At 37.9% G+C, this 60,285-nt stretch overlaps 5 protein-coding genes across 8 annotated transcripts; 2 read left to right on the top strand and 3 right to left on the bottom strand.

The window, feature by feature from the left end:
- Positions 1-76: 76 nt before the first annotated feature.
- Positions 77-13,636, top strand: sgtb (small glutamine rich tetratricopeptide repeat co-chaperone beta). Of its 2 annotated transcripts, none has more exons than XM_063013916.1 (12): positions 77-157; positions 2,585-2,698; positions 3,389-3,492; positions 4,105-4,180; positions 4,656-4,755; positions 4,878-4,982; positions 7,297-7,435; positions 7,585-7,647; positions 10,036-10,073; positions 10,819-10,902; positions 11,373-11,493; positions 11,729-13,636. In XM_063013916.1, exons 2-11 carry the CDS (start codon positions 2,599-2,601, stop codon positions 11,482-11,484), a joined length of 921 nt encoding a protein of 306 aa, XP_062869986.1. In that variant the 5' UTR covers positions 77-157; positions 2,585-2,598; the 3' UTR covers positions 11,485-11,493; positions 11,729-13,636. The 2 variants fall into 2 exon arrangements, with proteins under 2 accessions (XP_062869986.1, XP_062869987.1); XM_063013917.1 differs by having other exon boundaries at positions 129-161.
- Positions 13,637-14,244: 608 nt separating this feature from the next.
- trappc13 (trafficking protein particle complex subunit 13) lies at positions 14,245-24,322 on the bottom strand. Of its 2 annotated transcripts, XM_063013881.1 has the most exons (13): positions 24,247-24,322; positions 22,391-22,459; positions 21,608-21,707; positions 20,641-20,725; positions 20,394-20,521; positions 18,412-18,484; positions 17,897-17,941; positions 17,587-17,604; positions 16,112-16,245; positions 15,787-15,985; positions 15,406-15,506; positions 15,160-15,307; positions 14,245-14,507 (listed from the first exon to the last, which is right to left on the bottom strand). In XM_063013881.1, the coding sequence occupies exons 1-13, from the start codon at positions 24,320-24,322 to the stop codon at positions 14,400-14,402; spliced, it is 1,284 nt and encodes a 427-aa protein (XP_062869951.1). In that variant the 3' UTR covers positions 14,245-14,399. The 2 variants fall into 2 exon arrangements, with proteins under 2 accessions (XP_062869951.1, XP_062869950.1); XM_063013880.1 differs by lacking the exon at positions 17,587-17,604.
- A 4,674-nt stretch (positions 24,323-28,996) lies between these two features.
- Positions 28,997-45,416, bottom strand: lin54 (lin-54 DREAM MuvB core complex component). The gene is made up of 14 exons (XM_063014230.1): positions 45,274-45,416; positions 40,592-41,329; positions 40,131-40,248; positions 37,995-38,134; positions 37,552-37,698; positions 36,614-36,821; positions 36,454-36,527; positions 33,830-34,027; positions 33,653-33,744; positions 32,559-32,630; positions 32,322-32,424; positions 31,930-32,067; positions 30,970-31,172; positions 28,997-29,629 (listed from the first exon to the last, which is right to left on the bottom strand). The coding sequence occupies exons 2-14, from the start codon at positions 41,306-41,308 to the stop codon at positions 29,431-29,433; spliced, it is 2,409 nt and encodes an 802-aa protein (XP_062870300.1). The 5' UTR covers positions 41,309-41,329; positions 45,274-45,416; the 3' UTR covers positions 28,997-29,430.
- Positions 45,417-47,235: 1,819 nt separating this feature from the next.
- On the top strand, positions 47,236-52,129 carry cops4 (COP9 constitutive photomorphogenic homolog subunit 4 (Arabidopsis)). Of its 2 annotated transcripts, XM_063013859.1 has the most exons (11): positions 47,269-47,325; positions 47,594-47,728; positions 48,365-48,444; positions 48,553-48,704; positions 49,203-49,306; positions 49,755-49,908; positions 50,304-50,454; positions 50,553-50,723; positions 50,797-50,912; positions 51,597-51,681; positions 51,778-52,129. In XM_063013859.1, coding segments are annotated over exons 3-11 (1,068 nt in total). In that variant the 5' UTR covers positions 47,269-47,325; positions 47,594-47,728; positions 48,365-48,443; the 3' UTR covers positions 51,912-52,129. The 2 variants fall into 2 exon arrangements, with proteins under 2 accessions (XP_062869928.1, XP_062869929.1); XM_063013858.1 differs by lacking the exon at positions 47,594-47,728 and having other exon boundaries at positions 47,236-47,325.
- Positions 52,130-54,036: 1,907 nt separating this feature from the next.
- On the bottom strand, positions 54,037-57,605 carry LOC134332767 (placenta-specific gene 8 protein-like). The gene is made up of 3 exons (XM_063014563.1): positions 57,521-57,605; positions 54,958-55,082; positions 54,037-54,398 (listed from the first exon to the last, which is right to left on the bottom strand). Exons 1-3 carry the CDS (start codon positions 57,603-57,605, stop codon positions 54,294-54,296), a joined length of 315 nt encoding a protein of 104 aa, XP_062870633.1. The 3' UTR covers positions 54,037-54,293.
- Between the last annotated feature and the right edge of the window lie 2,680 nt (positions 57,606-60,285).

Genomic DNA, 60,285 nt, shown 5'->3' with positions numbered 1-60,285 from the left:
GTACAAATTCGTTATTGAGAAATCTAGGAGTCGATTTAAGACGCACCCCTCATGTACGGTGGAAAGCTGTTTGCGCATGCGCAGTGGATGCGCAGCCTCGCTCTTCCCTGAGCTGTTGTGACGCTGAAGTAATTCAGGCTGCTGGCGGATCGAGCAGGTAGGTGGGCGGGGGCTCCATTACCAAAACAATCTAATTCATATTTCATTTACCTGCAAAGTATGAGCATCTGCAATCATTGTTCTTAATTAGCTTTATTTAATTACGTTAATTACATGTTTTTCAATATTGCACATGTTTATCCAATACAAAGATGATGTACTATAGTGATGTACCACAAAGATTGAATATGATGTTTGTGTGCATTTATGTGATCATGGATACGCAGTAAAAGATGCACAATGGTGAACAAAACCTCTGTTCTACCAGATATCTTTATATGAGCTGCATCCTGTGTGCATAGTTGTTTTTTTTTCCAACAGACACTAGCATAACACAGCATGAGATGCTCATATGGGTGCAGCTGTCATCATATTCTGTGTTCATCATAAGATGGTCTAACATTTTATAAAGACAAACATTAGGCAGGTTTATGCTTGCTGGATAATGTGTTAATTTTGTAAGACATGCAGCTTTTAATGATCTAGATGCCAGATTAGTCATAGTTGGAACGTTTTGCATGTAGGGGGAAAGATCCAGAAAGGATGTAGAGCACAAACCCTTCATTACTAAGATGAATGCACATTTGATTTCACTGGTGCAAAATGAAGTAATGTGGGCAAATGGATCACCTTTCATTATATTCTCAACAACTGGGAAAACACATGTGTGATGTACACATTTACAGTTAGGGAGTCTGTGGAAGTGTTATGAATTGAAGAGCATTTTGCTGGCATGGTTTGGGTCCACCTGTAAATAAATACAATGTTACTGTTCCTGGTCATCTTATCAATATGGGAGTTTGAATGTAGTCCCTGTGTGCGGGGGTTTGACATTGAACTTGTGAACTGATAAATCTTATCTAACGAGTAACTACCTGTCCTGTCATGAATGTAACCAAAGTGTGTAAAACATTATGTTAAAATTCTAATAAATAAATAAATAAATCTTATCAATATGATGAATAATTTGAGGATGAGCCTTTCGCCATTCATAGGGTATAAGATCCTACTGAACGGTTACATTAATACTTTTTAAAAGCTTAGATTTCAAGGGGTGGATGAATTCTCTATTCTGAGCCGGGTTGCTCTTAAATTGGAAAAAAAAGGATGGAAATGAAATCTATATAAATCATAGTTTTTAACCAGGGATGTTCCACTCGCTTGTCCTGTTTTGATACAAAAATGATATCAAGGCTTTAAATGCTGGCCAACAGCAATACTGATGGAAACCTTACATTCTTACAGTAATCTAGCTTTCTCTGCACAGGTATAATAGTGACCTAATTAGCAACGTTTCATTGCACCTGCACAATGTATTTTGTGCATCTGATACCGTTAGCTAATGCAGAACTTAACATACTGATTGTATTCTATGAGGTGTATATAATGTACACATTATTGATCCCATTAGTTAAAATTGTTTCCGCTCTGAATTAAAAAACAAAGTGCACCAAACAAAAATATTCAGCCAGCAATATCATATGGTCAAAAACTGACAGTAATAAAGTCATAGTCTTAAACGATTTAACTACAAGCTCTACCAAATGAACAAACGCCTAAAAGTGTCCAAAAAGTGCTTGATACACTCATACCAACACCACAGACACAATCCAGCTAATATATGGTAAATGGTGATTTATCATATGGCCAAGCTCAAAATAGAGTGCCTAAAAAGGTCTGGAACATGAACAAGACTTCTGGGAGGATCTAGCAAGGCTAGCAGAGGATCAGTGTGCAATGCTTCAAGTTGTTGGCATACAACTGCAAGATTTCACCTTAGAGTAATCTCAGTAACGTGTTGTCGGTGTCAGGAAACATTTAACGCAAGCTAATCAGCAAACTGACAGCGTGCTTTCTTAAGTGGGGTCATTTGTGGTTTCTGGTTGCAAAGGCAACCTTTAAGCACAACCTTTAATTGTGACTTTAAGCACAGTATTTCTGTTGGAAATGAAGATTTTTCGGAAATTGTAAGGCTTATATTTAACCTGCACTTGGTGAAATCCCATAGAGAGCCGAATCGCTTATTGAATGGATGCATTTAAACTATCACTAAATCCATGTGCTCAGAGATCACCAGCAATAGCTAATCATGAATGGAATTATAAAGCAATGAAGTAAAACATTATACAGCTTTCTACTACACCAAATGAATAATCTTAGTTGCTGTATGCTTGGTTTTGGCCCTAAATATTTTTGAAACCCACAAAGACATATAATAGAACTTAGTTTTAGGGAAAAAAACATTTACATTTACATTAGAATCATTCAGTCATAAAAAGTGTTGCAAAAATGAGAAAATTCCAGGGCTGCCATGACATAAATAACATGTACAAGTGTAAATTGTAAACTGCCTTAACTGTAAATATGTTGACAGTTGTCAAAATGTATGGTGTCATCTTTATGGAATGGAAACATTTCCTCTTAGTTTTTCCACAGATCATGGCGGTGGAAAAGCGTTTGGCCTATTCTATTGTGCAGTTCCTCAGAGACCAGACACACTGTGGTTCACTAAATTCAGATGAGCAGGAAAGCCTCGAAGGTAAACTGGTGTGACATTTTAAACAATGAATAGTTCCTTGTTTTTCTAGGTACATCCTGGTTGTTTAGGTATTACTTCAAAATTTGACTTTGACTAGCCAAAACAGCTTTTGCAATATTGTGCCCCTGGATCTGATTATTGTGAACATAATCCAAAATGGACTAAGATGGTATGGGCAAGCATAATTTCCTTTTCAAACCTATTCAGATGTTTATTCATGATGTGTGACACCCACGCAGGCAGAAGCCAATCATGCAATCATGTCTTGGTAGGAAATGTAATGCATTCAGAAATGGCCTAGTTCTTTATGTTTAAGGACTTATTGTGGCCGGCCCTGACCAGAGACGTATCCTCACTGAAAATCATATCACATACAGAAAGACACACTGTGCTGCTCCATGATTTCCCAACCCTTCATGCAGCCAACAAAAGTCACATTTGTAGTATCAATGAAGAACCTGGTCCACCCCTCCCTCAGACTGTTGGACACCCTGCCAGGTTGATTTAATCTCAAAACTTTAAGATCTCAACAGCGGTGGGCTAGCGTATTAGACCGTACTGCACCACCCTGTGCCCAGCTTTTTGTTTTAATTAGCATTTCACATACTGTCCCAACTGTTCGGAATTTTGGTACTGTACCAGACTAATTAACTGAGATTTAAAAGCGTGTTTGTTGTGTACCTTTAACAGTTGCTATACAATGTTTGGAAACAACATTTAAGATCAGCTCGAGTGACTGCCACCTTGCAGCTCCACAGCCTCTCAGAGAAATCTTTCTGAACGCCCTGCTCAAGGTAAAGAATGCTTCATATAAATGACTGATACGTCTCACTACAAAAGGTTTTTATCATTTTTATTTGCTTAATAGTATATCTTTGTATACCTTTGCTTAATATTAAAATTAAAATATATATGGTTACAAGTGGCACAAGTAAAATTTCTTGGTGATGCTGTAACGGGCTGGTGTTAGGGTCCTGGATGGGTTAGTAACTTTAAATTACGATCCAAATCAGTTATAAAGCTTTTGAAACAATAATCTTGTATGACACACTTGAACCTCCAACTTTAACATTTAAAATCTACATTTAATGGATAAAATGTATTTCGTTTAAGGACCCCAGGCCAAATTACATATTGTGTTCATTTTTAAAGTAAACACAACCTCTGCGTCAAACTGCTTTAAACATACAACTTGTATGTAAATGTTACTTTATATTAAATGAAATAAATAAATCTCAGAACCCAACATTTATTTAACTCTTACGGACTTAATTGACTTGTTAGGACTATTTACTTATATCTTATGTTTCCATTTTAATAAAAAAAATTCACAAAAAATATTTGCATACTACTGTACAGTGCACGATGCAAACTGTCATATTGTTTCACAAAATCCTCATCTACAGAATGACATTGTGACATTACAAGAGACGTCTCCATCTCCGGAGGACATAGAGAGAGCTGAGCAGCTGAAAAATGAAGGTACGTGCCACTTACCAAACCTTCTAAATTAGCTTAAAACGGTTTACTGTAAAGTTATTTGTATAACCTTTATGTCATGGTGTTATATTACGTAGGTAGCAGGCACTTTTATCCAAATTGACAGACAATTATGTCTCAATACAATTTGAATCAGAATATTTATTATTCGCCAATTACCAGATCTACAAGAAATTTCTCTTGGTGCAGGTGTCAACATATATACATCTAACTAAATAATAGAAAAGGAACACTATATATAAACATAGAATAAACAATACAACAGTGACATAAACAGTACAGCATCAGACAAAGTGTGCAGTGAGATGTACAGTGCAGTACACAGACAAACTTCAAGTAAAAAAATGTGTGATAGGGATTATTTCAAGTAAATAAGGTGCATATGTGCATTGCCTGCATAAGGGAGCATCTAATGGTTAACAAGATTTCCTTGCCTTAATAAACTATTTATGATCAGGAAACAACCACATGAAGGAGGAGAACTATAGCTGTGCGGTGGAGTGCTACAGGAAAGCCATTCATCTGGACCAAAGAAATGCAGTGTACTACTGCAACAGGTGGGTTTAACACATAAGCTGTTAATTACTTCCTTATTCTGTGTAAAACCATGATTTTAAGTTCATGGTAACTCAAGGTTTGCATCTTGAAATCACATAACATACTGCTGGTTGTTTTTTAGAGCTGCGGCACACAGTAAACTGGGAAATTACACAGAAGCTATCACAGACTGTGAGCGGGCCATAGCTATTGATCCAACATACAGTAAAGCCTTTGGAAGAATGGGGTGAGCAGTCTTAATTATGTTTATTAAACATACTATTAATATAGAGGTAGTATTTAGTTTGTTAGTATATGCTACTTATACAGAGTGCTGTGAAAAAGTATTTGCCACCTTTTGATTTTCTCTATTTTTGCATATTAGATTAGATTAGATTAGATTCAACTTTATTGTCATTGTGCAGAGTAAACAAATACAGAGCCAACGAAATGCAGTAGCATCTAACCAGAAGTGCAAGATAGAGATTATATACATATAATACACAGTTAAAGTGCAGAAGTGACCAGATAGGTGAAATAAGGAGACGTATAAGAATATTGAGACTATTAAACAGAATATTAAGACTGTTAAACAGACAATGTTAATTGTACAGTGAATAGACTAATATGTATTTACAGAGAAATGAAAGTGACTAGAGTGGCTACATGAATGAGAATAAATAAATAAAGTGAAGTATATAAGTATAGCAAGTATATACAGTATATACATTATTATTGTGCTGGTGTAAACAGTGCAATAGTGCCATGTGCAAATTTGCAAATACTGATTGTATATACAGTCAAGATGAAACATTTGTAAAAAGTACAGAGTTAAATGTGGTACAAAGTGCAGTGATATGTTTACAATGGTGTGCTGGAGTTTAGCAGGGTTACAGCCTCAGGAAAAAAGCTCTTCCTGAGCCTGCTGGTACGAGAGCGGAGGCTCCTGTAACGCCTGCCAGACGGAAGTAGGGTGAAAAGTCCATGGTTGGGATGAGAAACGTCCTTGATAATGTTCCTCGCTTTGCCCACGCACCGTTTATTGTAAGTGTCCTGTATGGTGGGTAACTGAGTGCCGGTGATGCGTTGGGCGGTTTTAACCACCCGCTGAAGAGCTTTCCGGTCAGCTGCGGAGCAATTGCCGTACCACACAGAGATGCAGTTTGTAAGAATGCTCTCAATGGTACAGCAATAAAAGTCCACGAGTATTCTGGGACACAAGTAGGCTTTTTTGAGTCTCCGAAGAAAGTAAAGGCGCTGTTGTGCCTTTCTGACCAGGACTGATGAGTTGAGGGACCAAGAGAGATCATCAGAGATGTGGACGCCGAGGAATTTGAAGCTGGGCACCCGCTCTACTACAGCACCGTTGACGCAGATGGGGGCGTGTGCCTGACTTGCTGTTCTTCTAAAGTCCACAATAATCTCTTTGGTTTTCCCTGTGTTAAGCTCCAGGTTGTTGTCCTCACACCATGCAGCCAGATGCTGAACCTCCTCCCTGTAGGCCGTTTCATCGTTGTCTTTGATTAGGCCTATCACCGTGGTGTCGTCCGCGAACTTGATTATGGAGTTGGAACCATAAACAGGAACACAGTCGTAGGTGAACAGGGAGTATAGGAGGGGACTCAGCACACAGCCTTGTGGAACCCCTGTGTTCAGGGTGATGGAGGATGAGTGGAGACTGCCTAACTTAACAGACTGAGGTCTATTAGTTAGAAAGTCCAGAATCCAGTTACAGAGTGACGTGCTGATGCCAAGCTGACTGAGCTTCAAAATCAGCTTGGATGGAATCACTGTGTTAAATGCTGAACTGAAGTCAATGAAAAGCATCCTAACATAAGTGTTATGGCAGTCCAAGTGGGTCAGTGTAGTGTGAAGTGCAGTGGAGATAGCATCCTCTATTGACCTGTTGTGACGATAAGCAAATTGATGTTATTATTGATATGTTATTTTAAATGGCTTCAGATCCCTATGCAAAACATAAAGCAGTGCTCTTGTTTTTTAAGTCAGTGGAAAAAAGAAAAAGCAACATTTATATCACTTGTGTGAAAATGTATTTGCCCTTAATTAGTGGTTGTACCAACCTTTCAGAATTTTGGAAGGGCAGCCACTGTTTAAAATGTTTGTAACTTTTTTATTTCTCTCACTTTTTTGATCGTGGTGTAGAATGCTACTTTTATTTAGCCTACTTAACTTTTCTAGAAAGGTTTTATTTGAGTGATGTATCGATTGAACAAGTCTGGCAATAATCAGGGGCATCTGGCGTAAAAACTGGGCCAAATTAGGTATGCGGACCAGAATGGTCCACTTGTGGCAACACTTAATACTAAATTAGCCAAAAGAAACAAATGTAAAGATGATTTTATGTTTGCTGTTGTTTATGTCAAATATTACAATTTGATTAAAGAGCTAAAACAATTAATTATAATAAATATTCAAAGAAAAATAAATTAAAGGGAGGCAAAACATTTTTATAGCACTCTATTGTGTGTAATAAAATTTTGCCACAAGATTGCTATTTATGTACAACAGATGGTGTATAACATAAGCTTTTTGTTTTAAAGATTGGCCCTGGCAGCCATGAGCAAGTATCCAGAGGCCATTTCTTACTTTAAGAAAGCGCTGGTACTGGATCCTGAAAATGACACCTACAAATCTAACTTAAAGACAGCTGAGCAGAAAAAGAAGGAATCATCAAATCCTGTAAGTAAACCAGGACACTAACTCTATCTCCCTCATGTGACCAGTCATGATTAACTGCAAAACATAGCAGATGTATTCATTTATCCATTTAATTATTATTAATAACTAATTCTAAAGCTAAATCTATCAGATTTTTGTTGTGTTCACAGACAGTTGCCAGACTGGGCTTTGACATGGCCAGCCTCATCAATAACCCAGCCTTCATTAGCATGGTAAGAACTGGCAAGACTTCACAGCTTGTTTATTGTTCTTAAAACGTTGTAAACGGAAGAATGCGTCACGCCATTCCATTACTGAAAACTAAGGACGGCATTATTGAAATGTGCAGTACTAGAATTCTCAACATGGTTCTGGAACGAAACACATCTATTATTAGAATGAACTAAATGGAATTGATGCAGCCGAAATAGAAGTGTTAGTGGTGTAAAAGTTAAAGATGGTGTACAGCAGGCACGTGCACAGACATTTTTGGGGGCAGGTGCTCAAGCCAAAAAAAAAGCACCCATTGCCAAAATTATTAATAAAAAAAAAAAAAAAAACACAGTAGAATATTTAAATTATATATTTATTTTTGTTAACACAATCAATACACATCTAATAAAATAACTCAAATTATCAAATTGCATAAATAAATGAAAAACAGACAAAAACAAGGCCATATGGGATAAAAATAAGTAAGATTTTAAATGAAACAAAACTAGTGAACTTGTCTAATTTGTAAAACAGTAAAACTGTCTTTAAATTCTCTGTCTGTCTGTCTGCTGCAGTTTGTCCCCCTCCCCCTTCATTAAACATGACAAACGTCAGTAAACAGCTGGACAAGGCTTTGAAATCACGTATTTCATGACTCATGAGTACAAAACGTGTAGGCTATGCATTATGCATAGATGCTCTTTGTATGAAACACTGTCATTACCTGTCTGTCTGATGCTGCGGGTCAGAGGAGAAGTGTGTAGCAGTGGTTTGGCCTGGCGCTCAGCACTGCGTGAGTGCTAACCGGAGGAGGAGGAGAGAGGAGCAAGGCGGGAGCTTGTGCGTGCCGTGGATCAGATCGGGGCAGAATTGTAACAAGAACTCAAATAAATGCCCGTCAGATATAAAAACACTTTTGGGGGGAATTGATGACAGAGAGGGTAATTTTTATTTTTAAATATTGATGAATGTAGAAAAAAATTGGGCTCCAGCAGAAAGGGCACTTTCTCATCCTGGGCAAAAGGGCAGGTGCTTGAGCACCACTAGGGGTCTATCTGTGCACGTGCCTGGTGTACAGTAACGTGATGGTGACCTTATACTGACCTGCTGAAACCGTAATCTGTGGGTGAATGTGGAATGTTGGTTGATAAAGTGGTGAACAACTGCACACTAGTCGTGCATGAACAAAAGTAATATGAGGGATCTTCAAAAAGTTTCAGCACTTTTATATTTTGGTTGGAGAGACTGAGAGAGTTTATAGTCTGGATTTAGTGACATCTGATTTCCACCTTTTTGGATGCTCAAAGAAGCTTTAAGGGGAAGAACATTTTAATGTGATGATGATCACTTGCATCAGAAGGTGACTGTGTAGGAAAGTGATGCAGTTTGTTTTTGAAATTCTTAATAAATAGTTAATAAAAAGTGCGGAAACTTTTTGAAGATCCCTCATACATTCTTCTACCACCTACAGATGTCCCTTTAATATATTTGCAAGAACAATTGTGAGCCCTTTGTAGTTGCTCTGATTTCTGTGTTAATTACTTAAAAATGAGGTCTGATCTGTTTTTGATGGTTGGCTGCACAGTTGGGTCAGCTTTCTCCAGTGCCCTCTGTCTCATGTCACTTGTAGCACACTAGCATCTGATAATGCAGTCCACGTTGTGATGTAGTCAGTCCAGCTTATTCTTGGTTTTCGGAGTCCTTTCACAAGTCCTGTCATAACACCGCGTTCAAGGTTGTCATGTGGGTGCATCATCACATGGCCAAAGTAAAGTAACTTGCGAGACTTAATGTGGTTCGGTAGTTTGTTCTTTCCATCTTGTACACTTGCTCAGTGGTCATCATTTCCCTCAATGAGATTTTTAGCAGTTTTCTGATGCACTTGTTCTCCAAAGCCTGAATGAGTCGTTCTTTCTCCTTCTCACATTCATACGTGGCTGCTGGCCAGACCGAGGCTTTTATCAATCAAAGCTTTCACTGACCACAATTGATTTCTCACGCAGATAGTGTAACCGTAAACTAGCTTACAATTAAATATAATTCTGTCTAATTTCTACTGCATTTTAAGGATAAACAAGCACAGTATTTAACAAAATCCAAAACAGGTTGAACACACTTTAGGCAGCTAGAATAATTTAGCCAGTATTCATTTCTATTGTAAATGGGATTTATCTGTGTCAGCGTAAATAAATAGTTGCATGACAGTCAGATTGGAATTGTACTAATCAGAACATTTTGTCATAACATAAGAGTAAAATCTCTAGTTGTGTCTCTCCACTTAATGTTTCAGTGATGTAAATAATTAGTTTCAGTGCTTATGTAAATAAACTTTGTTTCATGCAGTTATTGATTTATTCTGATCATATTCACAAAATTATGGAAGACAGAACTGTTTTCTTTTTCCTTAGGCTGCCAGTGTGATGCAAAACCAACAAGTGCAACAGCTGTAAGTGCAACTGGTTTCATGTTTAACATATTTTTATTATAGTTGTATGGTATCCTGATTTAGCTTCGTTTGTTAAGCACTGGAGCTTCTAATTTATTTAATTAATGGAAAGTTGTATTAACATAGAGTAACTTCTGTGTAATATTTTAGCTAGAACAACAGCCACTGTGGGAATGTCTGTGAGAATGTATGTGGCATTTGTATGACTGGAAACTGATGTTGGCCAAGAAAGCCTCTGCTGATGTTCCAGTTCATTCCAGTGCTGTTTACTGCAGCTGAGGTCAGGACTCTATGCAGGCCACTGCAGTTTCTTTAAACCGAGCTTTTCTTCATGTCTGTATACGTAGATCTTGCTTTGTGCACAGGGGCAGTCATGCAGGAACAGAAAAGGGCCTTCCCTAAACTGTTGCTGCAAAGTTGAAAGCATACAATTGTATATATTGCTTTAAGTGATGTATTACACATAAGCAATTGTACTGTTCAAGGGCTCTGGGTAAGAACATGTTAGCTCAGGAGTTACTGGACTATTCATAGTAAGGTCGCTGGTTCAATCCAGATCCCCACCAAGTAGTGGCTCCTGAGCAAGGCCCTTAACCATCAGTTGCTTTCATTGTATTCAGTCACAATTGAAAGCCGCTTTGGATAAAAGTGATTTATCATGTCTGATAAATGCAATGAATGTAAACGTTCACATAAAACAAAAAATATTGTGTTTACTAATCTGATGTTTTTGGTCTCTGGTCAGTATGTCAGGAATGATGTCTAATGCAGTAGGAGGTCCTGCAGCAGGAGTTGGAGGATTGTCTGATATTTCCAGCCTCATTGAAGCGTAAGCATCTGATTCTTCAAATACAACATACTCTTTGTACATGAGCCACAGTGGTCTCCAAAATGTATAACAGAGGAAAAATCTATTTGGAAATAGCAGATCAACACTGGGTAAATCAGAGGGGCGTTTGTACACTGTTTAAAAGTTAACAATAAAGTAAAAAAAACCAATAAATCTATGTCTACCTTTAACCATAATCATCTAGGTACAAAAACAAACTATAACTAACAATAACTCCATGTTAGTTTAAAAGCGTTCAGTTCCAATTATGAAATTTCATTTCATTTCATTAACCGCTTTATCCTGGTCATTGCTTTGCAGACTGCTCATGAGAAACACTATAAAACATAGAAATGAACATTTCCAACTTAATTAACCGCCTTTAATTCAGACTGACATTATAATGGATGTGAGCTCATTAAATACCTGCTTTTCTTTCTGACTATCTGCTTTCTTTCTGTCTAACTCAGTGGTCAGCAGTTTGCCCAGCAGATTCAGCAGCAGAACCCAGAGCTGATAGAGCAGCTAAGAAACCACATCCGCAGCCAATCCTTCAGTAGCAGTCCAGAGGAACACTCCTGATCTGCAGAGGTTCCACCACAACACACACTCATACTTACAGCAGCATCTCCATCCATCAACTTGTACATGTTTTAAATAGGTTCATCGACAATAGCATTTAGTACCCTGTTCATTTCTGAGAAGAGAAAACAATACAATAACAATCTACTGAGTTCCCACATATTCACTCCCTGACTAACAGATATAAAGAAGGTACTTTATTTAATGTGTTTATACTAATAAAAGCTTTTTCTTTTCCCTCCAGGTCCATGTGAGAGGAAGGACAAAAGCATGGTGAGCGGAGGCAAAGGGAGGGATCATTGGGAATGCAATCTGTACACCCATTCTTTCTAACTGGCACTGGCAGAGCTGGAGTGAAGTGAGACTGGGTCATGGCACTTTACAAAGAAAAGGGCTTTCAGTCAGGAGGGAGGCAGAGGAAACACAAGTCTGAAGGACTTTTCACACTACATTTCTTTCTTCATCAGTTTATTTTGGTATAATGTTCTAAAATGATCTAAGTAATATAATGTCTTAATGAAAAAAGTCTAAATGTGTTCAGTAATGATAACATCTCAAGACCCTATTTTAAACTGTATTAGTACTGAATACACCAGAATGCCCTTTTTTATTTACTGTAAGATTCAGAGTGTATCCTAGAAATACTTAATACATCACAACATGTCACACTGTTATATTCAAACTGCCTGTAGATAACTGAAGCCTGTACATTATTTACAAGATGGTGTATGTGTTAATGTTAGATCAGCCAGGGCTTAGTGTTAGCTACCTTGCTTACATTAACTATTATCTACCTTAGCCATCATCATAAAATTATGCACATTTATTAAATTAACCCAAGTAGCATAGAAGAAAAAGAATTGTTTGCAATTAAAAGTTACAGAAAGGAGATTAAAAGTTACAGAAAGTCCATAATTGGTCTCTGTCTGTCTGTCTGTCTGTCTGTCTGTCTGTCTGTCTGTCTGTCTGTCTATCTATCTATCTATCTATCTATCTATCTATCTATCTATCTAATCTATCTATCTGGATGGATGGATGGATGGATGGATGGATAGACACACACACATTGTCAGTGCACTTCCTCATTGTTTTGGGTTAAAACTTCTGCTCAGTACACTAGCTGTAGGGAGTTGATGGGTTTTTTCCTGCCTCTGAAAAATATGAAAGTAAGTGGATTGGACAATCTTAATTTCCTCTAAATGTGGGTTTTTGTATTATGCCCTGCCAGGTGTGTTACTGAAAATGAATGGGCAGGTTTGACTTTAGTGTGGTTTATTTTATCAGACAATATCAGTTTTAATTTAATAGAGCAAAATTACTATTACTTCTACCCACTATGGAGTTTTAAATTTAATGCTCTGCAGGGTCTGCAAGGTCGCAGTTAAATACTTTATATCATGTTTGTTCGATTTCTCCTCCTGTTCCTTGTAAAAAAAATATTTCTCAGCACTATATAAATATTCCAGTTCACTGTGGAAAGCCAAGTAGTGTGAAATGTTACATAAATACTGAAGTATGTAGCTTGTGTTGTTATCTATCCTCATCTAACTCCAGACAGAACTACCATCTAACACAGCGTACTGTGGGCTTTCGTAGCAAAGTACACACGAGACACTTTTCTGCTTCTATAGATTTGTGTGTAGCTTTGTGTGCTGGTCCTCTGCTTTTCTTATAAACACCTGGCATTGACACATCAGGGTCGAGTTGGTTTTATTTTAGTAAATGACTTATTATTGTTAGCTTGCCTATATATTTTCTATCTCTTGGTCGTGTTCACAGACCTTGAAATCTGAGGAACTGCAATGTCTTAAGATTGTACGTACATTGTACAGAACTTTATGTTCATTTTTGAGCATTAAATATTTAGAAAACATGTTTCTACATGATGTTAATTCACCATCATCACCATCAAGTAGTTGTTTACTCAACTATAACACAATGTTTTTTTTTAACTGAGCACATTCAATGACATTTGTATGCATGCTTCACGATCTGGTTTGTGCAGTCTGATGTGTAAATTCATTCATAGGGACCATGTGTGTAAACACTGAGGATATGAACAGGTCAGTCAGTGTTTCTAGAAATCATTGTTAATGTGCAATCATACATTAATGAAAGAATAATGATGAATTAAACAGAAGTGTTTTACTCAGCCTGTGTTATACTCTTGTGTTGGACTTTTTTTGTAAGAAGTCACACATAATTGTGCAGCTGCAATTGTAAGGTGTTGTGAGTACATCTTAGTCTATCTTTGCTACAGTTAGCTAGTTTGGTGTAATGGTAAGAGACTATGCTGATAGTCCCTGATTTCCTGGGGTTTGAATACCAAGCTGGGCTCACAATTACCAAATGCACATGAACCTAACCATTGGGAAGACCCAATGCACACTGACAAGTGCACCTCCCAATGGCTAGGCTGTTTGACCACCCCCCTCTTCCCGACAAAGCCAACCATGTCTGTGTAGATGCCTAACCGGCTGACAGCACCACTGAGATTTGAACCCCGGACTGCAGCAGTAGTGGGCTAGTCTGGTTTACAGCTTCAACAAATTAGCATGGTTTAGAGCCCCCCTTTAACAAATTCTTCTTACTATGCCGTTTTGCTGCCTGCTGTTATTAACAATGGCTCTTTGACCACTTGCGACTTGTAATCCTATGCCACGAGCTGTTGCACCTGGAATCAGGTGGTCACGCTGATCCCAAAATCTTTAATAAGCAGTGTTAATAAGGTAATATTAAACCAATAACAAGGTGTGCTGTTTTAAATGAGCTTTTATTGACATGTAAAGACACTTAAAATCACGTTAAGGGCTTTAAAATAACATTCTAAAACATGATCAGCTCATGGTGTAAAAAGTGGTAATGAGGTTGGTCCTTCAATATAAAGTTTCATAGTGCAGGATCAGAGAGAAGCCTCAGATCTCTGGGCTCAGGTAAGGAGACACCACACACACTTGTGCAATATCATCGTACTCATAGGTTCGTTTCAGAAAGGTGTCAGTGAGCCTCAATCCAGAAATGCTCTGAAACAGAAGCAGGTTGGGGAAAATTAGAAAACATTATTGACAATATTTAAACATGACATATTTCGTGGTTTATTTCAGTGATTAATAAAGAAATGTTTTTTATTCACATGGCGGTGTCAAAGACCACATTTTATTTTGGTGCAGGTGGTAAAGTACACTACGTAGTTCACAACTGCTTAGATCTAAAGATCTAGGGTTCGAATCTCAGCCAGTTGGGCGTCTGCATGGATATGATTGGCTAGTGTCTAAGGGGGGTAACCGAAACAGCCTAGCCATTGGGATGCACACCTGTCAGTGCGCTCTCAGTCCTGGTCCCAAGCCTGGATATAAATATGGTTATGTCAAAAAGAGCATCTGGCATAAAAACATACCACTGTGGCAGCCCCTAAATGTACAAGAGCGGCCAAACATACCAAAAATAACATACGACAATATTCAGCATGCATTATATCAGATTTGTTACTGTGTGTACTTCTGTTCTGAGGGTTTTTAATTAGAGGGTTGGTGGTTCAAGCCCCACCACGGCCAACCTCATTTCAACTACATTTAAGCACATTTAACAAAAACCTACTTTTGATCTAAATTGATTTCACTGAGATTGGTTATTGGATAAAGGTGTCTGCTAAGCAGCATAAATGTAAATAATCACCTGTAAGCCCTGCACAGAGGAAAGCAGCTTCAGGGGGATGGAGAGTGATGCACTGGGGCCGAGTTTTCCCAACTGTCTTCCTGAAACACCACACCAGTGCACTGACCTGGTATTGCACATCTCCAACAACAAGTCCATTGTGCGTTCACTGAAACACACAGACACACAAACTTGTAAACGTACTCGTTCATGCTCAGCACCAGCAGCAACACTGTAAGGTCTTAAAGAGAAATCACATAGCTCTACCTGCAGTTTGTTATTTTACAGGTGATGTCGAAAGGCTCCTCAATGTTCACCGTTTCTGGAACAAGCTCAAGAGAGAGCCGGACATCTCCATAACCAGGAGCCTTACATAGATAAAGGAAAGAGGTGAATACGTACACTGTTGATAATCTGATAATCTGTTAATAATCTGATGTAACCCCCCCTTTCCTGGGTTTAGGAATGGCACTACAGTTACACTGATATGTGTCCCTACAATGGTTAGGTTCACGCAACATCACACGCCTTCTTATAAATGTCCGAATTGTATTCAAGTCATTTTAAATACAGATGCGCACAGTTTTGGTTCTGATACTAAAACGTGTGTGTAACTCAATGTTTGCAATTAAGCCCATAAATACAAACCATTCTCTGCAGCTGGCTGGTCTGAAGCCGTCCTCTCTCCCCAAGATTGGTCTTCCACACAATATCCAGCTTGCCTATTACAGTAACACCTTTAATGACCCCAGCTTTCTCTGCAAACTCTGGCTTGGGCTTCAGGCAGTATAGGTATTGCCGTGTGTCCATAGGCTGCAGATAGGACATCTTTCCAAAGGTAGACTCACTGAACAAAAGAAAAACAAAACAAAAAAATTATTCATTTACCTCTTTTATGACAAAGGATCATTTAGATTTTAAATTAAGGCTCCATAAAAAAATAAAAAAGCCAAACACATAACCACGACTTTACCAATTTTCCTCTGAGGTGATGGAGTTGAGTTCGGTCACGTTGTACATCATGGATGGTTCGAGTGACACTTTTTCCATAAACATAGGTGAAGTGGTGATGTTCTGGATTTGTGCCTCCAAGAAAACTTCATCTGTCTGTTGGGTCAAAGCTCATCTTAGGTGGTCAAAGTGTTGGGTGACACTACAAAACTAATCATAGCTGCTTTATTTGGACTAGACCTACATTTTGAATCAGACACTGTCATGTTTGACCCTTGGGGCAGCATGTTGTTCTTAGTTATGTGAAACACACTGTGAAATTCATACCTCACCAAATTTTATTGTATCATGTTATTTTAAAGAGCAAAAGCCAAAATATCTATAATAAAGGAAGTGCACACCCATCTTCTTTTTTATTTGAAAGATATCAAAATCAAGTCCCAAATAAAGCAGCTGTGTATATTAGCGCAGGGTGAACTGCAATGAACAAATGTTACCAGCTGAGGTTAGTTCAGCATGCCTGCAAGTAGAAGTTTGAGACCTTTAAAGAACTGTTATTGATTAAGTATAAGCACAATGCCTTTATGCCAAGCATAATCATCAAGTAAAGAGAGAAAAAGCATCAGATCTAAATTAGAGGATAAAATGTAATTTCCTACACATTTCTGTTAAATGTAAACATAAGAGATTCCACACAAGCATGAAGCGTAGAAATTAAATCTGTTGGACAAGTTAACAACTGTACTGATTTCTTCATGCACTTTAGTCAACATACACTCAGTGGCCAATGCAGTTTGTACACCCTCCAATCTGATCAAAAAGACCTGAATCACCACAAGCCCCCTCTGACACATGTCGAATTTGCAGCTGCTTCTTATCGCTTGGCAGCGTTGGGTTCCCACACAGAGCCGTGTAACGTACCGAGAGCCAAACTAGTCTCCATGTGACTTCTCCCCTCATTCCCACAAGTGCCTGGACCGGTCCTGTAGATCTGATATAAGATAAGATAAGATTCCTTTATTGATCCCCATGGGGATCACAGCGGGAAGAGACCACATCTGACCGGATGCCCGGTCAGATTGGTGGCTTCGATGACTACACACCCGAGCGGCTAATGAATTTTATTAATAAACCTCCCATTAAAGGTGGATTTACCAAATACACTGGTCACTGAGTGTAAACACAAGTTAGTCTACAAATCTGTGTTTCCTCTGTTATACTGGTTTAAAGTTGATATTGTTTGTTGCAGAAAATTTTCAAACCAGAGTCAGCAAGAGAGCAAAAGCAGCGAGAGGAGGAAAAAGAAAAAGCATTTGAAAATACATTTCAGTTTATTTTCCCAGACTACCATATTTTCCATTTGTTTTTAGTGTTTTACTGAAATGTGATTTTCTTTGCTTTGTCTTTGCTTGTTTTAGTGACTCCATACAGAAAAAATGTAGATGAAAGAGACAAGCCTGCAAAAACAGAACTGCAATGAGAAGGGAAAGGAATTACCACAGAACTGAGGTCACTCTAATGGAGAAAATAAAACAAAAAATAATAAATTAGAAATGAGGGTTACATGCATAAGAAAATGAAAATGTCCTTTAAATATGGCAAACATAAAGCTAATATTGAACAGTACTACAATTCTATAAGAAAATTACAAATAAAAATAAATAAAATGTACAAGCAAGACTGCATTGCATGAACTAAATAGAAAAAAGATTAAATGGTGAAAATCGTATGGCATATGGAGCACAAAATGCTTCTACAGAGCAACTACAGGAAGCACTTTCACCATATTTTGTCGGTAAAATCTTACCTCTGCATTGTAGAATTTGGTCTTGACATCTAGAGGCTTGAGAACCTGGTTTAAAATAGAATTCAGACTGAAGGATGAGTTGACGTCAGTGTCTTTTTCTATTAGATCCATTTAAATCTAAACTGTACACACCCACCAAAAGCTAAGCTACACATTTAACAAAAAATCAATCCCACAATAATAATTTATAGATTTTGTCCAGTCATCAGTGACTGCAGCAGTACACAGCAGGTCAGATCTGATTCCACTGCTGCTGCTGCTGTGATGAACATGGTGGTCTGAGATCGTTCCACAGCTCCTGTGCTCCACTGTGAAGCGCTGGTGTTATTTAGATGTTAATCTTCACAATGACCTGCTACATTGTTTAAAAGTCACAACTCCACCCAAGTAAGTGTTTAAAAGTTCCGCTCGAGTAAGTGAAATAAGAAAAATGTCACAGATAAAGATTAAAGATATGATATTGTAATATCCACGATACGTGTCATTTTTAAATATGAATGAACATACGCATTTACCTGAAATTTGAAAAACTTTCTGAAGTAGAGTTTGTCCCCAGTCTGAGTGGTGTAGCTGACAGCACAAACCAAACTAGAAAGGAAACACAAGACTGATAAATGAGGCTTAAAGAATATCACAACATACACCACATGGTCACTTCAAATAGCAGATGTTAGCTACGTTAACAACCGATGAAGAAAAAGGTACAGCTATGCAGCATCAGGTCAGCTGATTTATCTGATCAAATCTTTTGTTTTAAACATCTGTACTTGGGTGCTGCGGCAGACTATTACGCCGACCCAGCACAGCTGAGCTTCGGGTCTTAATCTAAGCAGTGATGCACAGACATGATAGGCTATGTCTGAGAGTGGATGGCCAAAGCCGTGCGATTGATTGGTGCCCTGTTCAGGGTGTTCCTGCCTTGCTCCTGGTGTTTCTCGGTGTAGCCCAACACGCCGTGACCCTGACTGGTATACAGCGGTACATGAAAATTATATGAACATCTAAGCACAATAAAGGTGCAGTTATAAAGTTTATTTTATTTTATTAGGATTTTAACGTCATGTTTTACACACTTTCATTACTGTCAGGACAGGTAGTTACTGGTTACACAAGATTCATCAGTTCAACACAGTCGTGGACAATTTTGTATCTCCAATTCACCTCACTTGCATGTCTTTGGACACGGGGAGACGGGGAGAACATGCAAACACAGAAAGGATCCAGACCACTCCACCTGGAGATTGAACCCAGGACCTTCTTGCTGTGAGGCGACAGGGCTACCCACCAAGCCACCTACCGCCCGCAGCTGTAAAGTGTTAGTCAACAAAACGTCACTAAACTGGGATGCAAAGTACTTAAATATGCAGAGTCAAGAGATGATCTGTTCTCAGTTGCAATAATCGATGCTGAAATCCAAACTAGTAGACAACATCAGCACTCTTCATTGGTAGCTGCATTAATTTTGTTTCTGTGGCTGAGCTGCTATACACAAGTCTAACTAAATGTTGATTGCAAACCAGGCTTTAACAGCCATCAGTGCCCAGCTCTACTCCTGCACTTGTAGCTCAATGTAATAAAACATCCTGGACAGGACGCCAATCCATCACAGGGCTTTGGCTACATTTACATTTTCAGCATTTAGCAGACGCTTTTATCCAAAGCGACTTACACAATGAGCAATTGAGGATTAAGGGCCTTGCTCAGGGACCCAACAGTGACAACTTGGTGGTGGCAGGGCTTGTACCGGCAACCTTCTGTTTACTAGTCCAGTATCTTAACCACTGAGCTATCACTGCCCTACTGGGGGCTGCCCCCCCCCCCTCCTTTTCCAGGATCAAACTCAGGTTCCCATGACCTTTAATGTCGCTATTATTATAGGTCTGCAGTCATTGCATCATTCTGCAGTGGTAAAGCTAAAGTTTAATTAGAATCCAAACTTTTATGTGGCCATCCTCATCAACGATCAAAAGCTGTGGGTAATGACCAAAAGAATAAGGTCATGAGTAGAAGCAAAAGAAATTAGGCATCTTTGCCAGGTGTCTGGGCTTGTATGCTTAGGATAGAATGTTTAGATCAACCATACAGGAATCCTCAGGCTCCCGACTCCTACAAATCAAAAACCAAAGCCAGCTGAAGTTTAAACATCTTACAAAGCTCCAGCTGAAGTTGTTTCAGGAACATTCCACAGGATGCAGACCACAAGATCCTGCTGATTATATGCATTATATCTCACAGCTCACATGATTAAATCTTATCTGTGGTCAGTGGCTATAAGAAATTTGGCTCTTTACAGGATGTTCTCCTGTGTTCGAGTGAGGTTCTTTCAAACAGTCCGAGTAATGATGTGCCAGTAGGTAGATTAGCTACTCTAAATTGCTCTGAATGAGTGTGTAATTTATTTGATAGATTGGCACCCAGTTCAGGTTGTGTCGTCTCACCATTTTCAGGCAATTCCTGAAGCCACCATGACCATGATCAGGGAAAAAATGTTGCTTACATGTGTGTTCCGATCTCTTTGACCTCATGATGAATGACATCGTCGATGCAGCACTCTGGTTTGAGCTCTGCCACGGCCGAGTTTGACGCAGACAGGTTTAACCTCTGTGAGCTGGTCTGGAGGTCCGCCTGCACAAAAAAATACGTCCAAGCCATAGCAACAATGAGACAGTGAAGCATGCACAGCATGCACGGCATGGCAGCTGGCACGACTTCAAACAATCTGCTAATCTGCACCACGCCTTTACCTTTACTAGAATATCTTTCACCACTTGATTGCTGTCATTGTGAACACTGATGTAACTTGAGAAGGTCTCTCCCAGGAAAATATTCCTGTGCAAAAAAAGTAAACGTATTATTAGATACTCAGTAATAGATGCTGCAGCCAAGAACAGTTTCCAAACTTAATGACTGATGTCTGAAAAATGATTTTACACCACACTTATGTCACAGCAGCCTCTGCACAGCTGGTAGAGTAGGAAGAGTGGGTGGTGCACGTCAACAGGGATTCTGAGAACCTACGTTTGATTCTCAGCTCAGCTGTGTTCACCCTCTGTATAGAGTTTTACATTCTGTCCATGAGGACATTTAGTAACATGCTACATCAATTGGCACCCTATTACAGTCAGTAAGCATTAGTAAGGCCTGACAGCATTGTAACATTTTAGCTGACAAAAACATACAGAAGGTGGATTGGCTACCCTAAGTTGCCTCTAGATTTGAGTGTTAGTGTGATGGACTGGTGCCACACTGTCAAGGATGTATCCCAGACACACCACATCCCTGACCACCTAGTAAAAGTAAATAAATTTAACCATCTTTCATTTGGGCAATATGGCTTTTTTATATTGCATTATGGGAAGCAGGGTTTGGTTGTTTGTTTATGTTTAACGCCGTATCAGCACATTTAGGCTATTTATACGGCGAATCATAGGTTGTATCTTAAGTGTGTCATTTTAATCAAGTTATAAACAAGTTATAAAAAAATTTTGTATTTTCCCTGGTGATGTCTTAAGTAGGTTTTGTACATTGTTTTCATTAAAGAATTTCTTGGGAAGCAGGGTAGAGCAGCAGCAGGTAGTGTGCACCAGGAAACCTTATCCCAGTTTGCAGCTTTAAAATAAATATAAATACACTGTGGCTCAAACTGCAAACGATTTAATACTGGTGATGAGGTAAATGTGTCATAACACACAATGCCATGCTATCTTTTACCCAAAGTTCTGTGGAAGTGTAAGCATCTCCCCAAGCATCAGGGTCTCTGCTCCTTTTATTGTAGACGGGTCCTCCCTCATGAGCCGACCAAACAAATCACCTGGAGATGAACAGTATACAAAAACACAATTTATTTTTATTTTACAGTACTTGATAAACACTGGGCTCTGCAGGAGTTAAAAAATAAGAGAAGTTACAACATAACACAAGGTTGGCTTTAAATCAAGTCAGTTCATTCCATTTTTCCCGCTCTCATATTCTCCTTGTTGATCTTGATTTATAGTGGAATATGCCCCACTTACATTTTAGGCCCTCGTATAAATAGAAGGCCTTCAAAGAAGTGTAGGAATGATATACAGCTTTGGAAGAGTGTCGTTAGCAGCTGATGATCAAATGTCAGAGCTGCTGGATGGTAGCATTAAGAGCAACAAACATGAGAAACCCTTGTTAGATCTGTTTATATTTCAGGCTTGAGTCATTCCAGGTATTTTCTTATACCACTAATTCAGGCTTTGAAAGAATCTAACAGTTGATATAGAATACAACAGATAAACATGTCAGTCATATTTACCATGACATTGCGTAATCTTTTGTAAAAGTAATGGGTCAACTTGTGTCACAAAACATTCTTATCAATCTAGAAATCAGGAATATTACTTAATAACACTTCATTAATAATCTTTCTGCCTTCTCATACAGAGAAAACAATGCTAACATTTGAGAAAAAGTCCAGCAGATATACAGTTACAGCTGTACAGTACAGTGTTGCTTTGGTTGTTTTACCTGGAAGGTCTCTGTCTTCACAGGTCACTGGCATATTAGTGAAAAGTGTGGGTTTCGTTAGTCGCATCACTAGAAAAAAAACAAACAAGCAAAAAAAAAAACCTTAAATGTATTATTATACATTTCATATAAACACGCATTAGACTTTCCTTGAAATTTTGGGACAATGTGTTTTAGAAGTAAAGTAAAGTAAGTAAGTAAAATTAAAGATTACTATTATAGTTCAGTGCTTAAGGTTTCCCACAATTGCTAAATGTTTAATTTGCCACACTGTTTTGTTTTCATTTTCATCAACTGCTTTATCCTGGTCAGGGTCACAGGAGGCCTGGTTCCATCGGGAAACACTGAGAGCAAGGCAGGAATACCCTGGACAGAGCAGCAATCCATCAATGGACTTTGACCAACATCCAATTCTGTGTAGATGCCCATCTGGCTGATACCACTGGGAACCGGGAACTCAGTAATTGTGGGATAGCAAAATAGACAGCTGTGCCTCCTGAGCACTTAATTTCAATAAAACATGTAAACTTACACTTTTCTAGGAAGCTTACAATTTTCATATACAACAAAATGAGAAGAATGTTTCCCCCAAATGTTAATAAAATTTGTTAATAATTACATGAAGATGAGCAGAGCTATTAATGACAAAAAACCAACCAATTTGAAATAATAAGATAAGATAAGATGCCTTTAAATAATGGGTTAAAATGTAGGTTGTTTAACTAGCAGACACCAACTGTAACCTGCAGAATTTGGAGTTTATTACTCATAAACATCTAAAGTTAATTAAGCTAATCTCACATATATGATCCCCACATCCACCCCTCACCCCCCAAACAGAAAACTAGTAATCAAGGTGTATTGTGCAAAAATACCCCATAAATTATCCCACAGTAACAACATACTATGTGTTTCCTCTCCTAATTCCATTATTTTACCTATGTGTAACTATGTGTTTAACGACTGGAGCTTTTTACTGTGGTATTTCTTTAAGTCTGATTAGTGGAGATATTTGACATTTTGTTGGAAAACTGAATATAATTAATTTTGATCTTTATACTTTTACCAAAACGAATGAAGAAACAGGAATGTGGAAATGTGGTTTGAGAGGAACGGCCTTAAGCAAGCAGCAGTAGTGTGAGACTTAATATCACTTTAATTTAATTAATTATTTTTTTAAATTCTTATATATTTGACATCTACTCATTGTTTCATGCTTTTGGATTGTATGTGGCTACATGATCACAGTCATTTGAATTAGCCATTAATTATATGTCCACACTTACAACAATATGACTTGATGAAAAATACATTAATTTTATTATTATTTTTAATGTAATTCATACTATAATATTCAATTACAAGAATTCAAAACATTGTAAAAATGTATAGAAGCTCAAATGTCTGAAGGGTCCTAGAGTGTCTGAACGTGTCTGAAATCGGTACCCTTGATGTCTATTTGCGGCCTAAATAAATAGCAGTTCGTTAGTAGTAATACTATTATTAATAGTAGTACTATACTAGTAAAATATGCCTTTTGCATTCGCAGGCTGCGTCGTAGAGTTTTTAGGCTGAAGCTCAATTGGCCTTTTAAGCCCTTTATTAGTGCACTACAAGTTATGATGCTATAACTACATACGCCCCCTATGTAGTGCACTAGATAGACAACAGGAAGTCGTTTGGTATACATCCCTGCTCTGTTGACAGCTGTTAGCAACTAGCCGGTTAGCATTAATGTACTAGTCTGGTTTGCATTACAAATATTGGCAGCATTTTCGAGATAAAGCAGAATTATGATTTATATGTTAAAGTGCAGTAGAATAATGTATTTAAATAAATATTCCTCATAAAAATACCCTTCAGCGCAAGTAGATGTTCTTGTTTTGCCTGGTTGACGTCCATTTTGTCTGACAGTTGACTTTTTAATCGCATGGTCAGCTGACTAGGGCAAGCAAACAGGCTCAAGCCGCGTTTCGCAAAGCATAAACTAGTGGACAGCTCACCTAGTAGATGCGTATTTATATAAATCCAGACTGTTACACAAGTAGCCTGTAATTTAAATAGAAATGTACTGTTAAGCACGTAATGTATAATGTTTTATTATAATACATTTTATTCACTCCCGTTTTAAGGAGCTGTGCCATGTTTACCAAGTTCCTGTTCCATTTTAACCAACCTGTAGCTTCTTTATATGCTAGCACATTTATAGAGCTACAACGTAAACATTCTCTTTAATTTCATTACATTTTATTTCATTGACTTCTTCATCCAGATTAGGGTCGCTGTATGTCCAGTGCCACTGAAATACTGGGCCTAAAGCAGGAATATACCAAGGACAAAGTGCCAGTCCATAATTGCAACACACAATAACCTACTTACTCACTTCCACAAACCTAGAAGCAACTTACAGAAGCCAGTTCATCATCTGCATATTTTTGGAAAGTGAAAATTAGATAGTGACTGAAGCGAGTAATGAATGTAGGTCTGAACCCATGTTGCTGTGCCACATCTGCTGTACTAGCTGTTGCCCTGGGAGGCACGGTGGCTCAGCTTTTCTCCCACAGTCCAAAGACATGAAAGGTGAGGTGAACTGGAGATTATCCATGACTGTTTGACATTAAACTTGTGAACTGATGAATCTTGTGTAACGAGTAACTACCGTTTCTGTCATAAATGTAACCAAAGTGAGTAAAACATGACGTGAAAAGCCTAATACAGAAATAAAGAAAAAACTAGCTGTCGCTCAACTTCTAGTTATAAAATAAAATAAACTGCATTAACGTAGGAAGTGTAGGTGCAGCACAGCTTCAGAGATCTGGGAACATGGGTTTCATCCTCACTTCTGTTTATCCTGGTCATGTGTGAGAAGGCATGATCTTATAAAATCCATGTTATAAAACCATTTAAAAAATCACAGACTGATTTGTAAATTGGTTACAACACGTACATTTCAACTCTCACTTGGATTGGTTCCTCTCTCAACTGTAAATTGCTTTTAATTAAGCTTCTGCAAAATGCATAAATATTAACACTGACGTACTGAAAAGCCAATTGTTTATTACTGTCTGTTTAGCTGATAATTTGATTTTAAGTTTTCAAATAGGTACGTTATTTTTCACTTCAAATCTAAAAAAATGTGCTCATGTTTCATGTGTTAATTTAATCCACAAAACATGGGCTTAGTCTAATTTAGCAATAAAAAATGGCAATAGGCCATAAAAATATATACATACTGCTGCTTTATAACATTCCCCATTTTCGAGAAGCAAACGGCATTTCAGTTTACACACAGACACACCTCTGTAAGCATTACTGACTCACCATGTACAAAACTGTGTGAGTTTAATGATTTTGTAGTGTGTACACAATGCACTGAATATAAATCTAAACCTCTTTATATTTGAAAGGAAGTTTAATTCTGAATGATACTCTGTTATCATATCAAAGGAAACAGAAATGAGATAAATTAGACAGAAAATGTTACAGAACAAATAATAACTAAAAAAGAAAACCTTTTTGGGTGTATACAGAAGTACAGCTAATGGTCACACTTACATATACAGTCAACAAAACCAAAACACTCAAGAGCTGGCTAACACATTTTCTCAAATAAAAAAACATTAATATATTATTTAAGGTTAAGGTTTGATTTATGGAAAATAGTTTTGAATTACATTTTGTAAATTGAAAATACAAAAGAGCACTACTGTTCATTACATTTACATTTATACAAGGTCAGATTAAAAAAAATGTCAAAAAGGCAAATGTAAATCAGCACGTCTGTCTCTCCAGCTGCAACTGTCTGCCACTTTTTGACAAACACCAGAAAAAATCTACAATTACCCAATGAAAGACAAACAGAATCCTTTACACACAAGTTTGAATCTGGCACAAGTATCATCATCTGTAATTCAACACATCATCAAATTTCAGATGCTGAGTTGTACTGCTTATTCACTTTCAAAATGTTGATATTTCTTAAATGGAAGTCATACGCCTTCTTACACTCATACACACTCATAGTATTAAGGTTATGGCCTAACCGAACCAAACTACAGACGCTAAGCCACCCCTGAGCGCTGATGTGGGGTGACACCAGTGAGTTGTGTTTTTATGCAACCTAAATTTCTCCACATGGTCAATGAGTTATTAAAAGTTTAATTTCCACGTCAATTAAGGAATTGTTTTGGCCAAATTTTATTAGTTAAAATATCATTAGTTAAAAACATGATTAGAAAAATAACAATCATTTTTTTATGTTTGGCATGAGAAGGCACTCAGGCAACAGGAACATACTGTAAGGAAATACTGTATTACTATAAAGATTCATTCTGAGCATTCTAATTCTTAAGTTACAGAATTTTCTCTTATTTTTCCTTCTGTTGTTAAACAAAAGAAGGTCACACAACCTTTGTGGTTCACTAAACACAGATTGTGGGGGTGGTTGCACACTAAAATACTAACTAAATTATGGCTGACACACATGAGCACATCTAAAAATCTGACAAACCAACACGCTGTATGAACTAAACCAGTACACACAATTCACACTTCACACATACAACAATGATAATTGGTTTTGTGGGGAAAGAGCATTTAGGATTTTGTGGTTGCATATTTTAAAAGTGGAAGAAATTAAAGGAACCTGCACCACATAACACAGAGATTCTAAATATAGAAATTAATCTCACAATCACAGTACACTAATTTGTGTATGTGCTGCAATGCATTGTTTACATTTATCATATTTAGGAGATGCTTTTATTCAAAGCAACTTACAATTATGACAATGCAATTAATACAATGCAAGCAATTTAGGGGCCCACAGTGGCAACTTGGCAGTTGTGGGATTTGAACCAACAACCTTCTGATTACTTGTCAAGTATCTGTCACCTATGTTTGAGTTTGGATCAAAATTGGAGTTAGGATTTGTTGACCGGTGAATAAATAAAGAAAAAAAACCTTAATAAATGGACAGAGAAACATAACTAGGGCAGATGCTTAGAAATGCACAACAACAATTAACAATCTCCTATATCCACAAGTATGCATACAAGCTGGCCATGCTGAGCTAACCTTGAAAACAAAAACATCCAAGTGACCTTGAAAGACGCTTAATTATTGAGGCACAGACGGCAAAAGCATCAAGGTTTCATTCGAGTGAATGCTGCTTATACACTGAGAGAACAGTACAGACTGTTGGGACAAAGGGCCACTAAATGGTTTGATGGATATTAAATTGTTGTTAAACATGTGCTATGGCTTAAAAACTGTCCAAATCCAATCCAAAGTGAACACCAGTAAAATATTTTGTACCATGATAAAGAGCATTTAACCACCATCGTAAAAAACGCTTTATTTATTTAATTACATCACCCAACTGAGGTCTCATTCTAAACACCTCTGTTGTTGGAGTGGAACAAATATAATCTTTTAATGGCTTTATATACTTTTCATAAACTTGTCAGTCAGACTTTTAGATAAACAGTTATTTCATCTGAAACAGTGATATAAAATGACAAAGATTCTTAAATAAAGGTTCTGACTAAACTTAAGAGCCGATCCAGACATGTTTTAATGGTATTGGCCCACTAAGCACTATCTATTTTTCAGTCAATACACTGTACACCCACAACACTTGGTGTACACTGATTGTGGAGCAAATTTAAAACATTTGCTTTAATTGGTGAAACAGACAGTTTAGCAATTACCTTTAATACCAACATTTTTTCTGGATTTTTCCCACCTCCAATCTAGTCATTTCCAATCTCTGACTGTGAATCTGCTGCCGCTTGAACAACCTCTGATCTGATTAAGGAGAGCTAAAATCACCTGCCTTTGTTTGGTTCCCACACTGAGCTGTATCGCGTTTGTAGAGCCATGGTACTCCATGTGATGCCCCAACTCATGCAGGCGCACAGACAAGTCCCAGAGATCATATATCGCAGTGCCTGACCTTCCCTTCCTCCGACACCAACTGTGTCTGTGTGGATGCCAGGGCAGGTCAGTGGCTCCTCTGAGATTCAAATTTGTGAGTTTGAACACTCAGCAGTGGTGTGCTAGCACATCAGACCGCTGCACCACCCGAGCGCCCAGTTTAATACCATTAAATACAATATATAAATATATTTCTGCTTTTGAAAATATTCAGTTAAGCTGTTCAGGTGATTTTTTTTTAATATTTATGGTTCGGTGTTCTTTTGTAGTCTCTGAGGTACTGATCATTCTTTAAATAAAGATTACAAGTTTGCTTATTGCAGAGCTCATCAGTTGTCTGGTATATTCTACAGGTTTGTTGATTGGATTTTATTTTAAATATTTAAATGTTTAAAGGGGGGTTGGACCGGATCAGAATCATCCCTAGTAGTAACACAACAACACAAACCAAAAAGAACTGAGTGACCATTAGTAAAGTTTCTGCTTACTTAAAAATGAACATAAGGAAATAAATGCTGGAAATGCATTTAAAGAGGCTACAGTATAGGCTATGTACTGTATATGTCATGATTATTGAGGTTTTAGCGGTGAAAAGAAAGAAAGTTAAATGACTACAAAAACCCTAGTATGAATGAAAGTCTTTGAGAAGTGAGAAAAATTGCATGATCACAGATTTTAAAAGGTGAAGGCCAAGTTTGTGCTGAGAGAAGAAACAATATAGCTACCATAAAAAATTACTAAAATCAAATTCCCTCCAAATGAAAAACCTGTACAAGCATGCACCAGTGCACACACAGGATGCAGAAGGAGCTAATAGGAAACAGAGTCCTTATGTGTGCTGCATGTCTGTATAGCATATGTACAGCTCCTCTGATCCAGTCAGTTTTCCTCTCCACGCAGGCTTTAAGAAGTCTATAGAAGAATATCTATGCCAGAGTGGTTTCCTCTGCGCCCAGCGTAGTCCCTCTGCAGGAGCTCCTTCAGGATCTGCATAGATGCTTCTCCTTCTCAGCCTCGCAGAGTCAAAGCTCCGATCTGCTCAGTCTGTCCAATCAAACTAACAGTGGAGCTGCGTTCCGGCCCCCTGTGCAGTCTGGGAGAGTCTAGCAGTTGACAGAGCAGTCCGTCTTTGCTTTGGCAGCGGAGCTGATAATTCTGCGCAAGCAACGACCAAACTCCTCCAGAATCATCTTCTCAGCCAAGACTGCTGGCGTGCTGTAGCGCTCAGACCTCTCCGCCTGCTCGAGCAGGCATTCACACGTCACTTCGGCAACCTCCTTCGTTACGAACGTGTATGGCAGTCTGGGAGAGAAATAAGAAAACATCAGTAAAAAAAACTTTAGGCACGTATTAAAATCACAGATCTACTAGACCAGGGGTCCTCAAACTTTTTAACCAAAGGGCCAGATTACTGCTCTTCAGTGTTTCGGGGGGCCGGACCGCAGGTGAAATAGTAAATACTGGATGTATTGTCTGTGCTCTGTATAATTGTACTTCATAATGGTAATGCAGAAATTTTATTTATTTTAATAATTTCCATTATCCTACCTCATACAGTGTTTCCTTTAAAAAATCAGTGTGAACTGTGAGCCTGCTTTTGCCTGATGAGAGTAAGCGTCAGGTTCCATATTTGTTACTGCCAGTCATAATAGCTAATAAATGTTGATCAGTGAGTCTGGATCTGGTTGGAGATTTAAGGTGTTTCAACTTCGAAAAAGTCTGCACACAGAAGTAGATGCTCCCGAAAACGGTAGTTACTATGAGTGCATGTTTTATTGACATCGGGGAGCAATGGAAAGAGAAGCATAAAAATTAAACAATGTGCTTAAGTTTTGATTTTGGATGCATAAATGCGTTGATCTCCGGGAGCTGGACGTTAAAACATTTCAAAACTCGCCCCGACTCATCCAGCGGATCTCAGTAAAGCACATCTTCAGCTCAGACAAGAATTCCTGAAACTGCCTGTAGTTAAAAGAATTAGCTTTAATGAAATTAACACAGGACACGAGGATTTTCATAACGAAATCCCACAACACAGTTCAGTGGCTGCGGTCACTCATCTCTCTATTGATGCGCCAATCACTCCCCTCATGCTTGGAGCGCCACCCGTTGGATCGCTGTGGCCAATTTTTGTTTCCTTCTGTTATTTTTCCCCCGTTATAATACTGTGAGTTCGAAGATGGCCAGACAACATGTATTGCTGCTGTGGTTAAAGGGGCCGGTCAAATTAAAGCAGCCCGCGGGCCGTAGTTTGATGACCCCTGTATTAGACATTAAAATCACAGACAAAGATGTTTTGTTTGTAGATGTACAGTATATCAGCATTTGAAAAGGAATCATTTAAATTGTTTTTTTCTAAAGCTGTAGGTCAGCTGTAGCCTAGCTGTTAAGGTACTGGACTAGTAAGCAGAAGGTTGCTGGTTCAACCCCACCACTGCCAGGTTGCCACTGATGGGCCCCTAAGCAAGGCCCTTAACCCTTAATTGCTTAGACTGTATAATAATAGCGCGTCTGCTAAATGCTGAAAATGTAAATGTAAAGCTTTCATTTAAAACATTAAACTGGTCCTGATTTGTCAGTGTTTTTGGGATTTTGATGCTATAAAAGAACAATGACACAAAGGTATGAGAATGAACCCTTACTTTCCCCCTCCACTGCTGATGGCTGGTGTGGTTCTGGTGAGCAGATCTGAGATCTGTGAGGACAGTTTTGTTTTTGCAGCAGTCTGCTGCTGTACACGAACTTCTGCAGCATCAGCCAAATGCATCAGAGTCTTTCTCTCTGGACTTTCTTCGAAGTTTTTACAGCCCACACACTTACAGATCGATGAGCACATAATTTTAGCCTAAAAAAAAGGATTAAAAACAAATATTACAAGTAAACATAGTGCTGCAAAAATCATTTTTTAATTATTTCATAAAAAGAAAGAAGAAGTAGAATACCTTTCTTTGTCATATATACATATACACGTGTACAGTACAACGACATTCTTTCTTCACATATCCCAGCTTGTTTGGATGCTGGGGTCAGAGCACAGGGTCAGCCATATTACAGCGCCCCTGGAGCAAAGAGGGTTAAGGGCCTTGCTCAAGGGCACAACAGTGACTGCATGGCAGAGCTGGGATTCAAACGCTCAACCTTTCAATTGATAGCCCCAAGCTCTACCCCTAGGCTACCACTTTCCCTCATGGCTAATTTTTTACTTTTTTAGGACTGATACCCTCTGACAGCAGAGATTGCACTGCATAAATACATTTTTAACTATCATTCTTCCATATAATCACAGCCAATCCTGCATGGTGCTCAGCCAGCCGACAGTTAAAATTCGAACTCTGATCTCAGAGGTGGTGGGCTAGAACCTAAGTGCTTATTAATGTTCACAGTGACAGGAAACATTAAATACACTATGTTACAGTTTTGTTGATCATCAGGATTTACACATCTGTTACATTCATCTGTTACTAGCAGGATCTTATTCACCACAAATAAATCTGCAGGAGCTTTACGATGTTGCACACTACAGCATTGTACAACTGCATTTTGTAAAAATAAATAAATAAGTTGTGTGTTAAAAGAATAAACAACCATTATATGTGGCTTACCTCATAACACTCGCAGTAGTTCTTCAGACAGCCCGACTTTTTACAGTTGCAGCCTTTGCTGTGTCTTCGTTCTGATTCACCTTCTTTTCCTTTTCCAATCTTGGGTTTGAATGCCACTGGGTTTCTGTCCAGACAAGCCTGCAATAAGGAACTAATTATTAATATATTTATTTTAAACAAGCATATTTACTGTATATATTTAGCCAACTTGGGCCACACAGAAAGACTTTCAAAACACTGAAAATCAGGGGTCATCTGCTCCAGTTTTGTACTGCCTCTGCACTTTTTTTTCACAATTGATCCAGCTCACAAGCCCGGCATAGATTGTATAAAAGATCACCTAAAACATAAAGCCACGAGTCGCTAGTCTAATACAGTATGTTTTTCGGTACCTTAATCGCTTTAAGCCGCTCACTCTCATGGTCAAGGTTGTTGAAGCAATTGATGCAATTGCAGTTGTTACAAAACTCCCCATTGGCAAAGCAGTCACAATACCTACAGAGCAAACACATACAGCTTTTATCAGCTTTACAAACACAACAAAACATTTCTGTCTATGTGCTGGGATTAGATGATGACAAAAGGATGCTCTGAAACGTCAGCAGTGCAGTTTCTTGATGCACACTTACAGTTTAAGGCACTGTGACTTGGTGCAGTTGCAAGGCTTCCGTGGTCTTGAGGTCGTCTCTGAAGATGATAAACTACAAAACAAAACATTTAAAAGTGAATTTCATTCAGTCAACAGATATTATATTCATATTACATTACTACTACTCGCGACTTCCAGTTTTCTTTTAAATATACCTACTTACATTATAATAAAAGCCCATCAAAACATTTTTATTTTATTCTACTACAGCTTTATTCTAGTCAGAGTCAGGGTGAGTCTGGTTTCCCCATAAACACTGGATGCAAGGCAGGAATTCACCCTGGACAGGGTACCAATTCATTGCAGAGCTTTGGCCATCCAACCTTAAACATAGCTAATCATGTCTGTGTAGGCACCTGGCCAACTAATTGCACCTGGATCTTAGCAACAGTGGGTCAACGTAATATGACTGACGCGCCACCCAGATGCCTTGCACCAAACAGAACATCCAAATAGAAACTGTTAGGACAAATTATGTTAATGAATACATAAGCGATTGTTCACTAAATGCTGTTGGTTAAACATGCTAATACCCAATTTTTCTAATTTCCTTTATCGCCCAATCTAGTAATTGTTAATACCCAATGTGAATCTGCTGCTGCTTGCACAACTCCCAATCAGATCAAGAGATCTGATCAATCCAGATCACCACACGCCTCCTTTTCACCTGCAGTGTCGGGTTCCCACACAGAGCCGTACCGTGCACGGTGAGCCACACAAAGCCCGATGTGACTGACCACCACCAACCCTCTACCCCGCTCATACAGGCACTCGGACCAGTTCCAGAGATCGCATATCGCAGCGGAAAGAGAACCTGTCCAACCTTCCATCCCTCAAACACGGCCAACTTTGTTTGAGTGGATGCCCGGCAAGGTCGGTGGCTCTGCTGAGATTTGAAACCACAATGCTCGAACACCCAGTAGTGCGCTAGTGCGATCACTTTGCCACCCGAGTGTCTGCATTTTGTATTTTAACATTACCGCCCATGCACTATTAATGCATAACAATAAAACAATCCTGTTTAGGTTACATTCAGGGGTGCACACATGATGTGGTGCATGTTAAGTCTCTTACCCATTAAGTGGAAGCCTGGCTTGGGTCTGAATGGTTGTGGATGTAGAGAAACTGGAGGAGCTGGCCAAGGTCACAAATGCAGACTGCGGAATCTGTGAGACAAACCAGATTAAATGAATCTTTATGTGCTGAGGCCAAGCTGGAAACTCTGAGTGCACAGTACAGACTTACACAGACCTGTGTAACATATTGTGCAGGCAGCACAGCATAGCCCATATTTCCAGAGCCCGGAGCAGGCGTAAGCACAGTGCCCGGGGGCAGGCTGGTCAGGTTGGGCTGGATCTGAGGCAGTGTAGTGGCCGGCATGATGAGTCGCTGCTGAGTCTGACTGGTGGTCATCACCTGGGCTGATGAGGTTATGGACTTGGGCACCACCTAAAGAGTTAAACATGTTAAAAACTTACTTAAGTCTCAACAGTTTGGATGTTGTCTTTGCACAGCCTGGTGTACAGCAAGACATGAATACAAAGTAGAAATTACCAAATATATTTAAAACAGATGTATTCACTTATATCATTTTACATATAATGTGCTGCAACTGTACACACAGTATTCAAATCAACACAAATTTACATGTAGTTTTTGAATGAGGCTTCCAACTGTAATTTACTGAAACTGCAGTTATGTACACTTAAGTAAGCCTGGTACAACAACAAAAGATCCAGCAGTTTTAAAAGCTTGTTAATCAACTGTGTCAGCTCACACCACCACTTAATGGCACATCGTCAAAATGATTTTCAAGTGATTTACCCAGATGATTTTGCCTTACAGGCATATTACAGAATAGGAATGCAAATATTGCCAAACTGATAACCAACTGTCACAAGCTGATGATAAACCAATAACTGACAAGCTTATAATAAACCATTAAAAAATTATTAACTTTCATATGAATAAGACTTTAGGCTTCATTTAACCAGCAGTTTTTGTTAATCAGGTGTGCAAAGTATGTCATAAAACTTCTGAAACGTCCGAAATTTGACATCACACCATGAGATGAAGCAAGTGTGTGATATCCAGATTTATCCTTTATATTTATACATAGCCAATCATGTTTGTGTAGATGCCTGGCCAGACAGAGATTTGAATTTGGATCTCAGCGCTGGTGGGCTAGTGTAATATACTGCTGCATCACCTGAGCGCTAGTTTAGTAAATGTTCAGTTTTAATAAAGAGGTCAAAAACCAAAGCTAAAAATAAAACTAAAGAAGTGGATGGTCACAAAAAGTTGGCAACAATTGAATAACAGTTACGTCTTTTGCTGTATGATCTACAGGGGTTGGACAAAATAACTGAAACACCTGGTTTTAGACCACAATAATTTATTAGTATGGTGTAGGGCCTCCTTTTGCGGCCAATACAGCGTCAATTCGTCTTGGAAATGACATATACAAGTCCTGCACAGTGGTCAGAGGGATTTTAAGCCATTCTTCTTGCAGGATAGTGGCCAGGTCACTACGTGATGCTGGTGGAGGAAAACGTTTCCTGACTCGCTTCTCCAAAACACCCCAAAGTGGCTCAATAATATTTAGATCTGGTGACTGTGCAGGCCATGGGAGATGTTCAACTTCACTTTCATGTTCATCAAACCAATCTTTCACCAGTCTTGCTGTGTGTATTGGTGCATTGTCATCCTGATACACGGCACCGCCATTGGATGCACATGGTTCTCCAGAATGGTTCGGTAGTCCTCGGCAGTGACGCGCCCATCTAGCACAAGTATTGGGCCAAGGGAATGCCATGATATGGCAGCCCAAACCATCACTGATCCACCCCCATGCTTCACTCTGGGCATGCAACAGTCTGGGTGGTACGCTTCTTTGGGGCTTCTCCACACCGTAACTTTCCCGGATGTGGGGAAAACAGTAAAGGTGGACTCATCAGAGAACAATACATGTTTCACATTGTCCACAGCCCAAGATTTGCGCTCCTTGCACCATTGAAACCGACGTTTGGCATTGGCACGAGTGACCAAAGGTTTGGCTATAGCAGCCCGGCCGTGTATATTGACCCTGTGGAGCTCCCGACGGACAGTTCTGGTGGAAACAGGAGAGTTGAGGTGCACATTTAATTCTGCCGTGATTTGGGCAGCCGTGGTTTTATGTTTTTTGGATACAATCCGGGTTTGCACACGAACATCCCTTTCAGACAGCTTCCTCTTGCGTCCACAGTTAATCCTGTTGGATGTGGTTTGTCCTTCTTGGTGGTATGCTGACATTACCCTGGATACCGTGGCTCTTGATACATCACAAAGACTTGCTGTCTTGGTCACAGATGCGCCAGCAAGACGTGCACCAACAATTTGTCCTCTTTTGAACTCTGGTATGTCACCCATAATGTTGTGTGCATTGCAATATTTTGAGCAAAACTGTGCTCTTACCCTGCTAATTGAACCTTCACACTCTGCTCTTACTGGTGCAATGTGCAATTAATGAAGATTGGCCACCAGACTGGTCCAATTTAGCCATGAAACCTCCCACACTAAAATGACAGGTGTTTCAGTTATTTTGTCCAACCCCTGTAGATAACATCTGTTATTAGGTCATGGTAATTTAGCCAGGTTTAAACATTAATTTTTTTTATAAGACACTGCTCTTGGCGATAGCTTCATTGCTATTTAACAGTGATACTTCTGTTACAGGTATGGGCGCAGGCCCTAGCTGAGCATTCAGCTCCGACCGTATTTTATGGTAGTTAAATCAGATCAAAAATATGTTTGTGAACGAACTAAAGCTGCCACAAGAATTCCCTCTAGATTGAATGCTATGCTTAGATTAGGCTGAGAGGGATAAAAACATTTACCTGTTTGACTGTCTGTGCTGGGATTATAGGAACAGACATCCGAACTGCACCAGTGTTCATTACCATGGGTTTGGCTGAAAAAAAAAGCAAACACTTAGTGTACCATGAACACATAATACAATCACTTTCTGGTACGTGGGTATGTGTAGATGAGCTTTACCAGTTTGAATGGACGGGTTGGTGGTAGTGCTCGGGCTACCCGTCTGTGCAGTGCTCCCAGTGGTAGCTGTGACTAGGCGCACGTAATGGAAGCGGCTGCCGGGTACCTGGATTTGCTGAACGTTAGGGGGTGTGGTAAAAGGGATGATGGGCTTAAACTGAGAGGTGCTGACCCCACCCACAGTCACTGTCTGCACTGGTTTTACTGCCTGTGATGAAAGCAGAGAAAACAAGTTGGACATTATACTACAGTATCTGCCAAATAATTAGAAGACCATTTTTATTTTGGAGCTACTAAACACTGACAAATCATGAAAAGAAAAACAAGTGTACATTTCACAATATGTCTCCTAAGACTGTATTTGTATGCGCTGACAATTAAGACTGGCCCATTTGGTAGCAAGATGCTGACTTGGGCTGCATTCACATGATAAACATGTTGCGTTTTGTTCACTGCTAGGCTGGGAGCATATTGCCGCTTACTGGAGCGTTTAGGCATTCACGTGTAACACAGAAAAAAGGTTTCTGCAGGCTGTGCCACTGATCGCCAACCTCACATGCAATGTAAACTGACAGTATTTACTTGTATGAAATATATTTTAGAATAAAACAAGAATGCTCTGCTCAATAAATAATCATCATTAAAATAAAGTCACCAGTCACCATACTGTATTTTTTCCTCACAATGTCTTGTGAACATTGTTAACAGTTTTGTTTAAAAATAAAAGAGAAACACAGCAGCCAAAATAGTCACTGTCTTATGATTAAAATCAAATCAACTAACTTAAAATAACCTGACAGCTTTTTAACTGTTGTTTACTAAACAGTAGTTTTATTGTATTTAATCTGTCTGGTGTTGCAACATTACTGGTGATGAACACAGAGAGTATCAAACAGCAAGTCTGAGGATGAGTATGAAAGCTGAGTGGGTGTTAATACCTGTGCCATGGGCTGGCTAGTTCCTGCTTTAGCTGGAGAGGTTGATGAAGACTGCTGCACAGTGAGGATTTGCTGGCCCAGAGCTACATTCAGTGGAATAGTCACAGGCTTTTTGGGAGAGCTGGGAAGTGGCCCTGTGACTGTGATCTATGTGGGGTGGGAAGGGGGATTCAAAAGTCAACAAATCAAATAAATTAATCAAATTGTGATTAGCACAATAATTACTAACATGTTGGAAAGCTTAGATTAAGAGGGCTAACTGGCAATTGTCAGTATTGACCAAAACAATAAATCGTAAACCCCCATTGATATATTTAAGATGTTTTTTTTAAATATTAATTTGAGTTAAATATTAAATATGTATTTTTAGAAAGCAAACACTCGGTAAATGATTCCTCAAACTTCTGCTCTGTAGTAAATGACAGACAGATGGAAGGACCCACCTTGCAGGGTGATTTGAGAGGAGAAATGGCTACTTTGCTGTTACTACTGCTGGAGATGCTTTGTGGTGTTGTGTTGATGGTCTCTCCAATTGTGATGGTGCGTGGTGGGGTTACTGGAGTACTCTGGGTAAGGACCCGCCCTAAACAAAAGAATAGTTAAATTAAAATTTTTCAAAAATATTAAATAACAATATAAATAATAACAAATAAACAAAACAGACTTTAAGGGCCTTTGTAGAGTTCCTACAACTTTTCTGTTTAAAGAAAAAAAACCTTAACTGCAAAACTAAAACCAGCCACTATGTACAGGGCTCTAGAGTGCGACCAATTTGGTCGCACATGCGACCTAATTTCTCAATGGTGCGACTAAAAAAAATCTCAGGTCGCACCGGTGCGACCAGGCGTCCGAGGGAAAAAAAAAACAACAGACACACATTAGGCCAATATCATGGTCTAAACCAATCAGAGATAGTGAAGGGCGGGACAATATTGTAGCGGTGATATGTGAGCGACATTCAGCTCAGCCAATCAGAATGCAGCACCAGGTTTATACACGTGCGTTCGGATGTTCTGCAGTAAGTTTAGTTTTGTATATGAGACTCGCCGGATGTTCCAGAATGGAAGTTCGGGTTCTGGAGCTCGGCGGTGTAAAGTGTTGTAACGCTCACTTAAGTCCTGACTAAACAGTTAAAGTGACTCGACCCTGCCGTGTGCCTTTATTCCCACACCTCCACCACCGCACAGCAAAAGACCCGCAGCTTCCCCACCGGACAGCGGCTAGGTGAGCCGACCCTCTACAGTAGCAAGGGGCTAATGCTAGCGGTAAAGTGCCGCGATAGTGAAAGTAAAAACACGACAATATTTTCGTTAAGTAAAATATAAAAATAACTAAAAGACCAAAATATATTACAATACATGTAGTCAAAATACGCAGTGAGTGCACCGCAAGCGATTTTGGGAATCTGTGTAAAAGATCCAGTAAAGCCGATAATATAATGCACTGCATTTAAGATTACACTCTAACACACACACAAACATATACATATAATTTTAAATATACACACACATATAAATAGATATACACACATACATACACATTTACTCTATTATTTTTATAATTTTTATAAGTGTGCTATAATTAGTCTGTAATACTATAATTAACTGTAAAGAAGACAGTGGCCGGCAATAGTATATTTGTTACTGGTTCTAATACATTTCGAATTGAAAGGCTGAAAAAGCCCAATGCATCTATAAAACACATTACATGCCTCGATAAATGCACTGCCCAAGTGCCCCCCTCTCCCCACTGCCTTTCATTGTCAGGCAGCAGCAAACAGATCATCAGACGAGGCCATGTTGACCAGATTGTTAGTTATTTCCAAGTCAATATTGCCTGTATGGACAGTGATATAAAAAAAAAAAAAAAAAAAAAAAAAAAAAGTGAACCTGTAAAACTGCGGTGTTAAATGCGATGCGGTCGAAAATTTGGGTGCACCTAACTTTTGTGCTGGTGCACCTAAGAAAAAAAGTTAGGTGCACCAGTGCAACCAGTGCAAAACGTTAGACTAGAGCCCTGATGTAGAACTATGACGGAATGATGATTCAAAATGTCAATCACAGACCATATGTATAACAGATAGGTTCTTATAAAAAGCGTGCTAAGAAACCCTGCATTTGTCCCAATTTAGACATATCCATTTATCCCAATGCACTTGGGGCTGGCTGGTGGCCTAGCACACTCCTCCTTTTAAAACGTGAAGCTACAGGCTGCTTTTTCCTGCAGAGTGCTTTAACACACTGACCAGACCAGTGTCACAGCACCATCCCTCCATCCTCAGAAATAGCCAATCACTTCTGTGTAAACACCCAGCCAGATAAAAGCAACAGAACTGGTGGACTAGCGTAACAGACCACTGTGCCACCCGAGCACCTATTTACCACATTTGCAGTAGGTTAAAATCAGGAAAAATTCCTATCATTACAGCACAGTAAATAATCTGTTTAATAATAATAAACATACAGACCTCTAAGCAAGACAAATCCCTAGTATGGCATAGCATACATGGCAAAATAAAATTCACATACGTACACAGACACTACGGCTTCTGATGAGTCACATCACTGTATGAACTTTACCTGTAAGAACAGGAGTAACGGTGGCTTGGCTCGCCAATCCCTTGTTGTTAAGAGCTTTCGTAATGATCAGCTTCGTTATCATTGGCCCCGCTGTGGAAACTGGAGTCTTTTTTGTAATCTGTAAAAATGAGAAAATATTTAGATTCAAAATTAACCGTTAAGCAAACTTAAGACTCTGGATGTCACTGATTAACAATTCTCTTAATCTTTTAACACAATTTAGACTGCAGAGAAATTTTATAAAACAAAACATGAACATTTTCTGTTTATGGACAAGACAGTTTATGGATCACTGCATTGTGTTTGTATTTTTTACATTTTACCTACTGTACCTACTGTTTTTTGGAAATTGATTCGTAACTAATTGCACAGCTCTAGTTAATAAGGTCATTTATCAAAGACAGAATATTCCTCTAATTGGAGTAGATGAGGCAGTTTTTCATACACACATAGACACACACCTGTACAGTCTTGAGCTGCTGGCCCTGCAGCAGAGAGGAAGAACCCAACAGCTGGCTGGCAGAGCTTACAGCCTGTACCCCAATCACAGGCTTCAGCTCCGTCCTTGTCCCTGCAGTCACCACCTTAAACTGTGTTGGCTGAGCCTTGTTGTCGCCTGCTGCCCCCTGAGATGTGGCTGGCTTGCTCCATGTGTTTGGCAAAGCCAACACTATTGGCTGCCCCGTTTTACTTAAACCAGTGACCAGTAGTTTCTGACCTTCTGGTTTCAGCACTGCAGTGCCCGGAGACTTTCCATCTGCAGTCACTTTGTTTATAATGATCTGGTGGTTGACTGTGGGCGTTAACGAGCCTAAAAGCTTGGTGACACTCTGGCCCACCAATGGACTGCTGGGCTGAGTGCTGTTAATAGTGGTAGTGGTCCTTAGGCTAGCAGAAGAAGATGATGTCATGAGAAGCTGTTTTCCGGAGCTGATACTACACAGAGTGGAGTTTGTGGTAGTTAAGGTGGTCATAGCTTCCGTCTTCTGAGTCGGCGTGGCAGCAGGACACAAGGTGACTATTTCAGGTACCTCTGTCTCCATAGGAACCTGAGCCAGTTCGGGCTCCGAGGGGGTGGATGGCACTCCGGTCTCGACAGGGGGGTCCTCCTCCATGGCCTCAGAGTCCATAATCTCATCAGGGAGGATGCTGTTCACCTCAGGCGACACCACGTCCATTCTTTTACATTCACTCAGTCACTGAAAAAAACAACACAGAACATCATTTAGAGATAATATAGAGATATCAAATTTTAAAGTATGATAGATTTTGTTAAACCACACATGACAAACTACACAGGAACAGTAATGAGAGGACAAAATAAAACCATTGTCTCTAAAGCTGTGCAACATCAATACTACCTGCTGCTAAATCATGTAACCATTGAACATTAATGCTCAGGCCTTGGAGTCTGATACACAATTTGTGTTTAATTGTGCACCATGTCTTTTTGGGTTCACTCATTAACAGTGTAACATACAGACATATCCCAGAACTTAATTCTCAGCATGTGCTTCAAAACTCACTCCATACACATGAAGTTATAATTCCATAAACTAGCCAAATACTGTTCTTGGTTACAATAGTAACAAGTTAAAACTCAGAGGGTTAAAACTTACAGTAGCTTATAATTAGACATTTCTCAAATACCAAACACAATTCAGCCAATGGATAACTGACTATTTTATTTTTGCTAAAAATAAAGTTAGCAGAACACTGTGGCCTTACGTAACACTTAATATCAGATCTGAGTAACCACAGATGCATTAGGGCCCATCTCACAAGTGTTTCAGACATACAACTAACAGAATGATATTAGATTAATTTAAATATATCCATGTTAAGATAAAATTGTTAAAACTTTCTAGCAAGACCAACATTTACTGTTTTGTCATTTGCAAGATCACATCATACACAAAATTTACTTTAAAAAAAAGTTAATAAAATCAAGTTCCTAAAGCAAGCATGTACACACTTTTTACATCTGTTATTTTAGTTTTTGTTATGCAAGATGCCACTAATTGTCAAAATATCATAACAGATTATGTTTCCCTTGATTTATACATACATTAATGACTGATATAAAACAGGTTACATCTTGAAAATGTAAATGTTAAACGATAAAACCAAATGTTTAAATGTGCATGGTATAAAGGTCCTGACAAACATACACTTGTAAGGAAAATAATTGATGATTATCTGTGGTGCCAAATTACTGCGGTTATTTAAAATTGGGCAACTGGCCAGTTATGCAATAATTGTAATGAAAAAAATGTATTAAAATAGGCTGATGCTCAGAGCTCTGATGTTGGGATTAAATAGGAAATAAGTAAAAGAAATTGGATGATGACATACCCACTAAAAATAAAAAAAGCAAACAATATGGTTTAAAAGGTTTTAGGTAGGGTGAATCAAATAATGTTGCCACCGATAAGTACTGTGACCAAGAATGCAAATTGTATTCTCTTGATAGCCTGGGTCATAGGGCTTGTGTACTTGTATAGCTGGGAATGCTTTGGAATAAAATGGTTAATACATAATTATTCAATATTTGGACACTTATTATCAAAATTAATTTGTTCACCCAAATGAAAATAAGTTTAAATATGGTATACAGGAAATAAACTGAGTTTATTTACTAAATTTAACACAACGGGGATTAAAAGGTGGGCTGTGCAAAAGTGTTTGTATGTTTAATACAACAACAGGTAAACATCAGCAGTTAATAAAAATTACATAAACATGGTAAGAAAAGTGTCACATTTAGATTTGTCCAATATTAAATATGTGTTCCTTTATTTCAACTTAAGTTAAATAAAGTAACCAAAACATGGAATTTGACCAGGAGTGTTCAAACTTTTACATCATACAAATGTGTGACACTTTATACACAGAACCTAGTAGTTTACTGACAGATATTATATATAAAACAGAGAGATATTAAATATAAAGCTGGGTATGTTGGCTAAAGTCTAGTTAGTAAGCAGTGCTGTCTGTGTTGGCTAGCTAAACAGTGACAGTGTTGACAAGCTTTAATGACACACTTCTCACTATCTGATCGTAACAACAAGCTGTAAATGTTCTAGCAGTGCAGGAAGGAACTGATTTTAATAGTTTATACAACAGAATCTCTGGCTGTAGTTTGAAGATCTGAATAATAACAGCGTTCAATTTTTGTCCTACCTCAGTCAGCTGCGCGCAAATAGCCAGTTTTACACACTGTTCCGCGGCCGACTTTAATATCACATTATAATCTAGAGGAATAAGTCTCATATCCGCACCTATATGTTTGTTAATCTACCTTCTGCGGTAGTAACCCGTCCCGCTAGAGTAAGCAGAGCTGCGGTTCTATTTCAGGCCCGGGTTACATTTCGAAAGATCCGCCATTTTCAACTCGTCATCACTTTATCTGACTGCAGGCATGAGAAACAACAACGCACAGCAGAGGAGAGGAGGAGAGGAGGAGGGCAGGAGGGGGTTTGTTGTTTTTGTCAAAAAAGACACACTGGTGGAAAATACTAATAACATACTACTCGATTACTTGCATGAACAATTTTCCAGCAAAATGTGTCATTTATACAAATGCTCCGGCTATCACACTGACCAAAAACAGGAACTTCAGCAGTGCTACTTTCCCAAAAAAGCTTTGGCAGGCATGTTTCCTAACCAAAGCAGAGAAATTAGGTCTATTTTCCATTTTGACATTTACTCTACAAACAACTTGTGTTTTATTTAGTAGGTCAGGTTAATTCAGCTATCCTATAATAAAACTAGCACAATAATAACTTCTGAGACAAGCCAACCTAAATATAACGACACATGCAATACAACTGCATAAACCACAAACCTGTATATAGTAAAACAGCATAATTGCTTCAGTTATATCAAATAAACCCAGTCTGAAAGATGAAGCTCTATAGAAATAAACCCAGTCTAAAAGATGAAGCTCTATAGAAATAAACCCAGTCTAAAAGATGGAGCTTTATAGAAATAATCCCAGTCTAAAAGGTGAAGTTCTATAAAAAATAAACCCAGTCTGAAAGATGAAGCTCTGTTGAAATAAACCCAGTCTGAAAGGTAAAATCCTATAGAAATAAACCCAGTCTGAAAGATAAAGCTCTATAGTATAAACCCATATACTCTTTATAATACAATATCATTCAGATGGGATGCCTTATGTCATACACAGTTGTATAGAACAATGACATGTTTTATCTGCATATCCCAGCTTATTTGGAAGCTGGGGTCAGAGTGCAGGGCAGGCAGCCATTGTATGCCACCCCTGGAGCCGAGAGGGTAAAGGGCCCGATGGTGGATGCATGGCAGAGCCGGGATTCGAACTCACAACTTTCTGATTGGTGACCTACCCACTGGGTTACCACTGTCCACTGTTTATTACAGAATAAACCTGAACCCTGTCTATGCTGAATAAAAGATACAAGTAAAATACTGACAAAAACCAGTGTTCCATGACAACATATACATTGTAAACAGCCATTCTTAAACATACAGTGTTTTGTGATATTTACACTGGACTCTCTGTATGTAGCATGTATGCAGCGTCCCAAACCGCACACTACCGTACTAAATGATATTTTGACTAGTATTAGTCAGTATTAGTACACTAGTATTGTTCTTTACTGCTTAACATCCTATTTAGTGTGGCAGTGTGTTGTGTGAGACCCAGCAACGAACTTGACACTATAGTAACTCTCTCACCAAGTCAGTATTAGCTGTCAAAGTTAGGTTAGTACAAGCGGCTAAGTTAGTTTACTAGTAATGAAAACATTGCACGCCCATTGAGAATAAGTCAAAAAGCCTACCGGCATGCTGTACCCAAAAGAACTGTAGAAAGTCATTTAAATTACATCCTATAAAAACATTTAGGGTGTGTCGACAATTTCTCTACATTTTGGCTTACATTAGAAACTGGTCAAGTCTGATACAACCTGCATACTAGCATACTAAACAGTACGTAACGATGGCAACAACTCTGCAGGTTGTGCACTAATCTAGCATACTATTTAGTAGGTTAGTGTACACAGCCTCTGACTAGCCTGTATCAGCTGTTAGCTCTGTTGTAGCATTAGCCAGCTTAGCTAATATCATATTGGCCCGCAGAGAACGACAGCAGAATTCTTACACTTTGCCGAAATCTCTGTCACGAGTGTATTCTGGAAATCTTTGACTTCTCTGCTTCAGTCATGTACGGATTAGTCCGACTCGATGTTGCATCATTTTGGATTGGCTGGCGAAACGATAGGATTGTTTAAAATACCGCGCCGAGCGCCATTTCACCTCTAACAGCCCATAGTTTAGCCACGCCTTCACTAACAACGACAGAGAACGGCCGAACTCCAAATTAGTCCTAGTAAACTACACAGGTGCACTACATAGTAAGTGGGTTTGCAGACTAAGTAGTGCACTAAATATAAATATAGTAACGATTGGGGGGGTGAGCTTATTCTCGTACAACTTCCGTGCACGCCTTTTTCTACGAGTAAAGAAAAAAATAGATCAAAATAATGTAGTAAACTTTACTGCTGTATGCATGAAGGAAAATTGAAAACAAACTAACATATAACGAACATTTTATAATGATATTATTATATGACGTCTACTGCTGTTTTTGCTATATGATCATTCTTTTTTAATTCATATCATTCAGCTAGGAATGACCAATATTGCAAAACAAAAAAGCTTTATAGGTGATGTAGGTTTCCATCCACCACCACTTGGCCTGGAAATTATATTCGACTGTATTCGACTAATGTCTTCCATTAAAAATGCAGGGGAAGCATTTACGTGTATTCCCCATACTGTTTTTTTTTTTTTATTAATAAATACTATTTCTTGTTTATGCTGCCATTTTTGGGAGTTGAGTGTTTTATAGAATAGAATAAATGCCTAGAATGCCTTTATTTGTCATATATACATACACATGTGTACAGTACAACGAAATTCTTTCTTCACATATCCCAGCTTGTATAGAAGCTAGGGTCATTGTACAGCACCCCTTGAGCAGAGAGGGTTAAGGACCTTGTTCAAGGGCCCAGCGGTGGCTGCATGGCAGAACTGGGATTCGAACTCTTAACTGTTCAGTTGATAGCCCAAAGCTCTACCACTAGGCTACCACTGTCCCACTTAGTGCACTTAACACTTGGTGTTGCACTAAATCTTCAGAATCTTGCAATGCTATCGAATCCTGTGGCTTGAAGCACATTTATATAATGTGCGTATAATTATATAAATGTGCTTCACATAAACACAAGTACATATAATGTGTATATAATTTCATTCACATAAGCAATGTATAGAGTTTCGTAGATGCTGTTTTCTCAGTTTTATGATACACTTGCTTGATTACATTGTTTCAGCAATTTAGTTGTATTTCTCCACATATTTCCACTCCATTTAAAATTGTGATACTTAAATATTGACCTGTTAGGGCTAGGCATGACATGACAGCATGTCTATATAAATAAATGTCTGTTGGTAGAGATTTTGCTATAACGTTGTATAGATTGCATGGTGGAGGACAGTAAGATTGTGTTTATTTAGGACTTCAAGAAGAACTTAAAAGGTTGTAATTAAGAGGTACTCTGGCTCTGTTGTGTAAAAATAGTTTTTAAACATTTGAGAAACAGCAAACAAAATCCATAAACAACATTTATAAATCTATGTCCCTTTCCCCTATTTTTTATATGACGTGTAGGTGTCCACATACTTTTGGCCATGTATTGTTTTCCCTGTATCTTATTATACATGTGCAGTACTCTCTTCCTTCAACAGACATTGGCAGACCAGAATTTATTATCTAGATATTGAGAAAACGTTTATTTGGGTTGTGTTACAAACAGCATAGTTATAAACTAAACAGTATGTCACTTCAGTGCATTAGCGGTGATGCCCTATTTAGTATACTTTTTAGTACGTTAGTATGTGGTTTGAGACGTAACCCCTAATATTTTGTCCAAATGTCAAATAACTACTTATCCCCTACCCTAGTACACTACAAGGGATTTTACGAATAAGTCGCACAGCAAAGTCTAGTGCACTACATGGATAATACAAATGAATTTGGGATTTGTCCTTGCTGGGTTGCTTGAGAGTCCAGAAACATGGCGTCCGGTGTAAAGCAGGAGCTTGCTCAGCTAATGAATTCTAGTGGATCTCACAAAGATCAGGCTGGCAAGTATGTATTAATGTTGTTACTGTTGGTTATTTAACACTTTTGTCTTTGTCAGCTCGGCAACATGAAGCTGGTGCAGAGTCTGAATCTAAACGATAGGTAGCTAATATTAGTTGAGCAGCTAAGCTAACGTTAGTTGCTCAGACAGTTGCAAGACACCGGTTAGCTTGTAAACAAATGTTTAGCAAATGTCGTAGAAACAGTTACATTTCTCAGAGATACAAATATTTATTATTTAAATATTCATGTGTGACCTTGCTTGCTGTTGTAGTCTAGCGGTTATGGTACTGGACTGGTAATCAGAAGGTCGCTAGTTCAAGCCCCACCACTGCCAGGTTGCTGCTGTTGGACCCTTGAGCAAGGCCCTTAACCCTCAATTGCTCAGTCTGTATACTGTCACACTACTGTAAGTCGCCTTGGGTAAAAGCGTCTGCTAAATGCCGTAAATGTAATTTTTTTAACTTTATGGTAATCCGTGCACTTTTCATGAATTTGCCACTATTTATATATTTACTCACATTACACGCTCAAACAGTTTTGTTTGGGTGGTGTATAATTGTTGTACAAACATGAATATAATTAAATCATTCAAGTCATTGACCTAAATGTAATTCTAATAAATTGTATTAAATGAATAAAGTTCAATAATGTGCCACCTTTATGTACTACACAGAACATCCGAACTCTGACTATCTAGGGATAATTAATATGACAAAATTAGTCCTAGGGTTTTGCTGACATTGCTTAGTAATATTAATAAATATTTGCAAATAAGTTGAGTATGTTTGAAAATGTACAAAAACTGTGGCACTTCTAATACTTAAAAAAACAACAATGAACATTTAAAATATTTTCTTATGTTTTTTTTCACATTTTCAGTATTAACACATTTTGCATTCTTAAGTTTATTATTGCTTGAACAGTTTAAAAAGAATTCCTGTATAAACGGTTGTAAACATAATACGAATGTCTAATTTCTGACAGTTTCTTTGTATTCTGGTGGCCCTGACAGCACTATTTTAATGACGTTGGCTTAATTTAGGTACCGCCAGATATTGGAGAAAGCTCTTCAGTTTACAGAATCTGATCAACATGAGGCATTAAAAGCATTTGTGGAAGCTAGTAAGTACTCCGACACAAATGACATTATGAACTATCCAGTATCCAGGATGTAGCATATCCTTACATTTATCTTTGTAATAAGGTTTTTCTCTTTCCTTTACATTGCAGTGGTCAATGAGAATGTGAGTCTGGTAGTGTCCAGGCAGCTCCTGACTGACTTTTGCAATCACCTCACAAACTTAGCAGATAGCACAGCTAAAGCCGTCTGCCACTTTACCCTCGAGAAGATTCAGCCGAGAGTCATCTCCTTTGAAGAGCAGGTGAGATTTGTTTGTGTTTACGTGTGAATAATAATCATCACTATGAATATTTCTCTCCAGTTTTTTGTTTTCCTCCATAGTTGCATGTACTTCAGTAATATGAAAATGTACATCTCTAAATCTATAGCAGGAATGCAAGTAGTAGCAAAGTTGGTAGGACAGTGGTAGCTCAGTGGTAGCTCAGCTGTTAAGGTACTGGGCTAGTAATCAGAACATCACTGGTTCAAGCCCCAGCATTGTCAAAATACCACTGTTGGGCTGCATGCGTTAGTTGTTGAGTTAACGGTTTAATACACTGACTTGTCAGTGACATTGTTTTATAACTTTCACATTTTTTTTAAAAACTGTATGTTTAGTTTATCCAGTTTTTGGTCATTTTTATTTTTCAGTGTGTATAAATGTACAGTTTATTGTATAAACAGGCTCACTCGTTTACTCTTGAGTAATATAAATGCTGCATTAGATAAGACTTCATTGTGAACCTAAATCCTCTTGCAGGTGGCTTCAATACGACAGCATCTAGCTACTATATATGAAAAGGAAGAGGACTGGAGAAATGCTGCCCAGGTCTTAGTGGGTATTCCATTAGAGACTGGACAAAAGTAAGTCACATTTTGTCAAATGTGTAAGTTTGCAATATCCGGTTCTAACTTTGATTTAACTTAGATTTCTTTTTTGGCAGAAGGTCAAATTTACACATTTTCTTCTAACCCCAAATACGGTTGATTAACCAGGAACTGTTTAGTTTTAGATTCTTCACTTTTACACTGCAGCCTTTGATGTATTGTAAATGTAATTTAAATTCATGTATTTTAATGTCACCCAAAAAATCAATATACATTTATACAGTCATATATTGTATATACAAGATGTGTACACCTGTAATTAGGCAGTGTATCCCATTTCTAGTAGCAGATTCACTATCAGACTTGACAGTGATGGTGAACAGGACCTTTGGAGCTCTTTTAGAGTGACCATGAGCAGGTTTTTTCTTACTTCTTTAACCATAGCCCTTCTTTGTTTTTGCTCTTGTGTCTGCTTGTTTTTTAGACAGTACAACGTTGATTACAAACTGGACACCTACCTGAAGATTGCACGCCTTTACCTGGAGGATGATGATCCTGTTCAGGCTGAGGCCTACATAAACCGAGCCTCCTTACTCCAGAATGAGTCCACAAACGAACAGCTGCAGATCCACTACAAGGTCTGTGTCACACAATTGGTGTTTGTCTTGCTTCACCTTTAAGAATTTTGTGTTTTTGACCAAATCAAGAATGGACTGTCTATATAGACATTTATAAACATTCAGTCTATAAATAAATATAGTCTATAAGTATATATTTCTTTGGTCCAGTTAGACTTGCTATTTATGACCTGGATTATTCATGACATAATTCCAAACAGAGCAGAGCAGCCAGTAATTGTTTTCATTGATTGTTTTTGCAGTAAAAATTTAGTGGACACTGTTATTCAAAACTACTTACAGTTACTCTGGGCCCAACAGTGGTAACCTGGTGGTGGTGGGGCTAGAACCGGCAACCTTTAGATTACTAGGCCAGCCACCACTGCTCATTGCAAAATGCATAAAATATTTTACAGGTCTGCTACGCCAGAGTGCTAGACTACAGGAGGAAGTTTATTGAAGCAGCCCAGCGCTACAATGAGCTTTCATATAAATCCATTGTTCACGAGAGTGAGCGTCTTGAGGCCTTAAAACACGCCCTTCACTGCACTATCCTGGCCTCGGCAGGTATGGCATAACAAATTTAGAGTCAATCTTTGTAAACCCATAATAGTTTGAATGACCCAGTTGAGCTGCTTGACCATGTCATTCTGCTTGGTCTTTAGGGCAACAACGCTCACGCATGCTGGCTACACTGTTCAAAGATGAGCGATGCCAGCAGCTGGCAGCCTACGGCATTCTTGAAAAGATGTATTTGGATCGCATCATTCGGGGAAACCAACTTCAGGAGTTTGCCGCCATGTTGATGCCCCACCAGAAAGCCACCACAGCAGATGGTAAGTCTAAAAAATAGTTTTATCCTCCTGCTTCCAGAGTTAAATGTTTGAAAATTATTGTTTATTTTTTTAGGTTCTAGCATCTTAGATCGAGCCGTCATCGAGCACAATCTCCTCTCTGCTAGCAAACTCTACAACAACATCACATTTGAAGAGTTAGGTGCATTATTAGAGATCCCACCTGCAAAGGTAAGACAAGGACTTAATGATGAACACATAATACATGGCAACCAGGACCTGTAGATGGTTAATTGGCACTTTCCATATTCAGTCAAATCTTGCATTTTTGCATTTTCTGAATTCTATTTTATTTACTGGCTTGTAATGTGAGAATGATAGGGTTAAGTGTGTCGCCCCCCTGCTGAATTTGTGTCCATAGTGTATTTCCATCATGTGCCCAGTGTTTTTGGTCAAAGTCTTCTCCTGATAAAACTCTCATCCTTCTTTTGCCCATGCCCAAACCATCTCAGTCTCTCCTCTCTAACGTTGTCTCTGAAACATCTGACCTGCATTGTCTTCGTCACTCCCAACCAGAATTGCAGCCTCTGTATCTCTGCCACCTTGAACTTACTGACAGCTACCGTTCTGTCGCCAATCACTCCTGCCACGCCACCCTGCCTGCACTTCCTCACCCCTCTACCTTATTCTGCATTCATTGTAACATCCACCCCAAGTATTTAAACTTCTCATTCACTAAAAAAATAGGCTGAATTATGCTAAAATTAGCCACTAGAGAGAGCCAGAGCATTCTTCTTTTGGATTCCTTTTTAACTTTGATTAATTGTTTATGCAACGCAAGATAAGAACCAGAACTGAACTCTGCAGACCCCTCTGACTCAAAAGCTTTATTTCATATTTTGTATTTCTTTTCAGGCAGAAAAGATCGCCTCCCAAATGATTACAGAGGGCCGCATGAACGGCTTTATTGACCAAATAGATAGCATTGTTCATTTTGAGAGTAAGTCAAGTCCTATCTTATCTGCACTGTTTTTGTTAGCATTAGTAAAAGCACAGTTTATAATAAAGTTTTTTAATAAGCCCATTTTTTATTTAGCGCGAGAGCCTCTACCGACCTGGGACAAGCAGATCCAGTCCCTCTGCTTCCAAGTGAACAATCTTTTGGAGAAGATCAGTCAGGCAGCACCAGCATGGACTGCACAAGCTATGGAAGCCCAGATGTCCCAATAAACTTTGCTCTTTACTTTAACTGGTTACACTTCATTTATGTAAACATTTACAGAGGCACTCTTGAAGGATGTATTATCAAATAGCCAACATTAAACAAGCTGTTTCATTTTTCTGTAAAATACCCAGTAACTTTTGGGTTTTGAGATGTCATGTTGACATGAGTAAGGCATGTAACGTGATTTAATGTCTTAATAAACTTTGTTTAAATGTGTATGTTACATTAATGTTTCTGTTGCTTTATTTTATTTGCAAGTATTTTGGCTGTATGCATTGGTGCAGCAGTGAAGTACCCTAGCTCACTAAATGCCCAAACTATCCTAAACAACATCAGAACTTCATTCTCTTTGCATCTGGCAAACATGCATTTCTCCATCTGATTGCCATATTAGATTAATTTAATTTTATAAATCAGAATTAAGCCAAATAATTATTTAATTATTTGGTTTATTGTCTTACAGTGTTCAACCCAGTTAGCCTGTTAAACAAGCTATTTATTACTGAATTGCACATGTAATCATTTACACTGGTATGGAAATGTGCTGCACTGGGACCTGAATGACTTACTGTTTTAAGAGGAACAGTGAAATCCAAACTATCAGGAAATTTATGAGAATATTATCTTTTATCAAAAGGCATGTCATCTGATTTGCTTATGCAGCGGGTCGAGGATTCAAAATGCAAAGGTAAATTCACATCTCTGGCTGATGTTTGCTCCTACAAATTTTAAGCAAAACATTAAGCTTTAACTAATAAATACAGTTAAGTTTCATTTAATCCTTAACACAGTCTTCCAGAATTCTTACTCTTATTTACAGTGCCTCGTATTTATAGGATTGTATAATTTTAGTGCATACGTAGGTACGCTTGGTGGGTAAACAATTACTTCTTGAAGCCCATCTGTTATGCTCTATTTACTTACAGGACTTATCATTAAAAAGGGACAATTATATGATCAGACACAATTTTGGTTGTGAACCATTTTTGGCACTGTTGTGACATTGACACAAACACTGACATACATTGTGGACTTGCTGAATCCCTGACGAGTATAAAGTGGTTGATTAAATTAAAATGAAGAGAATTAGGTTTTTTATTATTATTAACATTTGCTTGAATTATTACCTGATTAATGAATGATTACTTGAATTATTTCAGTTCTTTAGATTCTTTAGGTGCAAAAATAATTTTATTTATTTTATTATTTTATTTTTTTTCTTCAACTTATTTTTGCCGTCATAGACCTAACATTTAACACACACCTTACACCTACTGCTATAGTGTTAACTAACAATTTCAGATTTCATTGGTATATTACCTTGAAATGTTTTACCCGGTTGGCCTGCAAAATAAGCCATTTATAACAATATAAATTCATTGGTCATCATTCAAACTTGGATGGAAATGTGCTGCATTGGGACCTGAATGACTTGATGTTATAAGAGGAAACAGTGAATTCCAAATTATCAGGAAATGTATGAGAATATAAGCTTTTATCAAAAGGCATGTCATCTTTCCATGAAGTATAATTTGCTTATGCAATGTGTTCAAGTTCTACAACAAACATGACAAGGAAGGAGCTCCTACAAAAGCAAAGAAAAAGGTTTCAATTACAATTTCCTAATTGTATTTCTAAAGAAGCTGGGACATTTTGTACAACAAAGTAAAAAGAAGAATATGTGTTTTGTTAATTCTCTTGAATCTTTATTTAACTAACAAAAGTGGAAGAAAAAAATTTCCAGTGTTTTGACGATCAATTTTATTGGATTTAGTAAACAGAAACACACTTGAATTTAGTCTTTTGCCATCTACTGTTCATAATATTGTGAAAAGATTCAGAACAGTACAAATACCAGTGGTTTTTAAATAAAACATTAAGCTTTTTTATTAATAGTAATAGTAATTAAACAATAGTTACACAGTCTAGTACTGGAGGCATTGATTAAATTTGCATTTCTGAAGCAGTTCAAACATAGCATCTTTTACCTAAGGTTTCTTACAGATCAATAAAAAACAAATTTTCATTAATATAGCCATTAGAATAAAAGTACTTTATTTAGCACTTTACCAACATGGAGAATAAAATGCTGTACAGATTGAATTCTGAACAAAGGTTAAATGATGAGGAAACAACATGTACAATAGTGTATAATGAAAGTGTCAGTTAGCCCTGAGGATGTCTGAGATTTTTTTACCATTTGGGCCTATACAAAGGATAAGACCGTAACCATTCACAGCTATGAGTACAACTACCCAATCAACTACTACAAACATCAGGCTCTGTGGAAACCAGACCAGTAGCAAACTGCAGTAGTTGTGTTAGCAAGACCCTGTTCACTATGTGTTTCAGTGAAGGCTGTAACAACATTGTGTGTATTAGTGAGATTAGAACATTCCCTGCTGCTTCCTCCTGTTTATGTCTCTCTTTAACTGACAAGTGGCACAAGTCAGACAGCAGCCTGTCACCATGAAGTCCTTACACATGGAGCCCTGAAACAAAACCAACCACCACATGAACAGTCAAGTAAAAAATGTGACACATTTTGTGTGAAACTTTTAATAATGAAATGTATCACATTATTCTAACTGTGCAATCCGTACATTACTATTCAATTGTTAAGTGTTAACATTTATATTTTAGTCACAAAGATCTGAAAAAGTTTGGCATGATTTTATGTTGAACACTAAAATCTTCAACATTTTGACATATGTGAGATTTGTGGTGCAGTGACAAAGTTGACTTTTTATTGGTGGATAAGCTGGTTCAGTTTTAGCATGTTAACATGTCAGGTTTAATCCTTGGCCATATCCTGACCTGGATAAAATGATTTATAAAAAAGATGGAAATAAATATGTTTAAAACATAGCATTTTTACAATAGCTTTTTAAAAACCTATTTGAAACTTATTTTTAACCAAAACATGTAAATCTGCCAAATTAAATACATTTTGTCTTGTAAAAGTGAAGTTACATATCAAAATCATTTTTTACAATTGTGTCATTTTTTCCAGATGATGACATCTGATTAGTGTGTGTTGCTCTGACTAACCTTAATATTGTATTTGGTTCTGTACACACTTCTCATTGGCATGCCTAAGCCACATAAGCAGCATTCACCCATGTCGCTGGCAATCTTACAGCCCATACAAGGGAGGCAAAAGTATCCACACAGGCCTAGTAAAAGAAAACAAATTATAGATGAACTTCAGTAACAGAATGCAGTACAGTATATATATTAGTTGATTGATATATTTAAATTGGTAATTACATTGAAATTAAAACATTGTATGACATGATTTTGAGTAAAAGGACATCTTAACACAGGCATGTTATAACTTCAAAACTCAATCCTTTTTAGTAATATTTATTTATGACTTGCTAATTTATAATGCTTCAAAAAAACCTTTAAACAAATTATTTGCTTCAGCTGTTATGCATCAGTACCCTTGAACCCATCTATGTGTCAGTAATAAACATCACAAAAAGGCCCTACAAAAGCTAAGAGAGAAAGGTAATAAGATATTCATAAGATTTAAAGTTACAACAAACACTGTTGACAGCAAACTTGCCAGGGCATTAAGGAAAACAAAATATCACAGATACAACTCAGACAAATGAACAGATCAGCTAAAAAAATCCAGAGGCCTGTATTGGTGAACAACCATCAGAACACAAAAACAATAAGAAACTTTACGATTGGACACTATACTGCACTTCCCTTCTGACCAAAAAACACATTAAAATCTTAAATACATGAAGGCCTCTTTTTAATTTTGGGAAGCTGCTTTAAGGTGTAAATGAAATGTGTTATTAGGCATGGGTTACTATTTTCATTGCATTTTATTTACAGTTCCAGACTGCACTGCATTTATGGGATTGTATAATTTTAAATGCATATGTAGGTGGGTAAACAATGACTTATTAGCCCATCTGTTGTTATGCTTCATTACCTCATGTATCAATAAAAAGGGACCATAATATGACCAGTCATAATTTTGGTTGTGACACTGATATTGATTGTTGGTATTTATGTCTTTTAACCTATTTAAATCAGTTATATTGTATAAGTATCAGTATAAGCATATCTATAAGTATTGTATATGTGTCTAAGTATCTCTGCTGTTTTCCAATTCCAGAAACTAAAAACTAAAAAATTATCTCATTCCATTCACTTGAGGTCTTTGTTTGCAGTGGTAAATTTCAACAATTATAATGTTTGTATCAGTACAGATTATAAGATTAATGCCAGTATCACTGTGGTGAACTGTTATTGAGTTAACCTTGACTAATTTATTTTCAAAATGCTAATTTGTTGTACTAGTTCAAGTAAAAAAAAACATATTCTCCTCTTCATGATGTGCCATACATTTTCAAAAGGAGACAAATGAGGACTGCTGGCAGGGAGGTCAAGCACACACACTCTCTTTACAAAACCACAATACTGTAGCGTGTAACGTGTTTTATTGTGTGTTAAAAAAGCTCGTTTTGAACTGATTTATAATTGGATCAAGATTAACACAAAGTGGGGAACTATTGCTTGCAAAGTCTTTGGTGGATTCTCCTTTAATACCCAATCATGATACCCTCACCTGTTGCCAGTTCACCTGCTTATTGTGAAATGGTGTAACTTGAATATTTGGTAACTCTTATTTGGTAACTATTATTTTTGCTTCTGTCCAAACTTTTTTGTGTTGCAGGCATTAAATACCAAATTTGTTAATAATAAAAAAAATACAATCACAAATACAATGGTCAGTAAAACATTAAAAGTCATTTCTTTGTACTTTTGTCAGATGAATAAATGTTTAAGAAAAATTAACACAGATTCTTGATTTGATTGTATTTTACAAAATATCACAACTTTTTAGTTAAAATTGGTTAACAATAATAAAATGTATAAAAAATAAGTATAAATCTAAATTTAGGTGACAGTGTAAATGGCATTAGCTAACCCTGGCTTCGATTAAAAGTTAAAATAGAAGTAAACATAGCAGCTAGTGAAAGCTAAAGTAGCTAATCATGCTAGGATATAGCTATGATGTGAAACGGTGGGTATGCCAGGCTACATTTACTCAGGTATATTTATTTATTATATTTTTTATAAATAAATTGGGGCTTATGGGGTGGTATTACTCATTTGGTCACTTTTAACTTTTACTTAAGTTCATTTGTGAAGACAAAAATGTTTTAATCTGATTAATGATGAAACAAACACATTTAAGAAACAGATGTACCTACATATTAAGTGTAACTACTGTATAAAACGTAAATTAAGATTTCCAAAAAGCTTATGGTCAGCTGTCCACATACTTTAGATAATTTAGTCTATTATATACCGAGTACACTAATGCCACTAAAATTGAGAAAAAGACTAATTATATTTTATTGTATAATTCCTACACTATTAAGAAACTTAGCCGAAGAATTGGACAGCATGTATCTGGATAGAGGTTCGAATCTCAGCTGTGATTGGCTCGTTTAACAGACCGCTGCGCCACCTGAGCGCTCAGAGCTCTCAGTATAAAAAATAACCTTATAGTAATAATTGCAGATAAAACTAAATGTTTAGTGTTTTGTGCACTAGACAAATAAATGATTTTGCTTTTTCTTACATATTCCGCAGTCATCACAGCAGTCGAACAGTCCTGTCTGGAAGTCGGAGGGGGAGAAAGGTCCAGGCTGGCTTGTTACTGCCATAGTTCACGGTCTTAAACATACAGAAAATACAGTGCAATTTTAAACTTGAGGATTAAAACATATACAGAATCTAAATAAGAAAATAAAAATCCAAACAGTGGTTTTATGCTACTGTGAATAAGTCGACATTTAATGGAATTTTATTTAGGGAAAAAACGTTTTATTTTCTGCCAATTTAAATACATATTTTTTAAAATCCAAAGTCAACAAGTAAAGTAAATTTTTATTATTTAAACTAGCCTAGTGTGGTACAAACATACAATCATTAAAAAACGTTTAATATTCATGTGCGTATTGTGTACATTACTGGTTCTACATAAAACCCACAGTTTTCAGAATTTAATTTGAAAAAACTGAACAACAATATTTCACAAAAATACTGATTGTAAATTTAAATTGTTACCTGGAAAAAGCACCTTAAAGCAACAATGATCCTTTAGAATCCTGAGTTCACTGGCTGAGGGATCTTTTATAGCTATTCAGAGGGGTCAGATGTTGAAATCTTTACAGCTTTAGTTACACAGTACACGACACGAACGTTTTTAAGAACCTACGACTTTAGGTGGTTTCAAAGTCTCCCAAACAACATTTTAGTTTGTCATTCATAACCCTCCCACTCAGGTGAAAAACAAACACTGAGGGAGTTTATAACACCATATATCAGTGTCCAAACCCCTACACCTGCAGTATACGTATCTGCCCTAAACAAATGACTGTTTCCTGCTCTAACACTCCCAGTTTCACCTAGTTCAGCATTGTTTATCTGATCATTTAAATCAGAGAAATACTAATGTGTGCAGGCCAGAGGTATTTCAGGATCAGGACTAAGAAACACTTCTGTATTACATATGGATTTCCATATTATTGCTTAAAGTAATATTACAAAATTCCTACTGTCTGGTTAAGGTGCCCACATGAGTGTTAAAGAAATACAAAGAGCAAACCGTCATACCAAACACGTCAAAACATGTTTAAGCTTTCCTTAGAAATCTGTTACCGGCTTGTGACAAAAAGGAACTTCTTGACCTGTTTGGTTGTAGTGCATGCCATTGAGGAAAACATCCTTTATACAACTCCCTTATGTATTGGAAGGGAATGTACAACAAGATCATGGTCAGTTGTCCACGTTCCTATGGCCAAGTAGTGTATAATGCATTTGTGTATGACTTGGATAATAAGTCCAAGGATTCAGTGCATCGGATCACCTGATTTTTACTCTCCCAACTGGTCTTTGTTAAGCTGAGCAACAAGTTCACTAGCATGGCTGTTAACATGTGTGGGTTATTGCAGATTTTGTGAAAGCCTTCACTTGTCCTCAAAACACAAGGGCATGCAGTACTGCTGCAGTGAGCCTGGTAACTATCCATACAAACATGTCTATATATAAAAGAAAGTCCATGTCAGAAAAAAATACTTTCTGACTCATTTCATAGAAAGCAGAATTATTTGCTTTGTGGAGCAACAAGGCTATACAGGTAGTAAGGAAGGAGCACAATACTTTGTGGTTATTGCCTGTGGCCATGATCTTGTTCTCCCTGTGTCTATGTGCACATTAATGATTATTTTTTGTGTACATATATACTTATTCAAATTTTATGTCTGCAACACAGAAGATATGAAACAGAGGAATGTACATTATCTTTTTTTTTTTTATAATTGGAAACTGAGGCCACCATGCAAGCTGCCCATGCCATTGGCATCAACTCCTTCCCATACCCTGACAGACAATGATTTGTGAACTTTGGCCAAAGAACATGACAAACAACATTTTCGAAAACAACATCCTGTCCAGAGTATATTTCTGCCTTGTGGGATGAATGAATGTTTGAATTAAGCAATTATTAAACTGTATAAAAAATTACTTTGAGTTAAAATCTCAGCTGTGCCATTGTCTTGACTGGGCATCCAACAGAAAACTAGTAAACTTGCTCACTCATTACTCACTTACTCACTCATTTACTCACTATACCTAGGGGTAATCTTGACCATGTTTTTGGGAGGTTGAAGTAAACCAGAGAGTCCAGAGAAATCCCACATGGGCACAGAATAGACACATACTTTAAATGTCTCATTATAGTGATATAATTCAATAACAATTTACTATCAGCCTCGAGACCTGCATTACTATAGTGCCTGTGCTAAAGGCTTGGGGTCGAAGGTCTGAACTGGCACATGCTGTGCAATTAAACTGTCATTTAAACTAACAGGATAACATTTCTGTTACTCTAGGCTTGGCTCCACATTCCAGCTGAAGAACATGACAAACCTTCATTCATTCATTCATTGTCTGTTTCACCACTGCTTTATCCTATTCAGGGTTGCGTGGGATGACAAACATAAAGACATTAATAGATCAAAAGGCAAATACCAGAACACCAAAGGCAGGTCTAACTAAAGCCTTATACAATCATGTATAAGGTGTGTGTGTGACGCAGAGAAGAATTACAGTCATACACCTTTAGCCCTACCCATAGTACAGCTTGATTAAAAATAATTGTATATGTCAGTAATTTTCAAAAACAGTAAACACTATTTATGAGGTGAGTCTAACACTTAACACTTAATATGTAATATAAATTTAAAAAGAACACAGCTGATATCATTCATAGAAAATAAGCAAGAAGAAAAGCTGTGGAGAACATTATAATGATGACTAAGGTTTACTAGTTGCAATACTGCA

This window comes from Trichomycterus rosablanca, chromosome 18, assembly GCF_030014385.1.
Source record: "Trichomycterus rosablanca isolate fTriRos1 chromosome 18, fTriRos1.hap1, whole genome shotgun sequence".
NCBI classification, from domain to species: Eukaryota; Metazoa; Chordata; class Actinopteri; order Siluriformes; family Trichomycteridae; genus Trichomycterus; species Trichomycterus rosablanca.
The sequence above is the reverse complement of the archived record's forward strand: the minus strand, read 5'-3'. Positions and strand labels throughout refer to the sequence as shown.

Coding starts and splice junctions, on each gene's coding strand:
- cops4 (XM_063013858.1), top strand. CDS start 47,252: ATGGCGTCCGGTGTAAAGCAGGAGCTTGCTCAGCTAATGAATTCTAGT. Junction 48,705..49,202: donor TCATCTCCTTTGAAGAGCAG/GTGAGATTTGTT, acceptor ATCCTCTTGCAG/GTGGCTTCAATACGACAGCA. Junction 50,724..50,796: donor GAAAGCCACCACAGCAGATG/GTAAGTCTAAAA, acceptor TTATTTTTTTAG/GTTCTAGCATCTTAGATCGA.
- sgtb (XM_063013916.1), top strand. CDS start 2,599: ATGGCGGTGGAAAAGCGTTTGGCCTATTCTATTGTGCAGTTCCTCAGA. Junction 2,699..3,388: donor TGAGCAGGAAAGCCTCGAAG/GTAAACTGGTGT, acceptor TACCTTTAACAG/TTGCTATACAATGTTTGGAA. Junction 7,648..10,035: donor ACCCAGCCTTCATTAGCATG/GTAAGAACTGGC, acceptor CTTTTTCCTTAG/GCTGCCAGTGTGATGCAAAA.
- trappc13 (XM_063013881.1), bottom strand. CDS start 24,322: ATGCGATTAAAAAGTCAACTGTCAGACAAAATGGACGTCAACCAGGCA. Junction 22,460..24,246: donor ACATCTACTTGCGCTGAAGG/GTATTTTTATGA, acceptor TTTTTTTTCTAG/TGATGCGACTAACGAAACCC. Junction 14,508..15,159: donor CCTCTGTGCAGGGCTTACAG/GTGATTATTTAC, acceptor CTTCTGTTTCAG/AGCATTTCTGGATTGAGGCT.
- lin54 (XM_063014230.1), bottom strand. CDS start 41,308: ATGGACGTGGTGTCGCCTGAGGTGAACAGCATCCTCCCTGATGAGATT. Junction 36,528..36,613: donor CAACCCGTCCATTCAAACTG/GTAAAGCTCATC, acceptor TTTTTTTTTCAG/CCAAACCCATGGTAATGAAC. Junction 31,173..31,929: donor ACTACTGCGAGTGTTATGAG/GTAAGCCACATA, acceptor CCTTTTTTTTAG/GCTAAAATTATGTGCTCATC.
- LOC134332767 (XM_063014563.1), bottom strand. CDS start 57,605: ATGGCAGTAACAAGCCAGCCTGGACCTTTCTCCCCCTCCGACTTCCAG. Junction 55,083..57,520: donor CTGTGATGACTGCGGAATAT/GTAAGAAAAAGC, acceptor TTCTTTTACTAG/GCCTGTGTGGATACTTTTGC. Junction 54,399..54,957: donor GAACCAAATACAATATTAAG/GTTAGTCAGAGC, acceptor GTTTTGTTTCAG/GGCTCCATGTGTAAGGACTT.